Source organism: Dermacentor albipictus, chromosome 7, assembly GCF_038994185.2.
Source record: "Dermacentor albipictus isolate Rhodes 1998 colony chromosome 7, USDA_Dalb.pri_finalv2, whole genome shotgun sequence".
NCBI classification, from domain to species: Eukaryota; Metazoa; Arthropoda; class Arachnida; order Ixodida; family Ixodidae; genus Dermacentor; species Dermacentor albipictus.
Window position 1 is genome coordinate 55,662,763 of NC_091827.1, and position 58,941 is coordinate 55,721,703.

Below are 58,941 nucleotides of genomic sequence, written 5' to 3' on the forward strand. Positions count from 1 at the left end.
CGTAAAACCCCATAATTTAATATTAGGGAGAGCACCGTAAAAGACAAATATTTATTTACAGAAAATGTGGGCCACTCTAAATGAGACGTATACCAAGCGTTACAAGTATCTACCTTAATTATGTGATTTGAAAATAAATGATGAATACTGGTCCTCATCCCGATTCTACGCCTTATACAAGGTATATAGTTGCTATAGCTAAATATAGCTATATATAGGTATAACTATATATGCTATAGTATATAGTAAATGCGCGTGTATCAAATACTGCCTTTCCGAAAAAAAATCCTAATCAATTCTTTCAAGGTATATGCGTGTCATACTGCCTTTTTGTGCAATATTTGGTGGCGCCCTTAATTCACCATTGAAGGTGCTAACTTCAAATTCAACGAACGTGGGGTAATATCAAGTTTATTCTATTCCGAAACTATGACGTTCCTGCCTTAATGTGAAGCCTTGTAGATAATTACTGATTTTTTTTTCATTTTCCTGGTTCATAAGGTCTTCGCGCTTGGTTATTCCAGGGTCCTCTGTGAACTAAGCAATATAGCTCGTTTACATTTAGAAAAAAAACGAAGGAAATAGCTTCAGAAATATGGAGTTAAAGTTTAATCAGTGTGTGTGACTGCTGCCTTTGTGATAAAATACGTTTGCAAGAGCTCCGGACCACTAGGAGTGTATTCCTTCGAGTGGCCCAACATTGCACGCGCGTCCCTGGCATACCCACAGAGACCCACAAGAGGAAACAAAAAAATATGGTTCTGATAACTATTGCAAATCTGTGTGCAAATATAAATCCCGTGAATTTAATACACCGTTTGCCAAGGTTTGAGAAGCAAGTGTTAGAAGGTTTGACGCCGCTGTAATCTCCTGCCTTTCCCAATGTACCGGGAAATTCTGCATTACACGAACTTCATATGTACATGAAACCGGGGCAACGTGTCGTAATATTTAAACGTTTCTGGCTCAATTAGGAACGTTACAAACATTTATTGAACATTTGATTTTTGTGCTTTTCTATACGTTATACGAGCTTCTCTTGGCATGACCGGCGACATGAGCGAGGCTACCGGTTTATGTTCACCGAACATAATGATTAGGCGATGGGTAAAACATTGACAAAATGTGAAGTGTTTCGCCTAATTGTGTCCTTTGCAATAAATTGCAAATAGAAGCTCTCTGAAATCTTGTGTGTTTCCTACAAGCGGCACAGAATTTAGGTCACTGCCGTGGCTCAACGACAAGGGCCACTGAGATTAAATGTCGCGGAAACAAAGGGAACTTCACTGCGAATCCTTATGCGAAGTTCAATGCATGTGGATCAAATAAAGAGCTTGCGAAATTTATGCTTCATTTTCTTATTATGATTATGATTATAACCACTGTCTGATTATGAGGCACGCCGTAGTGGACGACTCCGGAAATTTCGACCACCTGGGGTTCTTTAACGTGCACCTAAATCTAAGTACATGGGTGTTTTGGCATTTCGCCCCCATCTAAATGCGGCCGCCGTGGCCGGGATCCCGCGACCTCGTGCTCAGCAGCCCAACACCATAGCCACTGAGCAACCACGGCGGGTATTCTTCATTGTTAGAAAGTGTCCTTGAGTCGTTTTCATCTACGCTTGGCATTGTCGTGAGATAAGTCTAGGTTACACCAAATATATATATATTGTCAAAATAGGGGGCAAAGTACGTGCTTTGGTGACACGTTAGGGTTCCTAGAAGCGGCGCATCAATTCCCGAGTGCTCGTTTTTTTTTTGCTTTAATACTTTATGTGAGGTTCCCAGTGGGTTACCCTAGTAACATCGGTGAACTAGACGAGAGACATTGCTTGTGTTTTTTGCATTAAGTTAACAATTATACGGACACTCGAAGAAAATATTTGCCGTTCGAAATGCTGGCGGCATCGACATGACGTGTCGTTGCGGTTTAGGTATATTTATGCTATATGCCATGTCATTATGGATGACATGTTGTACATGCCGGTAATATTGCCACATCGTATTATCGCTAGAATGGCTCATACAATGTCTAACGTTCTTGAGAAAATTATTCCTGATAATTTTCAGAATGGCCGTCTCCAAACAAATGCCATGAAACAAAACACCGTTAGCCGCAAGCCTTTCATCTTAAATATTTTGAGACTTAAATATTATTATTGCGAAACAATAACAGTGCTCTAACATGGAAATGATGCCATTTCACAGGCCCAGCTGTGAATTGTATACTTCCGCGATCATCAAAGGAAATAGGTTCGAATCATGCTCGATCAGGGAGAATGGTGGTGAAGTTGCTCAGAAAGTTATTGCATTTAATTAATAAGCATAAACGCAATTGTCCGATAGCGGGATTCAGACAGAGGACCCCCAGGAGAAGAACGCCTTTTTCTTAGTCAGCGCACGTTTACTTTCATTCAGATTGCCACTACAGCTACTAGTCTTGGACTTCGTGTAATATTCTCAAAGGTTGCTGTTGTATTAACTGCTTCGCCCATACGGAGAAACTGTGATAACTTTAAATTACAGGCAGGCCATTGGTATTATGTAGGCGAGGTTGAAAACATGTGGCCTATTTAAGGCATTCACATTAAAAAAAACTTATGCACGCGATCTGAAGCGTCGCAGTACTGTTTTACGAAAAACATCTCAGAAAGGGCTTGAAAGGCAAGACGAGCTCCTTAAAAAATGATAAAACATTCTTCTTGACTATCAATTGCATCAACACCCCGCTCAACTGTGAGAGCCAAGGCTGTCTAAAACAACGGTTAACTCATATTTAAGTATGGCAGTTCATGCGCATGCTTTGAGTAATGACTGTTCATGTGGTAGTTTCGCGCTTTGCCTTTACAAGCTTTATGTGTGTGTATCCGCGTGTACTGTGCACTGTCGTCAGAATGCTGGGCTTGTGAGTTTATATTAACACTGCACATCCCTGATGCCTCGTGCGCGCTTCACAACGGGAAGAGCTGCAAAATAAAAACACACGGAGCAATGTAGCACATGGGCAATGTAAAATATGAAATCCATATGCGTCAACCGTACGCCTGCTAGGCACGGTTTTTGGTGGTATCGCGCACTGGCGCTTTCTAATCAGGACAGCGCAACATCTGGAATCATGGCATTGGTGAGCGTGTCCTTCGCCACCACATGTCCTTTTTTTTTGTACTCATTCCATATCCTATAAACACTAGATACACTATTGCGGCCGACGTCTGGTGTAAATTTATAGGGACTGTTTCCAATGTTTTCTTTTTTTTTACTTTGTTAACAAAACACGTGCAATAAGAGTGTTTTAAATTGGTGCAGCAACCAATAATTTTGTCAGTGCGCGATTGAAACTCACAGGGCGACAACCGAGCCACGGCAGCACACTTATTTTGTAAGTAAAAGGCAAAACAAATATTATTTTGAACATAGTATCTTTAGTCCAGCTAAGAACGAAGACACCCTCCCGGTCATCTTCAGTGATATTTTTGGTGTGTGTGTACGTGTGCCATCTGGTTTTGCCCTATGTCGAAAATTCTTCTGCCAGACTCTCACTCCATAGTTTTCAGAAACGCTCAAATATGGTTCCGCTTTTTTTTTTCGTTCTTTTTCAGCGATTGATTTGCTATGTGATTCATACTGACCTCCCCCAGTATTTTCCTTCAAATACCTTGTTGCAAGGTGGTCTTCAAGTTTCGCTGCTATCTTGTCTGAGTACTCACAGCGACATCGTAGTTCGACAAAAACGCGACCATCGACAATGTGTCGCTATACGCTGTTTAGCAGCGGAATACCGCAATTCCCGAGCCCGCGAAACATTTGACGCACACACTCGATTCTGTCGACCTGTTCAAGTAATACAAGGCTGTCATTTAACTTTCGGACATATTTTTCAACTATGAGCGAGGAATGACGCGAACGTGGATACATTTCAATGTTATTTTGCACCTATATTAATGGTGAGCACGATTACACATCGTTACATTTGGGTAGAAATTCAGGCTATAGGTGAATGCGAAAGGGGATGACTACGATGGGGACATCACCTGTACTAAATTCTCACGATATTATTCAACATTCCTTGTTATGAAATGAGGTTTACATGTATGCCGCATACATATGCTGAGTTTCTTGTAGCGGGCTGCCCCAACATACTAGCAATACTCGAATGACCGCTGTGAGTTTAGGCTACTGACATTTATGCAATGGGCGTTTCTGTCAAAACAAGCAGGGTTCAGTGTACGTGGCTGGGCTGCATTAGTGCAGTAGCCGAGTTGGCATGTATGACGACAAAAAACAATTAAGTGGACCTGCACTGGGCGTAAAATATTAAAGAACAGTCTCTCCTCGCAGCTGGTATTTCTTTCTTTATTACATAGCCCTTCCCTTGTGACGATCCTGCGCAACGTACCGAAGATCATTCTTTGCATTCCCTGAGCGTCCACTTGTCCTTCTTGAAAGCAGAGCAAAGGTTGTTATTATATTAGGCTAAGCTGAGAGGTTATTGTTTCAAAAAGCATTCAGCATGGAGAACAAAGTGTTTGTCAGCGAGAAAATAACATCAGCTGCAGAAAAAATTTGTCGCGGCCACGGGAGAAGCTTAATTGTAGTACATTAAGTAACAGCCATGTGTCTTGCATAAAATTGACGATACTCTGGTCCACCACCAGTAATAATAATTTTTATTACGTTGTATTTCAACAACCAATAAAATTCAGCATATGACATTTTGTTGGATTTTCTTTGCCCTGACATGCATAGTTATACTTCTTCATACCTCTCGGTCATTGCAATATTGTTTTGGGGTGTGTTGCACTTTCTGTGCGGTCGTTTCACTGTAAAACAATTGTGGCCTGCAGTGCATGAACTTCGGGATGACCGGTGTAGCTACGTAGAAAGATTACTTGTCCGTGGGCCATTTGAATTCTGTCATAATCGTGTAGACCTCTTTTATCTGAATACATTTCACACGGCAGTGCACCATGTTGGCCTTCCAGGTTTCTAAAAGGCTAATAAAACAACCAAAATTACTTTATTATTTGCCTCTTGCCTTCGACGAAGTCTGCCTTGGATATGCAGCATAACATGCGTCTAGAACGCTGGAGCGTTCTTGTGCCGGAAAGAGCGGCTGCTTGAACATCGCGCTCCACAAGATATCTCTTCTTGGTTTCCGTTGATAAAGTATCAGAACTTGTAGTTAGTTGTGAGTGTGTATATGGTAGCGCTAGCCCCTTGCGTTTGTATTCCAGCGCTCAATCTGCGTTGCATCGTTTCATCTAGCAACCCTATATATAAAGAACCAGTATCAGGTCTGCAGCCACTCCTACCCCCTTTCAAAATGAAATCGGCAGAACACAATTGCAGTCGACGGTAATGGATTCAGCATAGAATCACCACAGCTATAGAATGTATTGCCACCATCGAAACGAATTATGTATGAGGCGTGCACTGTAGCGGCACTCCTTTGTCGTGCGTCCCTAAGAACGCTTTGCGCCATCTAGCGATGCCGCCGCGAAGCCTGCGCATAGCCTCTGATCTAGCATCGCACGTCTCTGCGCGCGAACGCCGACAAAGGAGTCCTGCGGCAACCACACTCCTATCTCGAGCTTCTTTTCAGCACGCGCTGCCTCATCTAGTGGTGTAGCCGAGATGCCGGCACGTGGTCTTTTAGACGAGAACAGCAGCGCGCCGGTGCATTTGAAATCTGGGAATTGTTCCTCTGTTTGCCGCATACCCAGTGGCACGTACTCCGGGACCCAAGTTGGCGATTGGTTCATTGAAGGGCAGCAGATATCCAGTTACACACGCACTAAAAAACACGGACGAAGAAGAGAGACGAAACACGCGAGTGTCCGTGTTTTAGTGCGGGCTGTAAGTAGTAATAATGCAGATGTACCGACTGGCGCAGCTAGCTAGCTGACTTACTACTACTATGCACGCAACAGCTTGATAAAGAAGTATTGCGAAAGCCGTTCATTGAAACAAGGCACATGCTTAGTGCATCTGTAGTGAAGCTTGCTAAAGCGTCGGGCTTCTGTCCTTGAGGAGCCCTTGTGATGTGGGTTCCATTTCGCCTAGCATCGTAGAAAAATATTATTCCTTGTCATTCTATAGCGCGGCACATTACTACTTGCGCATACCTCAGCTACCCAAGACGGCGCGAAATGCCTTCACCTAAGAGTGACACACACCAACTGCCAAATGCACAGTTGACGATTATGGCTCATCAGAGAGGTTGATTGAAAAACAGAGCAAAGCGAGTGGCGCTTACCCAGCGCTCAAAGTGGGAGTTAAGGAGTTTTGCTCAACAGCAGCGCCTAGCCGGTCCCGCGCGTACGATGACTCATGTCGGCGCGAAAGAGGATCGTTGAAGAAGAAGGGTACACATGCACACGTGACCACATACGGAGGAGTAATTTTTGGTCCGACGGTTAATTTCGAACCCTGTTCTCTCAGCACAGCAGGTGAATGCAATACCCATTCGACCATGCAATACCCAGTCAGTCAGCAAGTTGGAAAAACACTTAGAGACATACATACGTCCCCCCAAAAGTGCGTGAATACCCTAAGAATGCTGACGCTTTAATGTTTTTAGAGTTTCCAGTAAAAATGTATTTCCTTGTATTTCTTAGCTGTCTTTGGGTACCTTATGGAGCACTTACTATACACTCGTTCTAGACGTTTACTATTAGTGGGTATATTCTGCCAAAGCACACGGGACAAGCTGGACAGTCACACCAGCCATACATATATAGACATGAATTTGTTGCTATACATGATGTGCTGTCAGAGCCACTCTCCATCTGACAAAATTCCACCTCGTAGCATTGATACTCTCGCCGCTTGTAAAGGAATCCTTAAACGCTCCTGGGGCTTGGTGAAAAAAACATTCTCAGTGGATAGCATATGCTTCTGTGAACCTCCAAGCCAAGTCACGCACTCCTGTGCGGCATGTGGAAGCACCGCGAGAGGGATGTTTCATGGCCAATGACTCCGTTTCTGCTGAACGCATTGAAGCACTTCTTGCGGCAAGGAAGTTCTAAAATAACCTGTTTTAACTTCAAATTACTTTCTTCACTTCGATAAAAGTGGCTCAGGGACCCTTTAAGTAAAGCTGGCGATGCAATTAGTAAATTACATGCAGGTGCCGTCTGAGTTGTACATGACTCATCATGCTCGCATATTTAGCGATTCTGCTCTAGAGCACGAGGTCACCGGTCTTGCGGTGGTCGCTTTTTGATTGGAGCAGAACGTAAAAGCACTTTTCTGCCTAGGTTCGGGGGCAGGGGGTTAAAATGAATATGAAGCCCTTAATTACGGCATGTCGTAAGGGTCGTGTGCTGCTATGGAATATGAAAACCGATGGCCTGATTAAATATCTGGAATATATAGAACCCAAAAATGTGCTGTGATATCCCTTCGTATATTCAAGTTAGTTATAAATAAATCAGTGCGCATTTGAAGGGATTTTCGAAGCGACCATAATGGGACGCCAAAGCATCCAGACGGACGTTCAGTGCATTGGCTTGCTTGAGCCTATGCTAGTATCGAATTTCCTGCAAGAGATGTGTGTCTTCTTTAGCGACCAGCTTAGATTCTGTAGTTGCAAATGCGCCATAATGTTAACAAGCTAATCAGTGATAAATTGCTTCTTAGTTACTAAACTGACCAATACGCTAACTCAGGCAACTAAGTCGACTTCTTATCCAAGTAATTGATCTGGAATGGTGTAAATGCGCTACTTGTTACCGGTCATTTTGATAAATTGATCAGGAATAAAACAGAACACGGTATGCAGTATAGCGGATCACTACTCAGCAATCTCTCGTAGGCTGTTATGGTGGGGTACGGCATAATGCAACCACTTCAATGCATAAATATATTATTGTATCGCAAAGCGAAAACGATTTTGTAATTATTAAAAGATCGTTTCCGTAGGGTCATAGTAAGAAAATAAAATCGGAAGGGCAATGTTCATAATTCTCGAAGAATTAAGCTAGCTTTATGGCCGTGGGTCATTTCCTAAGTGAAGCTTTGTGGTGTCGTCAACAAAATCTGTTATCCACATTACAATGCTTTTTGACTAAACGTATTTCTCCGACGCGGCTTTCAAGAATGATGCAGCATATCTTGCCATCAGATTACATCCGAGCTCCAGCTTATTTCCAGAGGTCCACTACAGTGCGTGAGCTCAAAAAAAAAATTGATCCTACAAAGAACGCAGTTGGCGGGGCTATCACACACGTCGCATTACGAAGCGACTTTTTTATCCTTTTTCTTGTTCAACTACATTCCTGCATTGCAAGCTGGCGTGCTTCCTGCGCTGTCAACTCAAAATGCTGTTGCTATCTACCTCGATTGACAAAGTGCACTTGGACGACAGTGCTGGATCATGCGTTCCTGCCCGTAGCGCAGCGCAAACTGCACATTGCACCTGTGCCCACTGACAGGCAACGAGGCATGGCAGGTGACACATCTGATGGCGCCCATTGGCGGCTCGATGAGGCACAGTGGCTATTACAACCCGACGTCACAGCTTCTTGCATTTAACGCTGCTTCTGCCAAGCTGAACCCTTCGACGAGGAACTTCACCGAGACGCATTCGGCAGTTCTGCAAACCGACCACTTTCTGTGGGATCTCGCCTCTAGCAGAACAATAGGTGAGATGTATATACTGTTTGACCCAGTGCAGGAAATAGGCTGACTTGCTCTCGCTGTTCGCTAGAGCAGATATAGGAACCCCTGCATTCTGTACACTGTATGCCGTGGACATGCATTTCTGGTATTTAGGGATATATATGTATACATTTTGGGACATGCAATCAGGGACTCTGGCATTTTTTTGATAAAGGCGAACTTTTTTCTATGTCTAGCCGATTATTGGTTTTGTATATGCGAAAGCACGTTTCTAGCGTATCTTCCACAAAGCTATTCTTAATGCATATTCAGCAGAATTTCTAGCTGTTGGATGGGTTTTGAGCTATGGAGCCGTAATTTCCTTTACGCCTGTGCTGACTTTAAAAAAATTGATATTCTCCCAATTTCTCATAATTTTCGCGAAATGTATGGTCAAGGAAATTGGCAGAAAATGATAAACCATCCGACTTTAAATCGGAAATTAAAGGTTGAGTTTAGCTAGCAGAGCAGATAACAAAGAGTTTTGAAGAATATTATGGGTGTGTGTGTTGGGGGGGGGAAGGAGGTCATCCTTTTACTTCATTTCACTTCTCTGTATGCATGTGCATAGTCACAACCATGCGCATCAATGAGATAATGAGGCCAAGGAGAACATAGGGGAACTCACTTGTAGTGTAATTTGAAGTGTAGAAATGATACGCGCATGGGAAATTAAAGTTGTACAGACATCAACTTGCCGCCGGTGGGAGCTGAATCCACAATCTCCGCATTACGTGTGCGTTGCACTGCCAATCGCGGGTCCCACCGCCTCCCACCGGCTCCCACTGTAGGCAAGTTGTTTTCATCTTTCACTTACGTCTCGCTTTAGCTTATCTGCCGTTCAATTTAAAAAACAAATAGGTTCCCCTATGCGCTCCTTGGCTTCATATGATCGGGACTAACAAGAACCGAGCCCTCTGTTCCGCCTCCCACTCGGCTTCCTCTCATTGACACACACACACGCATATATATAGAAAGCCCGTAACAATTACATGGTGACTTCATTTTTTTCTTTTGTTTTCATTTCACTAGAAAGGGCTCTCCAAGTGATAAAATATTACAAGAACAAGAATGCTGCTGCACATGAAAGTGATGAACGCGAAAGAAATAGTGGAAGACAGTATCCAACTTAGGAACAAGGTTCAAAGGATCAAACAGATTTGTAACTTCCGTTTATGCGAAAGAAATCTCTTTAAATCATATGCAATGGACGCCAATTGGTTGGTCCTCCTGGTATAAGATAGAAGCTCTGCAGGTAAAGGTGCAACTTCGAGCCTGGAACCTGCAAAGTTCATTTGGGTTGTGCCCCCATGATATGTGCAAATGTTGAGCCTATATAGAATAAAATAGCACCGTATTTCGTCGGAAGTTTCCTGACAGCAGCTATAAAAGAAAACTGGATACGCTATTAGTGTCATTCTGCAGCTTCACTCGTCACTCACGTCAGTGCAGGCAAGAGTAATGCAAAAGTGAGCTTTACTAGCAAATAAACATTTCTTGAAGGCAGTAGTTTGTTGCACGTTATCAACACATGAATTTGTACGACAGTTCTTTATTTGGGTTTTCTGTGTGTTTGATATGTCACATGATTTTGGTCCACACTGTCACTATGAGTGATTTGTCCTAATGTATCTGTGTTAAGCGAGATTGTTGCTGTTCGTCTGTTCGCATAGTTTTTGAGAGGTTAGTCTTTTTAAGGAGAATAATTTTCTTTGGCTCTTTCGGCTGTTTTCGTGGTAGATCGGTGGTGTGACGGTGGTCAGACTTAGGGGAGGGAAGGCGAAACGCGTTGAGGGGCGATGAAACGTGCCGATGGAATGGGTGCATGTTCTGAAGAAACCGAGTTGTGAAGAATGGCTGAAGGGGGACCATCGTGATCGAATAACCGAGTGACATGGAGGGGCGAAATTAAGGAGGGGTAAAGCCCAGTTCCACTTGTTCGTCGTTAGAAGGCGACGCAAAGAGCACGTGCTTACGGTCAAGTGAGTATCGGAGAGGAACCGTAGGTAAGACGAAGGTAGGTAGGCTGACGTTCATTTGTTCGCTACATCGCGCGTTTGTCGCACGTTCGTGGTCTCCCTGGCGGGGGTCAGACCATGATGGATGATGTAGACGAAAATACATAGTGCAATCTCGCCCAACACGTCTACACTGCAGACGCAGGCGAGCGTTCCGTTGAACGCTTACGGCGTTGTCTTTGACCCAACAAGGAGACCAAGACGCGAACGCACTCGTGCTCCCTGGCTGCGGCAAAGGAACGCCAGGACGGCGAGGGAAAGCGCCGAAAGAACTGGCGGGAGCTCTCAAGCAACCGAATTGCAGAGTTGGGCGGCAAGAAGCGGTCGGGGAGTGGTCGGTAGTGTCGCTAGGTCACTTCTTCATTTGACTACCCGCCTAGAGTGAGTCATCGTGAATATTTTCTGAATGTTTTCTTTAATGTCGTAGTGTTCTTCTCGTTTTTTAGAGAGCGCCTCTTATGCGCCCGTTCATGCGGTGAGCGTCGGCGTTCTCAGCGTATCCGAGTGAGCCAGCGCAGCGAAGGATGAAAGAGCGAACGCGAAGCCCAGTAGGTGAGAAGACAAGGAGATTCTTCATGATGTGAAGGAAAGGTTGGGGTAAAGTGCAGCGCAGTAACTATCTCTCAGCAGAGGACACCTCAACCGCGCTGCACAGGGGGCAGTGGGGCATGAAATACAGCGATGGCGACGACAGCGCAAGGAGGAAAGTGGAGGAGGAGGGTGCAGCGGAAAGCAGAGGGGGAGGGCCTGGCGAAAGCGTTCGAAGAAGCGCAGTGCCGCGCAAGACGGGTTATCCGGTGACGAAGCCTACGAGATGGCTCCAGAGTAGCGCACGTCGTCTGTACACCAATGACGCCCCCGATACCACAAAGGGAAGCAAAGTGCCGCATGAAGGGGATCTGACTGCGGCAGCTTATTATGATTTGTGCCCACACGTCACCCGCGTGCAGCTTCTCACTATCTCCTGGTTAGGTAGTCACGCCACACTTCGCTCCATTTTCAAAGTGCCGCACGAGACAAATTGTCCGCGCCAGTCAATATATCGCGAAAACACGTGTAGAGTTTGGTCAAATTTCGCATTATGGAGCATCGTAATCGTCGGTTAATTTATGTATTGCGATGTGATAAGGTCGTTCAGTGTGCAATAGCGCTTTCTGTCATTTCTCCTACAAGCCTGTGTGAAATCGCATATATATATATATATATATATATATATATATATATATATATATATATATATTTATATATATATAAGGGATAATCGCACATCCACACGTTCCTCGAAAGAAAAGCCTCGCAGTTGAAGAAAAATTCGTCCTGCTCCGGTACCAGAACCCGGGACCACCGCCGCTCAGGGGAAGCCGCTCTACCATTTGAGCTTACCAAGCGGCTAGCAGATGATAGAGCGAAGTCGAATTTGTCAACAACTCGAAGCAAAGGCAAGAGTTTGACGCAATAGTTTTGCGGAAACCCGCAAGGTGGAGAGAAGTAATTAAGAAATGGAATATCACACATCCACCCGTTCGTTGCAGCTGCTACAAAAGAAACCCATACGGGTTCCTCAAAAGAAAAGCCTCACAATTGAAGAAAAATTCGTCCTGGTCTGGGACTCGAACCCAGGATGACCGCTACTCCGGGGTAGCCGCTCTACCATCGGAGCTAACCAGGCGGTCAGCAGGTGGCAGGGTGAAGCCGAATTTGTCGACAATGCGAAGCAAAGGCAATAGTTTGACGCAATTTCTCTCGTTACAGTCACGTCGGTGGGCGGTGACCCCTTTTCCGCCATCGTGGAGAAAGCCAAAGGTCGGCCGCTGCGGAGTTCTGTTGTACCTTGTGGGTACCCCGCACCTCCTGCCAAAAGCCACGGGGATGATAGTAGCCAAAAGGGATAGAAAATTGTATTTACAGAATATATACAGAAAAAGACAGCTGCAGGCTAGATGGAAGAACAACAACACGAGCGCTACTCTGATCATCGTATTCACCGTCTTTCTGGCGCATTTTTCCATTTTCGGCAGTATGCGCGCTTCAGTGCGCGGAAATAGCGCGTAACAATATGATTGATTTCAGGGGCCGGAATTTCAAAAAAGAAATAACCCATTCATATCGGTACATGAATTCTCTCAAACACCCTTTCCTATAACGCCCATAAAGGGTGCTATAGGAAAGAAACAGCCCATTAAGGGTGCAATTCTCCGGGGTGCCTACTGGACCCACAGATGGAGCGCAAGCGCAATTATACATTTGAGGAGCACGTACTGTTTCCTCAGATTCCCTGTTTCCACTATTGTATTGCGATAGCAATTATATGGACACTCAAGGCCCATTTCTACCATCGCTGTCGGCTGTCGCCAGCGCCGTGGTATTTCGTATAAAGTCCAAAGGGTGATAATATCGCCGCGGTACGCCTTATACTCCAGTGCAAGTGAAAGCGTGCGAATGTGCGCCTACGATCGTCGCTCACATTCGTGCGTGCAAGGGAGGAAAGCGGGAAAGAAGTGCTCTGTTTCCCGTTGCGCTCGAGGCACTTTGGGAAAGGGAGGTATAGGGGGGCGTTCTACTCCGGCAGCGGCTGCTTATGGCGCGGGCAATCTTAAACACAATCTGTCATGCATTAGAAAGACTGCGATGTCGCCCGCGCAAGGGAGAAAAGAGAGGAGGAAGCGTGCCCCGTCATGCATCGCGCGCGTGGCACCGGGAGGATAGGAGGTAGATGAGGGGGGCTTCTACTCCGGCGGCGGCTGCTTATGGCGCTGCCGTGTGCGGCATATGCAAAATGCGATCCGCGATGGGTTGGACAGAGTGCATCGAGGAATAATAGATTCCTACGCGCTGTGTTCACACCGCTTAGTTGGCTTTGAAGCGAGAGGCCCCGCCAAGGCCGTTTCGCTCGCAGCTGCTGTCGCGCTTTCTCGCTTCAGCGTAAATATTTGGGTTTGTTGGGCTACCATTTTGCAGCTTTTGCCTGCAGAGCAAATCGCACAAGGACGTGGAACATACGCCAGGCCACACACAGGTGCTAAAGTTCCGACAACAATTTATTCCCGGGACGGGCGCCACTGTTTACCCTAACTTTTTTCTCTGGCTTCCTTATATAATCATGTGCCTACTGAGAAGGTAACAGAGTAAATGATAGTACAGCTCACACACAGACTAGGCAAAAACTATTATGGTTAACGCATGTGCAGGAATACCAACTCCTTCTTTAATAGTCACATGAAGATTGGCTAACACAAGCATTTCCAACTCTTCAATGCGAGCACTTTCAATGATGTGACAAATTAATTCGCATTTGCTTCAACCGATAACTGTATCTTCAAATCGCGGAACGCATCTCCACTTATGGCGATGAATTGAGAGGAAGTCATCAGGCGAAGGCTTGTTAACTTTATTGCAGTGCTCCCTAAGCCTATCATTAATACATCTGCCGGTTTGTCCGATATAACTCTTTCCTCAGAGCAATGAAATTCGGTAAATAACACGGTTCCTACAGTTAGCGTACCCTTTTCTTTGCTGCTTTTTGCAAACGTCCTTTGTTTTACTATACATATGGCCTTGCTTTTACGCACAACCTGATAAGCTTGTTTGGAGCTGCGAATACTGTCAACCTTTCCACGTAGTCCTATCCTTTTCAGGTTATGCGATAAGCGGCGGACCTAAGGAGCTGCGGCGAAATTTTTCTTTACCAAATGTTGCGCTAGAGGACGCCGAGAAACCAGTGTCTCCTAACTGCATTGCTCTGAGCAGTGCTTAAGCAAATAACACAATCGAATTGTTCGGAAAACGAGCCTCACTAAGCCACAGTACCTGTTGTTGAAAACTGGAAGAAATGAAACGAGGGCGCGACTTTTTTAATGCATTGTTCAAACACATTTTCGCTATGCCCCTTTTAATAAGCTTGGAATTAGCAAAACTCTAAAATAAAAGAGGCCTATTAACTCTAGGTTGGTAACACGAGCTGATGTAATCGTCGGACAACACAAATTGTAGATCGAGAAAGCGTATACCCCAATAACCAGTGGCACTATAATTATTGGCATTTCGCAAGTCACATAAAGGGAACCAAGCAGCTGTTTCTGTTTAATTTCTCCACTACGTCATTGTGCAATTGCGCTACAGGAAAGCCTGCAAAATTATGCCTGCAGCGTTTTGAAATCGAATGCGCGCAGTAATCGAGTGAGATATGTTTATGTTTACTTGTGCCCACGTGACACCATTCTTGTTGATTTGAAGACACTTTTGCATCTCTATACGGCCAATAAAATTGATATCCTTACTTCATATAGCTGTGTACTAATTCGCTATCGCAACCTATGGTTCGGGTTTCGGGAGAAAGTGCTACTTTTTATGATTCTTTCAACAACAGTGTTCTTTAGTAGCGAGGTAATTTTATGAAAATCGGTCAATATTCTATAGAATAATGAACCAACACTAGAGAAGGGAAACTGTACCTTCCGCAGTAGTACGAAAATAAACAGTGGCAGCCCATGGAACTGACCGGGGCGGAGGCCAGATGGCGCTGCTCAACCAGGAAGCTGAAGCGCAGTTGTTTAGAGCGAATTCCGAAATGGCCGCTTTTCGCCGGTAGCATGCGCTCGTACGCACCGTGCTCCCCCTGCTGGAAATGCGGCATGATTCATTGACTTGGCTGCCAACTGCCCCATAGATGGTGCGTTCTAATCACCAGGAGACCAAAGAGCCTCTACTGACGCCCATACAGAGAAGCCACAAGTGAGTGAACAGGACGTGCGACTGTATTGGCAGAAGAAAAGCAGTGAACGTTCTCGTACAAGGGCAGAAATAAAATTTGCATGTCGATATGCACTAAAAGGCTCACTTTCGTCGTCGCACATGGCGGTCTGGTAACGAGTGACAATCACCTGCGCAACGAAATTGGACCGTGCCCCACCTGTTTGCATAGACAGTCGCCATAACTTGCATTGCGAATCCGTCGGGTGACGCAGGCATCTGCTGTCATAGACAGTACAGTGATATGAACAACCCGCCATTTTAGCGCTACCTACTTTCCAACTCGCACGTTTCTTTTGGTTCTTTAGCTTGCCGCTAATGTGTAACTCACACTTGGTGCCCCACATTCTCAATATGGGCATGGCCGGTTTAGTGAGCATCACCATTTGTCAGCCCCTTTTGCAGGCTTTTCCACCCATGTGGCTATCAACGTCATACACTTCGGACCATGTAATCACGTATGCTGGTATCCATTCACGCCACACCATGGTGGATAGAGGCCACAGACATTATTTGCCCAAGGCTGCAGCAGGAGGGGTTGAATGGGGAGCAGCAATCACGGTGTGTGTAAATTGAGAGTTATCGTCGCTGTGTGAACTGCAGGAGCAGATGGTTACCTCAAGAGACTGCTGCCCAATGCAGCTGACCAGGTCGCCACATCCGAGAAACATAACACGGAAATCATGATCAAATGAGACTCGGCATTCAATCACTGCATAAGGTTACGACAATACAGTGTACGTTGGCTAAGATCCACATGACCGCCACGGCATTCACGGCTCCTCGCCTGGGACTCCGTACAGAGTGCAGGCTGGTGGAAGCAACCGCGGCATCTTTCACGGCGATGGCCACGAATCGCGGACATTCTAGTAGACACCTTGGACGGACGCTGTAGGGACACATTGCCGGCGCTCGTGTGTCTTGAAACCAGTCTGCGGCTTGCCTAAACTGCGCGTCCACGCGGGCCTCATTTTCAAAGCGATCTGCGATGCTTGTAGAGTGCGCGTAGCACCAGTAGCTTCGTATGCACTGTGGTTTTCACGTTTCGTACGCCTTGAAGCGACAGATGCACGGAGATCAATTGGCTTGTAGTAGCTGCCACCATTCCCAACTCCAGCGTTTTCACAGACAGTTTCCACTGTCATAAAGCGAGATGCGTTCATGTTTACCTGTGTGCGAATGGCACCGTGCTGATTAATTTCGTTGAGACACGTTCAAGGGCTAGTTGTTTTGAGTCCATGATAAGATGTGTTAGTGCGACTGAACAAAGACGTACAAAGAAGCCGACACACAAACACAGCGCTGTCTCTCTGTGTCTATTTCCTTCTACGTCCTCGTTGAGTCACGCTGACACATTCTATCATTCCTAATTTATTTAGTAAGCGAATGTTGACAACTTTACACGGCCGAGAAAACTGCTATCCTTAATTCGTAGAGCTATCTACTAATTTGCTGTCCCAATGGGTGCTTCGCCTACTCGGCGGAAATGCGAATTTTTTCTTAGTTACCTGTAGCATTGCCTTTGTTGATGTTTTTCATATTCAATTCAATAATAAATAGCAATTAGAGAGCGGTGTGACCAGCACCTGTAGCATGTAGTAGTGCACGAAATGACGAAACAGTTTACTTGTGGCGCACCGTTTGAAATCACCGCTGGGCTATTGATAATACTCCTGCTGCTGATGGCCAGCTGGAGGCCATCGTGGCACAACTGACAGTCACGAAAATAATTACTCATTGTACAAACTTATCATCTCAGGCACAACGAGAGTTATGAGTACATGCGTCTATCGCGGAAAACATGAACAGCGGGTCAAAAGCTTTGGGTATTAAAACATGAGTTGTCACAAATTCTAGCGTAATCGCTGATGCTCACGTGCCTTCTGGAATGAACAGCACCATTCGCGGCGCTCATGCAATGTGATTACGCAAGTTTTGGCGACAACGTACAAAAGCGACAAGTAGCACAAGCGACAGCAATTGAGAAAGGTCTCATGCATGCAGGTGCACCTTGTGCCGAGCGTTAGCTTTAGCAGTTGCTAGGAGCGGAACAATTGGTCACAGGAGAAGAGAAACCGTGCATGTGTGTAGATATGCGATGTGTATGCAGCGATGAATTGGATGCTAATGGGACGTTTGCCAAGTGACTGACGAAGAATTGCGAGCAGAGTCGTATATACATTCGCACACGAAACACAGCTGTACGGCCTATAACTTTTCAGTGCGCTATAGAGCTCTCGGAGCGACACCTTTGTGAGAGATATTCCACTAGGTCTACTCGGAGGGACGCCGACGTTAAACATTGAGGGAGACGCAGATAAGCTACCTTCCTCCATCTGATACTAGTGCGGTCAGGATTACGAGGGACTGCACTGCCTACGGCGTCACCAGGCAACATGTTGTACAAACCTTGTTAGTACACATATTGTTCACTGTGAGAGAAATTGTCCCACCGAGGCACCACTTTGGGGTCTTCACTGATGGCCCAGCTTACCATTGCGCTATATTTGGTATCAGCCCAATTTAGTCGATGAGAAAGCAATAGGAAGTTAGGGACATATGACGAGAAAGATTTGATTTCATATGGCAGCTAGGAGAAGATAGAAAAGAAACAGAAAGCGAGGGTAAAACAGACGCTAACCAAGACGCTTCATCAGTATGTGCTATGAATCAAGCACACGTTAACACCAACAAGGGACGCTATACCGTAAAGCTATTCCAAGCTTTTCTATTCCAATTCTGCGATCAGCCCTCCACGATTGGTCAACAAGTTTTGAAGCCACCACCCACTGCGCCATTCTGTCACGCGACGTCACGAACACCGCGAAAACACCCCAGCTGATATGATATGTGAACGCTGATTGTTCGTGCTTGTGTCAAGCTCAAGCACAAATCCGACATAAAACACGTACAGTCCACTCTATCTCCCATGCATCGAGAACCACTGTGCTCTTTGTCATCGCATGTCGCTAACTAGTGAGCAAGGGGAGTCTAAGCCTCGCTATAGGAGTAAAATTCGAAAAGAGTTCTTAATTGGTACTCCGCCTGGTTTTAGCATTTATGTAATGCACGTATACCAGAATTTCCGGCTAGACAATTGTATTCATGGAAAAGCAAGGAATGGCTAGTTGAGCGAAAAAAAAATATTCAGTGCCATTCCAGTCTGTGAAGGTAGATGACCAGCGAGGCTGCGTATGAGGGCGCCTTCATGGAGAACTACCCATTGCCGTGCATCAAACGCCTTACGCACGTAAACGGAAGACTAGGCGCGACTTGTCGGTCCTCCACACTGTTGAGCCTCTGAATATGATGAGGCACTGGGAGTACACATATACCCATGTATTGTTACAAAACGCGGCATTCACCTTTTACGAACGAATCCCGGCACGTAGAACAGACACGCAAATCACTACACTGCCACGGCACAGACTGCGTCACCGTAGCCAAGGCGATCGTGCGTTCGTCGAATTCCCGCAGAGCAGTAATAGTTGTGAGGTCACTCTAAAACCACAAGCGGTCACACACAACACAGACCACACAAAACTGGTTCCCCACAGACTCCCTCTGAAACCTAGGCGTTGCTCCGGGGGAACGTTCCAAGTTTGCGGGATCGGGGCCACATGGACGATTCACATTTCTTCCTGCCTCGCGGTCCAGCCAGCTAGCGCGCTTACGGGACTGCCACCACGGGAGCACTGAAGGAAAGGCAAGGAGATACGCAAACGCTTGGGACGCCGACAAAGAGAGGGCGGTGCGAACATGGTCGACATGGGCTAATGTGCAGTCGCTGTTCTCTTCAGCTTAATATCTTTTACGTGTTGTATTTGGGCCTAAGATATTAAACTTATTTGTTAAGTTGGCCGAGTGTGTAAGGCCTTCTTCACCTCCGCGACGCATCGCCCCGGTATTGCATAATCTTCGGGATCGGCCCACGTACGGGAAGAAATTCTCTATCTACGCAGCTAGATATGCGCAAGCAATGTTTTTGTAGAACTTAGACACATACAGCTCCGCTGCAAAAGTCAGCTTGTGTAGCGGCAAAAAGGCACCTAAATTCCCATTGGCTGCGACGTTACGTCACGCGCGCACCTCGACGGAGTATAGCGGGTGGAACAGAGCACCTGCCACCCCGCTGGCGCGCCCGGTGTCCCGTGAGGGCAAAGGGCATCGGGCTGACGCCACGTCAGCCTCGCTGTCAGAAGCCCGTGTTATCCGGGCGTTCCTCTTCACGCAAGCTTTCGTCTGCGTTCTGAGTTCACTTTGGTAATCGTTATAAACAAATTAATGCGTAAAACACAGAATACATTCGAAAGGAAGAACGTTGGTAGTAGTTAGTTTCCAGCCTATGATCTCACGTCTAGGGGCCGAGTGTCTTACCCCATTGGGCTAAAGAAGCGCCTCCTAGATAGCAGGCCTGCGCACTGTGCTCTATAACAACAGGTTCCTTCGTACGAAAATTACTTTGCGAAGCCCGACGTGACGAAAGCGGTGACGTCAAAATCCCCGCTGCCCACCCGGGATCATCGCCATTAGATATTATGGCAGGCAGGCAAGTAGCATGACGCCACGGATAGACATGCCCCCCCTTGCGCTATCTAGCAGGCATTGGCGAAGCGCCTCAATGCGCTGGCCTGGCCAATTGTCCAATTGGCATCAGTGACCAATTCAACGTTCAGCGGCGTTCAATTGGACACTTATGCTTTCGCTTCGGAACTCATCAGGAGCGCTTGGGTGTGCTCGGATTTTTCATTTCAGGAACTTCGAGAAGCATTTTATATAAGTAATGAGGGGACACTGTGCCTCACACCAAATTCTAAAAGGAAACACAAAAGGGGACCTCTGAGAATATAGAAACAGGGAATAAATAAACATATATAAGTATTGAGGAGGACTAAAATGAAGAAAATCTATAAAAAGAAGAGTTGCAATACCTAATAATACGTGGTGAGCGACGAAATAAAAATTTCCTGAATCCAATTAGTGACGTCAATGAAAACCCAGAAAAAAGAGGTAGCTTTGCGATATAACAAGTTATATCATTTTTTAGGCGAAGTCAATTGGATGAAATCACATACTGACGGAGCGACTTGGCTTTCGTATTGTCCAGTTCGTATTAACATCAATTGTAAAATTAAATAATTTTCCGGTTGAATACATAATAATAAAGAAAGTATGTACCAGGACCACGTCGCGCTCAATAAATCACTCTCACAAATGGCTGAATGACGTGTTAATTGGCTAAATTTAAAAAAAAATACCAGGGCACCTAAGCATCTCTAATGAGTTGTGAAAGCAAAATAAATAATGCCGAATTGAACGCCGCGGAGCTGTACTACGAGTCGCAAATTCCTCGCGGCCAAGTGGGCGCGTTGAGAGGCTTGGGAGCCGCTGATTGAGCCCAATGTGCAATACACTCGACATCGGGCGTGGGCTCGTAGGTTCGTAACTCACTACCACCAGCGTTTTTCCTTTCGAACTTGTTCGTTATTTTTTTTTTATACTCTCATTTCTTTGTAGCGATTACCGAGGCGAAGTTAGAAGGCAGGTGAGAGCTTGTGCGGACAACAAACCGCGTGTATAGCACAGGCTTTGGAAAACGAGAGGGACGTGGCCCTGTCGTGATACCCTCTCCCCTGGCGCAACTCCTGGCACGCCAGCAGGTGTTCCGTTTCGCCTGTTCTCTAATCGAGGCAGTCAGAGGACGCGGCGTCTCAGTCAACGGGAAAGTTAGGGGCCGTTTCGCTGCTACACGCACCGGCTTTTTCGCTCAATGCGCTGTGTGATGCTTTCGCATCAACAAGGAAGACAGTTTGTTTGACAAACTGTCTTCCCTGGACTAAGGACACTACTAAGGAGAAAGCGTCCTTAGTATTTTTCCTGCGCCTTAACTGCAATCACCATAGCTAGAGTTCAACAGCACAAATATTTTGGTTTAGCAATAACGTATCACCTTCAGTGGCACACCATATTAGCAATGCTAATATGGGGTACCTCTAACGTTCTTTCTTAAAAGGTGTCGGCGTTTGGCATCCATTACCTTAGAACTTTTCGCTACACTACATCTTCGAGACCGGCTTTTGTGTTCCTGTGTCGTATGGTTGACGTGACTAAAAAAGCAAACGTTCAGAGGAAGGCAGTTAGCTTCATTCAGAAAGAATATAGGTGCTATGATTCACCTATTCATTCTAGCACAGTCAGGACTTGCAGCGTTGGTGCTTCGAGTAAAACGAGTTCGGCCAAAATTTCTACGCGAATTATTACACGACCGAATAAAATATATTCACCAGCGTTGGTTTCGTTGTCTAAATCACGCATGGCGCACATATACATCAATGTAATCCAAACGAGTTATTCTTTCAGTTTTACTTTCTTTACCCCTGCTGTCCGCATCAGTAACCATTTAGATACATCAGTAAGTAATGCGGTATATCAACGTGACTTTCTTAAACTATTAAGGCATGTAATAAATAATTCGACAACTTAGTTCTTCATACATATTCATCCGAATTTCCACTCTTAAATACAGCTAAATACATTTATTTGTATTTATTTTACAAACATTGTTCAAATCGAAAGTGTACTGAATAGCTGCTTGATATTTTTTTTTGTAGCGCACGGACACAATTATTGTTTCATATATGTACATTCAACCATCTTGTTTTACCTTCACAATGAAATATTGTTGGGCATGTACATGCTCCCTTCGTTACAATATAAATCATACGAGAGGGGATAAGAAAATCTTTTGCTCTATTTTTAATAGCCAGAGTAAAGTACATAGAGGTAATTACAAATACACGCACTATTCTACGTACCTTGCACTGTTTTTCTACATAGTCCCCACACCGGTTCTGACGTTTGTCCCATCGCAGCACTACATTTGAGACGCCCCTGTGGTATAATTCGTCCGGCTGACTGTGGAATGAATCTAACAATCGGACTGCTGTCCTGGCTTCATCATTGCACGGGAATCGCTGTCCTGCCAGGAATTCCTTCAGCGGACCGAAAACGTGGAAATCACTAGGGGCGAGGTCTGCATTGTATTTCGGGCGTTACAGACACTCCCAGTCGAATTACCGTAGCCTCTCGGTGGTTATGATTGCCCCATGTGACCTCGCATTGTCGTGAAGCCTAACCGCCATTTTAAGCAACTGACAGCAGCTCCGTGCCGCGGATCTACCGGCAGATAAGGCCCAACCGGTCTAAGAAAGGTCTACCACTGGGAATTGCTATGTTGACTTCGCATTGCCAGCCTTAAATTGGCTAAAAAAAATCATAGGGGGCAAATACTTTCTCATTCGCCCTCGTACATCACACAATCAAATTCCCGCCCGCTATGGCTTTGAAACAAGACTGGCAATGTGGAAAATAAAACATTCCTAAGCATTTGCCCCCCTCCAGGTACGCAGGCACGCACAAAGCACTACACCTCGTAATGTTTTGTTGTTATTGTTAATGTCCAGTTCGGAAGAACTTTTACATCTACTTAATAGACCGCAATGCAACGACTCTATTTTACATCTAAACGCGCCTGTAGCGCAGTCGAGAGTGTTTAAGCCCAGGCTCTTGCGTGACGAGGCACATGTTACTTGCGCAATAAATCGTAATTTACGCTGTCCTCACCACGGCCGAAATAGAAGGTTTTCGGCGCCACATCATTGTGTTAAAAAGTTTCGCTCTTGTAATTTGAAGGAGACGTAAAAAACTTTGAAGTTAACCATGGAAGCAGAGCTTCTAACGATGTAAACCCGTTGATTTTCTTTTTGAGCAAAATGTAGTACTTGCTGCACTAGAATAGCAACGGTATATCTAAGCCTGCTTGAGTTGGTTTGATGCCATTGCGCTAATTTCAGCGCGGAAAACGTAAATGTTTCGACATTTTATCCGTCTAAGTAGCTTTGTACGTTGTAATTTCCTATGCATATTTTTGTTTCGTTGCGACAGAAGGATTTACTACGCACGAAACTAAATTTAGATACCTTATGTCAGTTTTCCTCCAGCGATATATACCTAGAACACTTGTAAATGTTGTGGGAGGACAATGAGCTCAAATATAAGGTAAAACTTCCCTTTGCACAAGGAAATGAAAAAAAAAGATACAACCGGTATTGCCTTAAGCGAGTAGCAATCCCTGGCCTCCCGGATGAAATATTTCCATAAATGAACCTTAGACTTCCATTTCATATCCGCAGTTCTTCTAACGCATCTGTTTGCATATTTCTGCAGTGACAGTGAGCTCACGGCTGGTCGACCTTTACAGAATTTTTTAGCCAGAGGTAGCTTTGCGCTGGGAATTTGATCTATTGTACTACAATTCATAAGCATCAAGCAACCAGCAGAAAATGATATTTGTAGCAGAGGGTGGAAGATGGGGCTTATAGTCTAACTTTCCTACCAAAGTTGTATCAGGTTCCCGGGGGTTAAAAAAAAAAAGAGAACCGACAGAACGCCGCAGAATAAACCAAAAAATATTTGTGCCTAAGACAGCAGTTGCCATTCTGTTCACTCAGCAATACAACAAGCGGCATGGTTTCTATTAGTGAGGGCATGATGCAGATTCCACTGAGACTAGTGTATTCACCCCGTCTGCGAGGTCCTCTGTCTGGTTTATTATGTGCGCTCCGTACGTGTAAGGAGCAATTTATTGCGTTCGTTTCGACTGCTAGCAAACGACGAAAAAAAGACTATTTTACAACTGCAGAATTTGCAGGGAATCAAGGCATGCGTACGCTACAGCACTTTAGGCCTAAAGGAGGCCGCGTGCGAATTTTCGCGTGCTTTGTAATCGCGAACAGCAGAAGTTCTCGAAACAACGGTATGCCAGTTAGGCACGACAACTTCTCCAGTGATTTTCCATCTCAAATATAGTCGAATTGGATATCTGGAGTATTTGGCACGATGCACTTTAGTCCGTAGCATATCACTTATTTAGCAAAAAATAAAAATATAAGCAACCTTGAGTTGTCGCAAGCCACCTGCTTATGAGGCATAGGAAGTCTGGTGCTGCAGAGTGTCTCTGTTTACACCTGCAGTCAAACGGTAACACATACAGGGCGTCCCACGTGACTTGGGACAATTAAAAAAGATATGTGAGTGCCACCTAGCTGTAGAGAACCAAGTTAACGTTGTTTGCGGTCGCGTAGACGCGCTATATAAAACTGTTTTTGCAAGGGTTACAGTAAGCCCGCAAACGAACGAAAAATTACCCCGCGACTTCCCGCGCGATATTTTTCGCGTGCTTTCGTGGGCTTAAAAAGTGGGCTTTCGTGGGCCTAAAAAGAAAGAAAGAAAGAAAAAAGACCGTGTATCTAAGCCCGAACCACACAATAGAAAAATATATCGGGAATATTCGTTGACGACCTACAGTTTCCTGATTGAAAATTTAGCTTTGATTACAATATTCCAGAAGCCATTTGATTATTAACTAACAAAATATGCAATGATGCGGAAAATCAAATATTGTCTGACAAGCTCCAAGCGACGGAACGCAACATTAGCTTGGTCTTACCCATGCTGCGTGCTTCGTACTTTTTAATATTAAGGCACAAGTTAAATAAGCCACCCGGGTGTGTTGAAGCGTTCAAGTGCTATGCGTATCGATATGGCAGTTTCAATTTGGTGCTCTGCGTTCGTTTTCGATTTCGTTTGTACGGTTACGATTTGCTACCACTGTGCTGCACGTGGTAGGCACACGTTCCGTGTCATGGAGTGCAGAAAGTGCTCTTGCAATCTGGCAGTCTCGCACGTTCATCATATTCTCTTCAGGTGCCGCCCCTAGGCAGTGATTTCGTTCTAAGATTGGAGCTAGACTAGCGCAAATCATGGTCCTATCAAGCATTAGGAAAGAAATAGGAAACATTATTATTTGCTCCGCGTGACAAGCGACTATACTGCTTCAACAATCCTCCGTGCATGCGCCATTAACAGCTGTGAATGTTGCCCATGGCAAGCGGCAAGGGACTCTTAACGACAGGATAGAGCAGCGTCAGTCGTTCTGCTTTAGTCCCGAGCGCTGTACTTCCGTTCACTGCCGGATAGCTCAATAAACAAAATACAAAAAAAAAATGATTTGCACTGAAGGATCGCCGTTCGAAAGGACATCCGCCTAAAAAATGAGCGGCGAGCACATACGTCGCATTTCTCTATTCGACGCCATATTCTTCTTCCAATAGATGAGCTCGCCTGACTCGATAAGGTGCTGCGTCAAGGTACACCTATCGGTATTTTGCAGAATACTCCGGGAAATATACTGTATTCGACTTAAGATTTCGGGTACGGAACAAAGGCAAGTTTCTGACATCTTCTTGTTTCGAGTGGTGAAAAGAAAACGTCCTTATCACTTTATGTTATTTGCTTGGATGTGCTTCTCGCGCTACTACTACCTACCGTCTATTTCTCGATTTATTGATCGATTAAGTTACTGATTAGTGATTGAGATCCTGACTGATTGATTGATAAATGGACTATAATTTCAAGTGGTAAAAATATTCAAAAAGATAACTCAGTGCCCTTCCACTCTGTGAAGAAAGATGACCAGCGAAGCTGTGTATGAGGGTCCCTTATTGGCCTAACTGCACCTCCACCGCGGGTCAGCCCGGTATTGCACTATCTCCAGGATCGGCCCACGTATGGGGAGTTTCTTGCTTACCACAACGACACTAAAATTTCCTTGGACGGTAGAGGTATATAGCTTCGCTGTAAATCCAGACTCCATAACAGACTTTGGAGAATCCGTCAAGCATAGTGGGTGCCCTGAAATACTGTCACTAACAGTGGCTGATCAGTTTGATTGATCTATGCCATTTGGTCCTTAAACAAAATAATTCGTATTGTGTAGGGGATATCGAAGCTAGGTGCACATAAGCGAGACGTATTATTTCTCAGTGTTTAGCTTTGTCTGTGTCTTTTAACTATCTGCTGGCGATGTGTGTACCCGTCTCTCACTGCTACAAGCGCCGGGCCTTTTTGTGAAGCACCGCAAACGAGCACCGCTTGTGGCCTTGCTACGAATCAGCAAGCGCTTTTGATAATTGACGTCTAATACATCTAGTGACAAGCAGAAGACAGCGTTCTCCTCTGATCCCGTGTTCATCCTAATTATTTTTCTTTTCGGCAGGACAACATGAACGATGAGTCGCTCATCGAAGTCGACGGCCTACTGGTCAACGATTTCCTTCGTGAGGAGAACGTGCGGGCGGCGATGAACTACCAACCACAAGACGATGACGTGTTCATTGCCAGCTATCCAAAATGCGGCACGACCTGGACCCAGTACATCGTGTGCAACATCTTCACCCGCGGGAACGCCCCGAACAACGTGACAGACTTCCTGCTCCAGGCGCCGTACTTGGACTTCATGGGTGCGGACGCTCCGAGAAAGATGCCCAGACCCGGAGCCTTGATGACGCACCTGCCATTCAACATGCACTGCCACTCAGATAAGGCCAGGTAATCCGTGCCATTTTAGCAACTACGCTGCAAAAAAATTAACGGAACCTATCTTGGCAGCCCAATTTTCGAGGGCGTATATTTGATTCTTATGAGGTCTGAAAGTCGTCATTTTGTAAAGCTTCTACTACGACCTACATTACATGGCAGCCAATCGAATCGCATGATTATCAACAGCCAATTGAATTTTATTTTCCTCTTACATTTGTGGCTTGTTAGATATTATAAGAACGTGACCGCTAAAGTGGAGGTTCGTTTTCACAGGTCACCATATATTTGGCTGCAGTTTATTCCCATAAAAACCCTATATATGGGCTTTTATTACATGTGTGTAGTAATACTGTGAAATGTTCGGTTCAGCTTGCCTTGGTTCCTAAAGTTATTTCTTCTGAAGTTGCAATGTGCGAGTTTATTGTGAAAAGGAAAGATTTAGGAGAAAGTAGATTAAAGCAGAGTGCTGTAAATAAACGTACCCTAATTTCTATGAAACATATCCTGGCAATTGTAGAAAACTCGCTAAGGGAAAACGTACAAAAACTTGCTGCACAAGCAAAGATTGTTGAACTACGTAGTATTCCGAAAAAGACGTTCAAGGGGCCTTCCTTCGTAGCTGCACGCTATCGTGGCTCGGCGTTGACAATTTAGTCTCAACTTCGTGATAACAAAAGGAGGAATTTGTAGTTCTACACACGACAAAAAAAAAAAACAATATACGGATGGTGGTAGCTAAAAAGTTACCATTTCGATCTTTTGCCATGAAAAGCAAGGCCGATGTCTTCTAGTTCCAGCGAGATACGGTGGCATGAGATATATCTGAAGGAAATGGATGCTATAGGGGTAGTAAGCATCTGTTCACCGGGCAGCCGTTAGTTTTAACACTTGTCATGCTCTCATTTGGTAATTTATCGTAGGCTCTCATAGCAAAAAGTGAGTGCTTGAATTGCACAAATACAAGCTCGCTTTCACATTCGTGTCGATGGACCTAACTCTTTTCAGTTATTCGTAGAAACGCACCCGTTAACAAAACGGGCAATTACATATACAAAAGTTACAATTTCTGAGGAGTTTCACTCGGCTAGTGGCCAAAGCTGCTGTTATTAAGCATAAGGGCTGATTCTTACAAAACTGCGTATACTTTCCTTTTTTTTTCATCACCGCGCTATTCCCAAGGAAGTCTATTATCACTGCCTGAATAAGGGACAAGACTAAACAAAGCCTAACAGCAGAGTTTCTGTCAGACAGGACCATATGAACAAATAGACAAAGAAGAAAGAGAAACTCTACGAGAAATGAGTTGGTATGTGCTCATCTGAAAAGTTTAACTAATGCAGTGAATATATATAGATGAGGCGAAAATATATCACGCTGAAAACGGGAGCCAAGCCTCCATCTTCCTCAATGCGCATGCCGCGCTTTACCAATCAGACTACCGCGGCACCATCTTATTCAAAAGCTTGAGCACTTGTGTGGGTGCACAATGGCCAGGGGAAAAAAAAGCCCTTCGAACAGAAGCGAAAGGCGACTTATCGTAAATGTTATCGCTGATCTACGCGACTAGGACGTCCCCTGATGTGTGCCAGAAGCACATAGCTGACCACGCGCGCCACGTACGCAATTGTTCTCCGTTCGCAACTAGTTAGCAAACGGTGATAGACAGGCTTCAGGATCGTAAAGGGTAGATCTGGCCATGGCGATCTGATCTCGCTTGTAGAGACAAGATAAAACAGGATAGGCTAAGAGAGAACAGCTTTGTAAGAAACGCCGTACTACCGGCCTTTCCGCCTAATGTCAGGCGGAGAGTAGAAGTAACGTGCTGGATCAGGCACACCCAATTCAAATATGCTTCTCTGGGCACAAACCACGAGATGCTGAGGGACACTTGTCGCTACATTTATAAGATACAGTGGTTTTGTAGGAGAGCGTTGGCCAGTGCCGCACACGGCCGAGGTAGCCTGCAGTGTAGGAAATATTGAGTATGTAGAACCTCCTGTATAGGAAACCGTCCTTATGTGAACACTTTCTAAACCCAATATATTTGGATGCGCGTTTCGAATGCGCTGGGAACGTTACCATGTACCCTCTCCAGCAGACATATCATATATTCGAGTAAAGGACGTCCAGGATGTGGTCAAATGGTTCATCTGGTTTACCTTCCCCGATGCAGCACACAGGTTATGGGAGACGTCATGTAGCCAGTTAGCTTGTAGCTGCTTATTGGGTGTCTTTTTTTCTTTGCCGATAAGTAACTCAGGCATGATGCGCCAAGGAGAAACCATAGCGGTGGGCTTCGCATTCACGCGAATAGCATGATCTTTCTTGCCAGATGAGCGTTTCTGTATTCTATCCCCGCCTCAATGAGCCATTTCGGTCAGAAATCAAATCGGCGAGTTTGTCCAGAATGCCATGGTCAGTCAGACGCTGAAGTGGGGTCCAGTGTAGCCACCATCGTACCCCACCGTCACACAAGTGTTTGATAACAGTACAACTTATTGCTTGAATGTGAGTGTGTACATAGATAGGTTTGAATATTTAAAATGCGGAATGCTTTCACATCTCCTTAGCTCGGCAAAATGAAATGATTTTTATGGCTATCCCCCCTCTCACTCACCTTCCTTCTTCATAGAGGGTCGAAACCGCCTCAATGTTAGAATAAGACACAAAAAAGGCTAAATAAATAGAGGCGCGCCTACATTTTGTAGATCGCTTCTTTCATTTCATTACTAACGGTTATTCCGGTTGGTGTTACACTCTACAATTTAGGTTCCTAGTAAAGAAAAAAGAGCAAACTCGTGTTTACCGCTTGCTCAATTAAAAAAAAAGTTTCTTACATACGTGATTGAGATACGTTCTTCAGCCCGTAACAAATTGTACCCAGTTTTCTGTGTAGATGCTATGAAATATTTCCTTCTATATCTGTCATGTGAGTGGGTAGCAGGGAGGTAGGGGCTCCGTCGTTATTCAGGTGCGATGCACGAAGGGTACTGTACGTATTTTCTTAATTTATTCCATGCCCTAATTTTGAATTTGGCATAGTTAATCAGCAGATTCGAGTGTTATGTCTACACGCAACTTATCCGAATAACAACCTGGTCGTTCATCAGTGCACAAGGCTTTGAAAGCGTTGTTGTGTTTGTTTCTTTAACATAGACACACATTTGCTCTCTCCTTTGGGCACGAGATGGTCTTTTTTTGCACTCTTCAAACAACCCGTCTGCCCGTATCTTTCTACATTTCTCATCTTTCAATTTCCTCCCCATAATTTTATGTCTAATGTAGCAGAGCAGGTTCTTTAATGATTAACCTCTATGCCTCCTCCTCTTTATATCTTCTCCCGTGTTGCCTTGAAAGTGAAATTGTAGTCTTTACATACTCACTCTGCTACAAAGAACTCCCTTTAAGTTTTATCATATTTTATTCTCCACAGGTACATCTATGTGGCCAGAAATCCATACGACTGCGCAGTCTCGTACTACCATTACCTGCTGGGACACACGCCCAAAACCTGCACTGACGTTTCGTTCGAAACGTTCGTAAGGTCATTCACTGCCGGACGCGTACCCTACGGAGACTACTTCGACCACCTGCTCTCCTGGTACGAGCACCGACGCGATCCCAACACCTTATTTATCACGTACGAAGACCTCAAGAAAGACACAGCGACGTGGGTCTTGAAGATCGCTGACTTTCTCGGCAAGCAGGAGTATGGAGACCCGCTGCGCAGTGACCCCAAGCTCTTCCAGAGGATTCTGGACTCTTGCAGTCTGGGAAACATGCGAGAAGTGTTCGATTGCCGCTGCGACGGCTTTGTCAGCGCCTTGCTAGAGCTACCCGAGGGCAAGCGGTTAGAGTCCATGGAGATCTACAGGAAGAAAGGCCTAACCAAAAGAGAGTCGCACGAGGGTTCTGGACGTGTCCGCAAAGGAAAGATCGGCGACTGGAAGAACCACTTCACGACGCCCGAGCTCCTGGACACTATGAAGTGCTGGATTGAGGCGAAGACCAAAGGCACGGACGTTATGCGACTTTGGGAAGGCCTAAACCTACCTTGAACTGTGTGTCGCATACTGTCGCACGTCCACCACCTCGTTTCTTCCGAATCATACGGTGAAGATCGGTGCCATCTTATTCTCCGCGACAAGCACACATATCAGCAATTAGAGTTCAGAGACAGATGTGTCGAGAAGCACAGAGAGGCAACAGATGCACAGTGCATATTTTTTTGAGAACGTACACACATTTTAGCAACTAAAAATGCATATTCGCTGCGTTATAATCTTAATAATTTTCAAGAATCTACATACCGTATTTCAATATTTCGCGAACGTGAAGGAAACGCTGATGTTTACATTGAGCCAGGGATTCCAACGTCGGTTATTGACGAACTTTCTGCTTTCTTCGCATGAAACACTGTCAGCACCATGAATTCATTTTCCTGCAACCTGTACTGTTCAAGATAGGTCAGTCATGAATGTATAGTTGATTTTTCGGACAATAAATACATCTTCTGCTGCTTTACAGGGCAAATTATGTAACTTTAATACAGCTCTGTGCACGCCTGTTTGTGTAATATTTAACGTACTTACAGAGGCAAAACCTGACTAGGCTTCTATTGCACACGTCAAAAATTCAACAAAGCAAGACCAAGTTCGGCATCTGCAGCACTTACGGCTGTCAATTCATAATACTTATAAACCTCAGAAACTGCCACCTGCGCAGCCACCATTATATGGAAGCTGCCTCAGCATTCCTCGCAAATAAATAAGTTGTACTTGTAAAATTGTAGTTGTACCCGTAAATTGTGTAGGTTGAAGTGGTAAAATTCAAATTAAGATATCTTGGCTATGTATCACGTATTCCTACCGATATGCAGGCGATGGCGCTTGATTAGAAATCAGCGCACAGCTGATATGTGTCGCGCAATTTCCTGCAGCTTTCCTTCTTTTATGATCCCACAATTGTAGCTGTGTCGTTTCCGTAGAGCATCTGTAAGCACAAGGTGTGAAAACTAATAGCATCTTGAAAACTAATAGCATCTTGCACCGCACAGAAATGCGTTGGTCATTGTGGTCTGTCGGTCTTTCAGGTGTTTCGGATAGCTTGTGGCGTATTTGCTGTGCGTGCAGTAATCAGGCAATATCAACGAATATCAGAAACAATCAGCTTTTTCTTGGGCGCAGTAGACCTGGACCATGCTTAGGCCTCTTTCAGATCTGTCTAAACAGATCGCGGTCATAGCTCTAAGAAAATCTTACACTGATCCTTTCAGTTTAAACTGATTTGCAGAAAAAATAAGTTGCCTGCATTTTTACGGCTTATTTAAATTTGAAGCATAAACGTGAACCCGTAGGTAGGGTAACTGATCGATGAGTTTCATGTTTCCAGCACCAGAGCAAGAATGCTGAACTTTAGGTGTCGTTAAATAACGAATGAGATTTTCGTGCTTCCAGAACAGCGTTTAGTTAACCGTGAATATGCTCTCCAGGGGGCCATGTCTTCCAGATACTGGACTGTTCAATTTCCCTCTATGGCGAGCCAGGTTGCAACCCAAAATTGTGATTGAAATGCGTCTGCAGTAGCAATGTCGGCTAGCGGATGTGAAATATGGTTTGTTGCGCCTGGAAAATCTAAATTGGTCGGACTGGTTTCGGACAAAATCCCTGTGGTAACTCGTTTTCATGTTACCACTGCTATGGTGACATTTCCACAGAAGTATGGAGCTCACTTACTGGCACAATAACGGCCGGCTTTGCGTTTACTGTATTTATTTATTTATTTAAAGATAATATACATGCCTCAAAGTGAGGCATTGAGTAAGGGGGGCAGTACATAGAAAATGCATAGAATAGAAGGCATCAATAAACCATATCTGTTTACAGCCTACAACCGCAAGTGCAACCGAGATCGCGGTCATATCGCATTTGTTACCCTTTGCAACTGTTTGATGTCCGGAGGCAATGTCATTGCCCCCTCGCTGCGTATTGCATTGTGTTAAAAATAAGCATACAAATACCTTCATCCGTTTATGCCATGCATTTCATTTTTCACTGAAAAGCCCAGTTGCCTAGCCTTCTTTCCCAAATTTTAGAGGGCACTCCTTGAGAGGTTTCGCAAAAAAGTCGATACTGTGCATTGAAACTTCGTGAATACATGTACTCTGTGATGTTATCCGCCGTCCATTATATTTGTATTAGAACATTTTGCCATGGTCTTCTCCTTCAGTAAACTTAAAGAATGCATGCATACGGTTTGTGGTCAAATTGATGCGCGATATTCTGTCAAGGTTTCTCTTTAATGGGTGCTGACACAAAACGTTGTACCTTGGCATTTCTTTCATCAAAAGCAGGGCCCGAAGTTTCCTATCCGCGAAGGGCATGCGCCCTCATAGGGCGGCGACTACTAGTATAGCTCGCGCACACTCACTCTAGCTCATGTATATATATAGGCGGTTTATAGACGACACCTTTCTTGTCTGGCCATATGGTGAAACTGAACTATTATCCTTTATAGCTGACTTTATTACCTCCCACGCATATTTTTAGTTCTCGTGTGAGTACCCTGGATATTCGGTTCACTTTCTTGACGGTAAAACCTAGCCAGTCAACTGTACACAATACCAACGTACAGGGAACGTTGTCTTCACTGTGAATGTTAGCACAACTACAATAACAACGATGATATTATATTGATAACGTTAACATATAAAATACCAGGAAATTGAATAATACCTACATTTCTGAGCGACACAAATACCATGCCATAAATTTAACAGAACAGTTTCTCTGTGTTTGTTTACTTTTAAGCAAATGACGGAATCTGATAGAATATATGACTTTGTGAAGAAATATATACTTTAAATTCTTCATCGTTTCTGCTATAAACACGCACATGCGAGTGGCACTTTCGCTGGAATTTTCTTCTTTCACATCTATCATAGCTTGGCATGGTTCACAGAAACCGGGGTGGTACCGTGCTGACGCAGGAGCGCCGATCTAGAAACGCAAGCGCGGCTTTCTGCCGAACTCTAGCAGCATGACCATCGAGAAAGTTCAAGAGGAAGTTTGTCGACACGAGACACCGTGGCATGGGTCGATCTGCACACACACGTACTGTCTTTCATGATATGCTTTCGACAGAATGAAAGTACCCTCCAAACAGGGCCATCAGAAGCGTAATGCTTTTAAACAAATGCGATCGTAGCTGTAAAATCCCGCAGGGTGACAGGAAGAGATGCCACAGCACAATTTTTGAAGATGCATATTGCTTATGAGTTGCTTATAATCTTGCTGATGAATGACGTAGTTATAAGGTGGGCTGCCGTAGAGGCTCTTTCTAAAATATAATAAATCACCTTGGACCTTCGCTCACAGCTTCATTCCGGTTCTGATCATTCAACTTCCGACCTCACACCCATGACTCACGACGCATAATGTAAAATGTAGGCGCTTCATTGTCTTTATTTGCATTTCTTCGTCTCATTTGAAAGCTGCGTAAGTACCTGTACGTTAGAGTAGTTACTTTTTCTATACCCCTTAATCAATGCACCATTCTTCATTATGACAATATAGGCCTCATGGTCGTTGTCGTCGTGTGAACAGACCATTCTCCCTGTCAAGCTACTAAATGTAATAACATTTAGCAAATCCAGCTTGTCTTTGATACAAAGGAACCAAATATAGTAAAATCACAGGAGAGCTTGGAGCATCGAACACTAGATATTGAGGAGCTGTCCTCATTGACATCAGCTGCTGGATAAGATGTGGCAATTCAGATCCGATAACGGAAGATAGGGACCTCTCTTTCATTTAAGCGTTCTTTGCTTTCCACAGTTTTGTTCTTCACGTAAGACCCACGTGCGAATGATATTGCGCTGAGATGTGCATTTTTCCTACAGGCAAGCTCCGAGCTTTAAGTCAGGCTTCAAGCAAGTAAAGCTGCCACAGAGTTCCAAATTATGCCTAAACACACAAAGACAACACGTTCCCGTGTTTTCCGCGTATTTCAGGCGATTGAATATGCTTAATGTTCATAAATGCGATCTTTCTGTTTCTTTAGAAAAAGTATTTTCAAATCGGAGCAAAAGTAAAATTCGGCAATAAGGTTCAGCATTTACATGTGGACGACATAAGGACGTAAATTCAGACACTCGAATCCACGACCTAAGGTGTTAATTAGGACGAAGTTAATTAAAGCACATTTAAGTAAGGTACGTCAATTATAGCACTTGAATTGACGATCGTTAGTGACATGAAACAAGTAATCAGATCTAACAAGGCATTCAAATGAAAATGTCACGCAATTTAATGACCATCTCTTGAGAGCGCAGGCTTTCGCCTTACACCTTCTTTGGCGTATGCTAAAGTGACAGTCAATTATTTTTTCGTACGTCAGCCATGACAGACACCGATAAAAGAGTGCATGACCTTGTGAAGTGCGTACTTAGATGCGAAGGAGAAGATGCACCGCTCTGATACGTTATCTTGCCATTACTGAAGGAACAAAATGATGCGATCATCACTGCTGCGTAGGCACTGTTCAAAATAAACCGACAAAAACATATTTTGCCACTGTCCTTCGTAGTCTTTCTTCCTCCCCATTAAACAAAAGCTATGAAAGCTTTCCGGCTAGAAGCTCTTTGGTATATGATTGGAAGTATCACGTGGCAAAATGAGGCAAACTGAAGCACACTAACCTTCCTTTCGGGCATGGAGATGTTTCAAGACGTGCCGCTATTATTTCGACCTATAGCATGGGTCTACCAACTACGGCTCGCGAGCCCTATCCGGCTCGCTGAATCCTCACTGCCGGACCTCAGCAGGCGAAGATCTATGCGGTGGCGGCAGGCTCACAGCCAGGCCGATTTTCAGAGCATGCGTCGCACCTCCGCTGGAGAGTTGGGCGTCCGCACCAAAAAAACGCTGAGCCATGGCACTTTTTTCCTGGGAGCCGGTTTCGCTACGGTTACGAGGTCACGCCACCACCTCGTCCGACGGAGCACCGGCCAATTAGGAGCACCGTCGAGCGCTCCGGACCGTCGGGGTGGGGGACGCTCAGACGCTTCGCGCTCCCGCGTCGCAAGTCCAGCCGAAGCTTTTTTCGACTTCGCCCGTGCGCGCTGAGCCCCGAGTGTTTTCGTCAGTTTTTTTTCGCGAGCAAAACTGAAACGCCCAGATATCTGCACAGTGACACGTGCACTTGTTCATCTTTATCCGCAGACCACCGTTTCACCGGCTAGCGAATGTTGAAAGTTGTCGCTTAGGACAAAAAAGAAAAAAAAAGAAAGCGCGTTTCCAAGTCTCTCGAGTGTTATAGCTTGTTCGATCCGCTGTGTACGTTGCCGCCGTACCGTTGTGCAATCACATCGCATGCGCGACGCCAATAACGTACAGGCGGGGTCACTGCTAGCTGGAACACGGGAGCCCCATGGCATCCCACTGCTTAGCGCCACCACTGTGACCACGTGAAGCATATCGGTGCAAGCCGCGGCTTCCGAGATATGCGCGAGCTGGCACGTTTTGCTCCGGTCGTCCCTGTCGCGCGGTGGGAGCGTAATTTCAGTGGTGGGCGAGGCCGGCTGCTTCAATGCTACGCGGCGCTAGCGCGCGAGGGCTTCTCATGCGTTGAGGAGGCTTCCGCGATTCAGCACTACTGCTGCGGCTTTGGGGAGGCGAGAAAAACAGAATTAGGCACTGCTGTATCATCTCTTTCTTATTGAGAAATGACGGCTGAAGGTGTACGAGGATGAAAGCGCTTGCCGGCGGCTATGTAATCTCAAGAGTGCAATTTTTTTTTTCGTGTACACACGCCCCAATTACATACACGTGGGTATGTAGAAGTGGTATGTCTCTGCAAGAGTTCGCCGCGAGACGGGTACAAAGTATACGAAATGCGGGCAATTAGTCCCTTTCATCGACCTATGCAACTGCGCATCTAGTGTTGGCTTTTCTTATCGAATGCTAAACGTACCTTGCTATACTGAGTGTAGCTGTACGAAGGGAAATATGCGAGGGGAAGTGCCAATGAAAGTGCAAGCAGACAAGGGGTATTTTAGCTGAGGAGCAGCAAGCTTTAGGTATTGTTTCATTGCGGATTAAAAAAAAAAACCTGCATGATCTGTTGTGTGCGTTTCCGCCCCATTGCTTGCTGTAAGCTGCAGTTCAAGGCTCGGTGGAGCGAAAAATTGCGCGCGAAGCGTGAAATGATACATTGGGTAAACATTTATTCGATTATTAGAAATATTATTGTTGCCGTTCAAGCAGGCATTGCTATAAATATGAACACTATCATTAAATCGTTAATTACACAGGACATTAGCATGCTAGTCTCTCATCCGCGTGTCTTCTTACGGTATGCTTACTTACTTTATTCTAAGAAGATACACTCATTCTTGAATACCTTACAAGCCTTCGCCAAAGTATTGCCTAAGCGGGAAACTGTGGCATCAGCAGCGAATAACAATGATTCATCAACAACGCTAAAGAAAGCATCAGCGTAACAAAAGCGTTAATCGCGTAACGTAAGGTTCTGCGTGATCAACAGGCGGTAAGAAAAGTACAATGGAAAGAGAACTAAAAATAACAAAAAAAGTACGCACGGTAGCATTCTAGTAAACATTACACGAAGACCATCGCGTTACAGCGTAGGCGAACAAAGCCGCAACCGTCGTTTATAAAACCTAATTAACGCAATGTTAGCTGTAAGAAAAGAGGGAAACTAATAAACACAGTAAGAAAATGCAACGACAACTTAGCTCTTTCATCTACGATGAGCTACAAGTTAAGAGACAACGCATGGTGTGTACACGGACACATGATTTGTTTAGAAAAAGAAATCACTAGGCATAAGTACAACACTTTGAACAGATATGAGTATGCATAGTACTGGGAAAAAGAACATGCAGCAGATCAAATAGCCGGAATCAATATTAGCGGCGCGATATTGCAGTGTCGCCCACTCGTGAGTGATGCCACGCCCAGGACACCGCTCGCTCCAGAGCGCTCGGCTGCCGCGGGTGCTCGTTCCCTTCGTGCATGATGGGAGTACAGGGCACGCCAGCCGTATGCCCTCGAGTATAGCTTGACAGCTTGCTGCTCTGACGCTTGAATGGCAGTATCTTTTTCGAAACTGCGTGAATCGTGAAAATTTGCCGGTTAGCTATGTTAGCTTTGCAGGGGTCTACTGCTTTTGAAATGAAGAGGTGCGCCATATTTCTCCACAAACTTTATGTAAAAAAAAAAAATGGCCAGAACCAACCTCACGATCACTGTCGACGGCGACGCGTTTCGATGCGGAGGCGCGCCGTGTGTGTCTATAAATTTTTTTTGCAGAAAGAATGTGTTCAAACTGTGCATAGGAAATTTTGCATCACGCTTCGCTCAAAACATAACATGCATTTAGTATTTAGTTATATGGCATACATTTTGTATTAAACAGAACAGCAACGCTGGTGTTTCGTGTCAACTTGGCATTGAATTAGTATGTTAGAATAGGATACTGCCCGCAAAACGTTTCTCAAAAATTTTATTCCTCTAGTGAGTTCTTTTATTAAAATGTGGGCACCGAAATATCGCGTAAAAGGAAGAGGCATGCGGGTGTTTTGTACGAAAAGAAAATTGCTGCTATACTTTCAGTGCTCTCCGAAACAGTCGCAGAGACAAAGCCTTCTTCATGGCGGTCAACACGGCTGCGCGTCTCATATGGTACATTAATCAGCTAAACGCAAAGAATTCAAGCCATTACAAGCGATATAATGTTTGATATTTACCAGCTGCGGCCTTTATTGACAATATGGCGGACACTTTCCGCAATCTAAGCAACGAACTCTCGTTATTCCGTGATGGCGGGGAACGCTCGAGGTTGCCGAAACTCATTCGCTCACTGCAACCCCGAAATGAAACCACGAAGCAGTTCTTTACAGTGCTAGTCGGGATGCGCGCAGCTTCTCGAGGCACTAGGATACCGCTTAGGCTGCCTGGAAGAGGAAAATATAGCTGCACCCCCCCCCCCCCCCCGTCTGCATCACGATGTCTCGTACTACACTGGTGTTTAATATTACGAACTCAGAACCATTCACTTCGTCGGTCCACATAGGACCGGCTCTTACACCCGCCTCATAAAGAAAACAGTATATCCTAGCCTCATATGAATTCACTTGATTTTCTGATCTCCTTCGGTGAACGCTAATATCTTCATTGCGTCACATGCCACCAACGAATGAAGCTTCGCCTTGCCATAATGGTCTAATAGGCACACTGGTGTCAGTTTCGCCAAGCAGATTCCCCTATCGGTTCCCGAACAAGAAACACCTGTAAACTTAAAATTGAGTAGAGTTTGTAATAGTGAAAAGGGAGTAACTATTGGTCCATGTCTTTTCGTGAGCGGGAAATAGCCTGAAGTCTGAATTAGCTTTACTTCAATTTACCGCCGCTTAATATAACCCTCTAAAGACGACTTAATTTTCACAAGCACTTCAAAAAGCAAATAGCACCTGCGGAATCTAGACTCCAGTATAATTTAGTCCTCGTGCTACTGCTGAACGTTTCTGTGAAAAAATGAGAAAATTCCGTATTTTACCATGACCTATTCGTCGGGAGAAAACAAGTTTTAGGGGTCTAAATTAAGGTGAATGGTGCATAGTGCCACGAGTTCATATATAACCAGCGTTTGTTACATGCTTGGTGCACGACGAAAGTATTTTCACTTGACTGGATTGTCCTATCGCAGGTTTTCGTGGTTATATGCTTTTATTATGCACGTGCGGTATACAGCGGCAGGGCATAGTACTGCCCATGAAAAAGCGACACCGCTATTGACTCCGTGGCCGGCACTGTAACGTTGACTTGAAAAAATACAGTTAAAAGTCGATATAACGAAGTAGGTAAGATACGGCAGTTTGCTTCGTTCTATTGAAATTTGACCTTTTATGCCAATAAGTATCGATTTTTCTTAAAACAAATAGGGCACAAAATTTTCCGAATTATCACGCAATGGAGAAGAGCACATATGAGAAAATGATTTATTTTGACGAATTTGCGAGTCGGCAATGAATTATACGGTTTCATACCACGTCGGCAATATCTTCACTTCACATCAGTGGTGCCAATTACGGCAAGTCAGCCATGCTTTCGCGTGCACTCCGCCAACGCGGCAGGTAGCGTCGCTTGCACTGCGACGACGCTACGAAAATCAGCGGCAGCGGGGAGAGAATGCTTCGTCTGCCTCTCGTTCTAACGCTTCATTGAAACTCGAGATGGCGCAACCTCCAATACTAGACTCACGGGAAGACAGCTACCATGACGTCGCGCAGACTCGGAACTCCCACTCTTTGAACACGTGGCAGGCTACCTCTAAAGAAGGGTGCGCGGTAGCGTATGCGCTATGCTGCGCTTAGCCATGCACAGCCACAGCCGAGACGCGCGCCAGAAATAGCGAAGCGTCAACACATCCCCCCTCCCCCCCCTCCACTCACTCTTTCCGCCCCGCACGCGCACTTGATTGCGTTACCGGGAGAGATTTTCCCAATTGCTAATAGATACAGTGGGGCGAGACGTTTCTCACGGCGCTCGACGTTTCTGCGCAGGCGCGAGTAAGAGCGGGTGCGAGAGAGAAAATCTGGGGGCCTTTGCTCTTTGAATACGTGACTCTGTCTATAGGCACTACGGAGGAGGGTTTCTTAGCGCGTGTTGTATGTGTTTATGTTGTATGCCGGCATTGGAGGGTGCGGTCGATTTTGTTTACGCTCCGCCGCTGGCTGCCCGCGCGGTATGGGCACGAACGCCCAATTTGGCGATCGCTGTGTCTGAAGGGGCAAGGTTCTGAATGGTGTTGTGTAAGTTGCGGGTCACGTTTTTCGTCGCGACGATAAATTGCATTTTTTACAAGCACTGCTCGAGGAGGGCCCATGTAACCGGCAAACGGAAGCCACAGGAGAGCACCTGAGGTTATAACAAAGCAGGTGGCGCAGGATGGAGGCGCCACCAATAATGCGAAATAATGACACTTTGTTAAAATGAGCAAAAAACACGCTTGAATAAATACAATTATGTCCAGCCGCCCACATGGGACGCGCCCCGCGACTTCTGCCGGCACACCTAGGGACAAACTCATACAACACGCGCTAAGATACTCCTCCGTAGTGCCTACGCAGAACTATATATTCAATGGGCAAAAGTCTCCACGTTTCCTCTCTCGCACACGTTCTTACTCGCGCATACGCACAAACGTCCGGCGTCTACGCAAGTGCCACGCCCCGCTGTACCTTCTAGCAATTGTACATACGCTACTGGGAGCGAGCTTCCCTCCCTCACTAACCCTTTGCTGGTGGAGGAAGGCGGCACTCATGAAGCCACCTTCTACGAACCTCTCACACATTCACTCGCACCTAAAGCACAAAGTGTGCGGGGCGCGATAGGATCTTATCGCACTTTGACTTTTAGGGAACACGATGTGGCTTCACTCACAAAGGTCGAGGGTTCGAGTGCCTGAACTAAGTCTGTCCTATTTCGCTTTGCCCTTTTCTTGCCATGGTGAGCGCTATCGGAACCAGCGGTGCAAGAAGGCGACGAAGAACGCGCGAGCACTGGCACGAGCGCGTCTCTGCGTGAGGCGATCTCACATGGCTTTCTGTGCCGTACGCCGCGTTTTCAAGGCCACCGTCTGATGAGGCGTTTAAGGCTTTCGAATCTATAGGTTCAGTGAATTAATGAAATTACGTTTTACTTGGCTATAGGAAACGTGGCGCAGTAGCGTTTTTATGCTTGCCGTATGTAAATGCAGAGCGTTGTTACCAAATTTTTGCATTGCTGCGAATGAAAACACATTTGATGACCTTAAATACGCAGCAATTACACGGGAATGCTTTGGTTTTGTGTGTTTACGTATAATATAGGATGTTGTGGCAGCTTCCAGCGCTTGAAGCCTAACCTAAAGCTTGGAGCCTGGCTATAGGAAACCACATGTGCACGTTCCACTCCTGTATGCTTCGTGCGTGTGATCAGCGACCATCAAGAACAAATTTGTGGAACGCAAAGAAAGCGTAAACGCAAGAGCGTTGCCTATCGTTTGTTATCAGGTCTGAATTCGCACATTTCTTCTAGCAGCAGATGTTAATGAGGACAGCTCCGCAATAGCTAGTGTCGATGCTCCAAGCTCTCCTACGATTTTACTATACTCGGTTCCTTTGCATCAAAGAGAAGCAGCATTTATTAAATGCCGCAACATTTAGTAGCTTGACAGGGGGAATGCTCTCTCCACAAGACGACAAGGAACATCAGAGCTATATATTGACATAATAAGGAATGGTGCATCGATTAAGTGGTATGCCGAAAAAAAAACTACTTTAACGTACAGATATACACGCAGCCTTCAAACGACGCAAACAAATGCATGTAGAGACAATGAAACGTCTACGCATTGCATTATGCGTCGTGTGTCAGGTGCGTGAGGACAGAAGTCGAATGATCAGAACCAGAATCAACCTATTAGATACGGGAAGTGAGCCTAACGCGATATATCAAAATTTAGAAGGAGCCTCTATGGGAGCATAAGATCATAAGCAAAATGCGTCTATAAAAACTTTTATGACTTCCCTTCCTCTCACCTTGCGGGATTTTACAGCTGCGAGGCATTTGTTTAAGAACATTTGCTTTCTGCCGGGTCAGTTTTGACGGTATTTTTATTCTTTCGAAAGCATATCCTGAAATACAGTACGCGTGTCTACACACCGACATGTGTTATGATGCCTGATGTCCCCACACTTCCGCTTGAACTTTATGGATGGTCGTGACGCAAGAGTTCTGCAGAAGGCCGCAACTGCGCTTCTAAATCCGTACTCTCCCGTCAGCGCGGTATCACCGCTGTTTCTACGAAGTATGCCATTCTATGACAGAGGTGAAAGACCAAAATACCACCGAGAGTGCCAGCAGCATGTGCGTCTTTAAAGCAGAAAAGAGGAAATAAATTAAAGTGTACATTTTATTACAACGTGACATATTCTATCAGGTTCAATCATTTGCTTAGAATAAACAAATGCAGAAAGGTTGTTTTGATGAATATATGCTACGGTATTTGTGTTGTGCAAGAATGTAGATACTAAGTCATTTGCAGTTATTTTGTATAATAATATTTGTACAATCTTATTACTGTTGTGTTATTATTTGTTTTCAATTTTTTATACAGCAATGCCTCTGCCATTGCTCTGTCGCTATGGCGTGTCATTGGTGTGCTTCAGATCACGGGCTCAATCCCGGGCGCTGTTGCTGCAATCCGACGGGCTTGGAATGCGCAAAGCTTGGTGCACTAGATTTAGGCACACGTTTAAAAGCCTGAGGTGGTTAGAACTATTCCGGAGTCACCATTACGACTTGCCTCTAAATTACATCGTGGCTTTGGCACATGGCACCCAATAATATTATTTTAAGTGATTTAATATACAAGCGATCACATTTGTCATAAGCCCATTTACCGGCAGCTCAACAATATTGTTGACTTTGCATAAATAACTGCAAAAACTATACAAAACCAAATATTAGTCCATGCTTTTCAATTTTCCTGAATTTATGTACTTTCTCAAAAGTGGTAATTACAAATATGTCGACTGTGAGCAGCAGCACATGTCTTGGTGACAAAACTCGAAGACCTCGCCGCCATCGTCTTAGCGGACGTCGTGGGTCACGTTATTGCTACTGTATATTTACTTTCCTTCTTTACGAAAGCTGTTATTTTTTTCTCTTTTGAGGTGTATCTCAAGAACGCACGTTCACCTTGTCAAAGCAAGTACGAAACTCAAGTTTTGGACCATACATTGGTCTGTAATCAGCTTATCAACCATATTTGCGACCCGCTGTGTGTCACTATTTGTGAGAGAAACCCTTTCATACTTTATTTGGTATGTACAGGCGCCAACAAGAGTGGTATAGTCCACACAGATTGCTACTGTAGCGGCGTCGCTCGGCATTTTGGCTAGCTGAAGCAGAAACATTCATACGAGTCAAGCGACGTGCTTGCGGATAATAAATGGCACCCATTGGCTGTCTCGATACCAGAAGCTGCCTGTAGATGGCGTCGCGATGCAGTGTGCCGCTGCACCGGCTCCCGCTGCGTGGAGTATACCACTTTTGTCGGCGCCTGTACATATCCAGGTTTTCTGGACACGTGCCAACTAGAGCCCCAAGCGGCCCCGGTACGAAGCTAGGAAGTTTTCAATGGAACGAGCAGGTCTTTCGCGAATGACTAAAGCTGCAGGTCGATTATCGAAAAAGGCAAGTGACAGACGTGTTGTGAAAGAATCCTCACGAGCGAAACGCAGTGATCCACCTATTGCAAGTAAGAATTTGTTCTCAGATCGGTTAATGCTCCTTAACAGGCTTGACAGCTGCTCCTGTTAAGCCTGCTTTTATCGCAGGCCCTAAGTGCGCGAAGGCAAGATGAACACTATCGCTTAGTTCACGTCAACGAAACGAATACCCACCCGAGCGAACTTGCTCAGCTCGAATTCATTTGTATTTAAGGTCGCTATCCCATAGCGTCCTTTGTCAGGCACCGCAGAAACCCTGTGCGCACTGCGAATGCACTTTACACTAACTTGTGTCTCCGTGAACATCGATGGCAGGGCTCTTGCACGAGCAGCTTCGTCATTCGTAGGTTGTTGGGGCAGCTAACGATGACCCAGCGTCGCTCGGACAAATATCACCTGCACATCCCGCTCGCGAAATGGTATAAGAGCATGTCTCAAGTAAGCACTTCAGCAGATGCGGCAAAAACACGTCTAAAAGATGTCTCAGTTTCGCCGGAAGGGCGAAGCATCGATTGCGACAAGAAATTAGTAGCTAGCCACACGGAGTAAGCATAATAATTTTATCGGCCGTATAACATTGGAAACGTTCGCTGACTAACTCAATTAACAACCATGGTGTCAGCGCACACAATCAAACATGAACAATTCACAGCCAATGAGCGCGGACTCTCGCTGCCAAAGCACTGGTGTGAGCAAGCGCGGCAGCTGCAGCGAGCGAAGTGACCTTCGTGCTGTCTGTCACTTCAACGCAAACTAAGCGATGAGAACCCTGCGCGCACGAAAGTGTGAGCCGTCCGCAGAAGTTCTTCAAGATACGGCACGCGTGACAGCGCGCGGCCGTTTCAAGTATTCACTTGTTGGCGGAGTCGAAGCCGCCCCCTCCCTCCTTCCTGCGCGGCCTCCCCGCTTTTCTCCCTGAGCCACAACCGTCAGTTCCCTTGGACCCGGTTGCAAAATAAGCAGTTGCTGCTGGAGCACAACGCCGTTCCCCTGCCTCCCACCATCCCCCCATGGCCTTTCGCGCGACGGAAGACGACGCGTTTGGTCTCTGCTTTCCTCCTTCGCGCGCGCCTGATTGAAACGCGATTGTCGGCTCCCCTCGCGTGCTTTCAGTAGAAGATGCAGCGTACGGTGCGCGGCGATGGTGTTATCGCCCTTACACACTTCATGCGAAACATCACGGTGGCGCCGACGGCGGAAATGCGCCTGGAGTGTCCCTTGCTCTCGCAATAAAACACGAGAACATGCGAACACCCACTGCAAGGGCAATCATTTTCTCCCGTTTCTTAACTCCCCACAGCTCTTACCAGATAGCACCACTTGGCATCCAACGTAGTGGCGCTGCCGACACTCGCGCTACGAGGCTATATAAATCTAGTCTATATATAGACAGCCCTTGTAACCAGGTGCATAAACTTGAGCTGAAGTGATGTTGTGCCGTACCCTTTGTAAGGGGCGAGGAATGTGCGCAGGCGTAATGAGAAAGAAAGACATCAATGAAAGAAAAATTACCAAGAAAATACAGATGTAAAAAGAAACGTTGCAAAAAATAACTTTGGGTTGGTGGCCATATTGTGCCGGAGAGTTTAACTAGAGAGGGCGTAGTGTTATTGCCGTAACGAACATTGTTCTACTTATCTGTTGGTGTTAAGTGTTGGCCGTGATGCAATTTACAAAAAAAAACATGTTTCGTTTCATATATTGCTTCGAGAAGAAATTATCGTACAGCATTTTAATAAATGCTATGCAACAGTTCATCTTCTGCTTCTGCTCAGGGCTTTGCAGCATCGATATATACATGGCCATTCGCCAAGACATGCATGGACCTTCACAGAACGCTCCTGCGGCTTTAAGTGACTTCGACATAGACCTTTTGTGCTATGACCCTTGGTTTAGGTTAGACCCGCTTTTAGAGAAACCGTTTGATTAGACGCGCCAAATTGCGCCAAAAATGTTGGCTGTACTATTTAGTTATAGGCTTGCGGTCATGCATTTCTTGTAATATGGATGTGTAGGCACTGTCTTTGGTCCCGCTGCGTAATTCTATAGCATGTTCAATAATATGGGATATGAGGTGCCCAAGACGCCTCGCGCCCACCCTTGGGGACCAAACGCCTGGCACTGCGTAACAAATGGAGTTAGTTCGAGTTACAAAATTGGATCTCTCTGGAAAAATGAAACGTAGTCATAGTCTAGGATCTTATTTATGCATGAAAATGGCCTAACGTGAAAATTTAGCATTACCATGAAGCCGAAATTCACAGAATATGTGCCAAATTAGGCCCTGTTCATACGTCATGCACTCAAATTCAAATTGATAACTACGGTTTTTTTTCTTTTTTTTTACAGAGAGCGCCGATTGACTAAACTCCGAGTCCCATTCAGCGGGATGCGTACGACCACGGCAAGTGGGCGCCGGACGTCTCCCGAGACACATGATGATAATGACAATTAATTCCGACACCAGTGAAACGGTTGGGGTAGGACGGTTGGGGAAACGCATAAGAGCACTCGTTATATGACGGCTATATAATGTCTATGTATGTTATATGTGTGAGCAGTTTCCCAAGGCGGCGGCAGTGTAGTCAGCAGCAGGAACAGCTAGCAGCAGCGGGGTTCGCGAAAAAAACTTCAAAGGGGATTCGTAAAAAAAAAAAGATTCTCTTTCGAAAAGAAAGGAGTAGTAAACACGTCAAATCTGCGCCTGCTACTATACTGCCTATGATTTTGTTACATTTTAACCGCATTTGGAAAAAAAATTGCTCACGTGACCTACAAAGGTAGATTTTGCTTTCATAACATTCAGTTGATTAGTATGATCATGAGGAACGATTACGTAAGCGGACGACGACAAAAAGAAGGACGTTTTAAAATAACGGTTATGTAATTCCGAAACTTCGGCAAAAGCAGATTTTGGCGTGATACATTTCAGCGACGCCTGCTCGGCGATCATGTATGTCTCTATAAAGAATTATATCATTTCCAGAAAACAGCCTACACCTCTGACTTCGCCTTCTGCAAGTTGTTCCCATACGTTTGAGAAGAAAATGTACGATAATACCGCTCAATCTGTTATAGTAGCCTATGTCGTCAGTGTCGACATGTGGATGCAGTATTCAAGAATGGACGCTTGGCCTTTCTTTTTTTTACCAGCAAATAAACGACATTCTTTCTCCAACAAAGTGTGAAATCTGTTTTGAAATGTTATTTATCACTAAATCAAGATATCTCGTCTTTCCTAGCGAATTTAAAAAGTTGAATCCACTCACTCTGATCAGATCACTTATAGAGGACGTAGCCTTCTACAAAGTAAAAGTGCTAATAAACTCTGCAAGGTCCGTCCTATCTCTGTCGCAGATGTGTGAATTAAGGGTTTGGCCAGCACGTCGGGCTTCCACGGAGTGTAAAAACATAGAGCAACGCAGAGGTCACAACCGGCCACGCACTCATTCCTTGCCGTCCTCGGCCGCGTCGTACGGTGGTAAAGATAACAGCGCCGGTGTTTCAACTAGAATCTGGGCGACTGCACTACCCCCCCCCCCCCTCGCCCCCGTCTCTTGCGGCGGAACATGACTGGCGTCAAGAGGGAAGGCAATCCAGCTCTCAAGGCAAACAAGAGAGAGTGGATATCGGCGGCACCATTTTGCCTTTTGCACTCTTTCTTGTGCGGTCGCCCTTACGTCACGATTGTTTGACGCGGAAGTGGCTGGGCAAGCGCTGGCATAAACACGTAGTTTCTTCGGGTGGAGGTCCAGAAAACAACGCCTGCGCTGTTTACGAAGCGCCTCGGAGTAAGTGGAAGACAACAGTAACATTTTGTTTTTGTTTCCTAGGGAACTAATATAGCAGAGCGTGCTAACCTGGAGATTCGCGGTTTCGGGACTGTAGAGTGTTGCTTTTGTTGCAGGATTGAAAATGGGACTGAAAGCTTTGAAAGCCAACGTTTTCGTTCCTTTCCTTTAGAAAAAATCTCTCACAGGGTAGATCGAGGTGGGCAATTTTTTTCTTCAATGATTAGAGGGAATGCTTTTCATTTCATCAGATGGTGTCCTAAAGTGAGCCTGCGTGACGTAATTGCGGCTCCCGCAATCACTACCAGTGCATGAAGCAAGTAAGAGCATTGCCTTCGAGATCATGAATTCTTGCTCAATGGAGCCCGTCATATGCGCATAGATTTGGACGCCATCTATTGTCAGCAGCAGCTCATGCTCGTTAAGGACGGATGCGCCTCGTGGATCGACCACAAAACGTGCCCTTCAGATGAGGGGCTGAGATGGAGGCCTGCATACGCAGCCGACCTTAAAAGGGATTCCTTGATACGTGGCGCGTACGTGCGGGAAGGACTGCCAAACAAAATGAAAAAGGAATATGAAGGCTTAGCCAGTGTACGAGTGAAGCTAAGACTTCGTCATCATGTTTTTGAGCACGTTACAGGCGATGGCTCTTCCGTCATGTGATTAAAAATTAAGTTCTGGGATATTATGCGCGCAAACGACGATTTGATCATGAGGCACGCCATATTGGTGGACTGCGGATAATTTTGACTAGCTGGGGTGCTTTAATTAACGGGCACTTATGCACAGCACACAGGTGTTCTTGTATTTCCCCGCCCTTCGAAATACAGCCACCGTAGGCGGAATTCGATACGGCGATCTCGTGATTAGCAGCGGAATGTCATAGCCACTAAGACTCCACTACGAGTCGCCAAACGATAGCTATTTCACAACCAAACTAATATCTTGCATGCTTATAGGCTACTTTCGCACTTGGTATTAAGCATAAACTTTCTATAGCTTTGCTAGGGGCCGGTGTGACGGTAGTTTGCAGACTAGTTCTGAATATGCAGCCTCATTCAGCACACAAATTACAGGAAACGCAAGCCTCGCATTACATACACCACGCCGCAGTTCTTGCCGGATGATACGATTGTTGGCGAATAGATAGCTAAAAAAGTTTGCTATGCTTTATCAGCAACATTTATTACTGTAAACGTCCCACAAGGTGAGAGATGTTGTAGCAATGTAAGGCTACTCAAGTTGTGTTAGTGGCAGCTAATAGCAACCCTTCTGTACGGAAATTAAGTTGGAACTGGAATGTACTGTACCGTCGAAGCCGCAGAGAATTCTGAAAAACTTGTTGGTTCGTAAAAATGGGCCCCATGAACGAGTGTACCTTCATCGTGATTGCAAACGCCTGAGTCCTTTTCTTTTCGTTGAAGACAGAACCACGCCGAGTTTTGAACAGGACCGGCTACAATTCGAGAAGACCGTCTATAATCATCGTGATTAACTAAGTAGATTTACGCCGCAGAAAACAAAGCCCCAGTCAGCGATGGCTAATTGCTCCCGTAATGAGTAATCCGACTATATACCAGCGAATTTCTTAACGTCTTTAGAGCATGCATTTCAATGTCGACCTGCGACAGCAACAACAGGAACACTGTGAGAGCAGCCTACATACGGAATTCCAAATGCGCAAAGATCATCGCTATAAATGAGTCAAATCATATTAAAAAGAAAGTACATACCAGGTATTCGCAATAGGCTCCTATATCACTGACTCCGGCGACCTGTTGGGACGATATAGCGGATACGTTGGACGCAAGACATCTGCCTGATTATACTTTATTTCGCTGCGCATAAAATAGCATTAATAACTTCAAAGTGAAACGTGCGATCCATCTTCTCTACATGATACAGCCAGACAAAAAAAAATGGATTGAAATTTTGGTGCATCCGAGCTACAAAACCAGAGAATGAAGTCATGCAGGCAGTTATGGGCAGGTAGAAGTCAATTTAGTATGCGAATTCTTGTTGCAAAACAGTAAACGCTCGCATCAAGCCCTCGCGTGTTGAGAAAACCCGCTAATAAAAATATACGCAATTAAGAGCGTCGAAAGAGATAAAATTCCCTGGAGCGCATTAATTCCAAAGAGTTCTGCGTAAGTCCATCCTTTCTCTTCACGCTTGATGACTAAAGGTCTTCCTCGGTATCCACTGATGTGCTGTTTGCCGACCTCCTCGTTCAAACACAAGAAGGTAGAGTGAGTGGTAGAAGGAAAGAAATGGTTATGGTTTTATTCTTTTCAGCACCACGGGAAGTTCAAGTTGCTCAGCGGGCTTGAAGCGCAAGTGCCATGAAACGAGTTCCGTACAAGCATGTCGACGGCTACTGCTGTAATACCTTTTTCAATGATGATCTAGTGCGGTCAGCGCTCAACTACAAGCCGGAACCAGGCGACGTGTTCATCGCGACGTACCCAAAATGTGGAACGACCTGGGTTCAGTACATTGTCTGCGGCATATTTAATCGTGGCACTTTCCCTGAGGACCCCCTGGAGTTCATGCTTGCCTCTCCATTCCTGGAAATGTTAGGAGCCGAAGCAGCGCAGAAGATGCCAAGGCCTGGAGCCATCAAGACGCATATGCCATTCGGCAAGGTTCCTTACTCGGAGCAGGCCAAGTATATTACCATTGTTAGGAACCCTTTCGATGTGTGCGTTTCCTTCTATTACCACACCAAGGAGAAGCCATCATACGATGTCGCGGACATGACGTTTGACGACTACTTTGAAAACTTCGTGCGTGGCACAGTGTCCTTCGGTGATTACTTCGACCACCTGCTCTCCTGGTATGAACACAGAAATGACCCCAACGTTCTCTTCCTGACGTATGAAGAACTGAAAATGGACGCTACGTAAGTTTTGCTCACAGTATCATAAATTATAGCATGAATTCACTTTAGGCAACATACTCCCTTGTGTGGTTAGGTGTTTCCTTCACTTTCCTGCACCCGCGAAGCAGTTTTGTAAATGATCCCGCCTTGCTAATTTTGTGTCTTCGAGTGTTATGGTCATGGTATTGAAATTCAGCACTGGTGTCCAACAGGAGCCATGAAGCTATCATAGATCGACCCTTATAGTATGCGGGAGTGTAGTCGCATCACAACAAAAAATACCCACTCTTGATTTTTCTCTCTATCCTGTAAACACACAATAAACGCACTTCGAAGGCATTAAGCTACCAGTGTCAGCCATGGTGCAAAGTTACAGCACCACAATAGATCACGGGAATTGAGTTGTATTCCGACCCAAGCTGATAAATTTCTGGCTGAAGGCCTGTATGTTCATCTTGAGTTAACGATATGTTTGCATGGTGTCGTGCGTGCCGTTCCGTGCTCATTCATTCTAATAAATTCTAGCTATACTAAAACTTCATGAGGTGTCCTACGTGGAGAGAATTCTGTATGCCAAAATTACATATTTTCTTAAATTTCGTGACATTGGCATACACCAAGCGTGCATTCTACGTTCTATTGGGTTCGCTAGGCTCATTAAGTTTCCTGCCTCTGCTTATTGTGGAGTGCAGATTTAGAGCTGACGGCTAAAGCATAGTGACATGAGAAAATGGAGCAGAGACTAGTATAGACGCGAGAAAACGAGGACGTCAGAGGACGAAGGCGGCAAACATGAAAACTGGGTTCGGTGCGGTTCCGACACAACGGTGCGTTAAGTGCGTAGAGTGCGACAGGAGCGTTGTCTCTTGCGCTTATCTTAGGCACGTCTGCCCGGCGGCCCATTTACGTGACGCGGATAGATAGCAGTACTGGCGGTAGTACAACACTTACACCGCCACTTGGTCCAAGGCCACTTATGTAGTAGTGAAAACACAGTTGACGTTGTAATTGTTTTCTGTATTTGTACTTTGTTTCGTGATCATGGAAAGATGTTGTTTATAATGAAATACTGCGAATGCGGTAGTCGCTGTGTGCTGTTCTTGACCGCTTAGAGCGCGAGATTTAACAGATCTAAGTGCCATTGCTGTCCTGAAGCCAATACCAGAATATAATCAAACTCCCTCCACATATCCTGACTAGCATTCAAGTTTTGATCTGATTCTTTTCTAGGGAATTCTTTACATAATAAATATCCGAATTTCTAGTTTCATTTTTACATGCTCTCTTCTTAAATTTTCGTATATTAGCTCATTATTTCGCATGCTGCCTTCGTCGACAAGATCGAACCTATTGGACAAAAAAAAACAGCAAAAACCAACAAAAACAGCTCTAGGAACTTTTGAAGAAATGCAGCAGTGCAGGCCCCATTGTTGGTTGGTTGGGCATCGCCTCAAAAGTGCGAGACAGCATAGCAATGCAAATACAGCAGAATGCACATTGTTCTCGAGTAGGCCTTGAAAAATCATTTTTTCTTTAACTGAAAGAGCTAGGTCCATCATTTGGAGGCGTCCTTGTAGCTTCAGTAAATACGACTTCCACAAAAGGCTCGTGAGCTGTTTTCTGCCTGTTTGAGATTAAATAATGGCTGCTCCTTGATACAAAAGGAAGTGTCATGGTCTTCCCTCTAAAGAGCACTTTTCATGTCTGTCTGCCTGTTTATATTAGTCATCTTGCAATGCCTTACACTTCTCACATAAAAAGGCCAAGTTTTCTTTAAAAGAAACGTAAATAGGGATCTATAGAAACAAACTTGCAATGTCATTTTGTTAAAACAGGAACAGCGTCGTTGTACTTTATAACCTTCAGTTTTGTTGTTGCATTGTTTGTGCGACGTTTTCAAGTGGTTTCGAGATGCCGATGAAATAGGAAGAAAGCCAAAGCTTTTCACATTTATGCGATCACACTTTGCCACGGTCATATATGGGAATGCGAAACGGCGTAATATGCTGTTATGCGGATAGATTTTTGAGAATTCTGAGAGGTTATGGGTATATAAGTAGAATGGGCTATGATCATCGGCTAGTCGCAGCATGGATTGCGAAGTTACCTTGACTGTCTACAACCACTCGCGCAAGTGAACGTGCAGTGGAGGCTACTCTCAGTGTTCATAATCTCGTGTGGAAATGTAAAGGACGAAGGGCATATTGCGAAGAGTACCACACTAAGAAGGCGATGTCGTTGACGTAATGAGTTCGGTTATGGCATAAAGACCCAGTGAGCACAGTTAACTATGAAGCTTCACATGTGAAACTTCCATAGAGTGGGTGAGACTTATCCTTACCTTCCTTCCTAATTTTCCAAGAATTGCATGAAGCCGTTATTCAAATCTATTATTCTCTTTCTCATTGAGTTAATAGGTGGGCGCAGTATTGACGGTCTTCATTTCATATGGAAACGAGGAAGTTGCAGAAGCTTTCATCTATAAGAAAAACTGGTAGCTTCGCTATCTCTGGACAAGAAGTCATCAATATTCAAGTAGGCCCCAAAAAGCACTTTCTTAGTTGGCTTGTAAAACCATAGGGACTGAAAAGCCGTTTAAGAAATTGCAATTGCAGGTTTGTCAAATTTCAAAAAATTGTACATATACCTACATATGTGGAAGCGCTCATTCCAGGCTCCAAGGATATGTGTATAAATGTTTTGAGAGGCACGCTTGTATAAGTAAATGTTCAGACTGCCATTTTAGGCTTTTGTCAAACGCACACTTCACTGGGGAGCCTCGCGAAAGCACCGCTATGTACCTAGACATAACTCCAATTCTTCAAAGGGACAGTAAAGGAAAACGTTTGCTCGAGTTAGATTGAAGGATTAGTCTTTTGTGATAACAAATTCGTGATTCGCACCACGAAGAGGTTTTATGAGTTAGAAAATGACTACAATGGGAAATCAGAGTGATGTAATCTATTTAAGACTGTTAAATCTCACCTGACGTCAGTACCTTCTGATTCACTGGGAGTGGCACAGAAACAGGTATCGTGGGGATTACTGAAATTGTCCATTTTGACGTGGGCTATTAAAATGGAAGAACTGGAACTTTCGATGGAAATTTTCTACGCATCAAAGTCACGTATTCCTGAGTTGGAAAGGAAGATAAACATCTAGGCGAATACCACTCAGCTTACAAATTATCATCACTGCAGCCACTCTAGCCAGCTGCAATAAACTCAGCCCTACTGCAGCTGCTCTCTTTACACAAAGTAAGGCTGAAAGATTCTACTACTACTGCCCTCTCTGGAAGAACCTGTGTAGGAGTACGTGGAGCAGAAGCGCACTCAGAAAATAATCTTGCACGTTACTTTCGGAAGCTCCAATCTGTGATAACAATTTTAATACTTCATTTGCTGTGGTAGTCTACAATAATAATAATAATAATAATAATAATAATAATAATAATAATAATAATAATAATAATAATAATAATAATAATAATAATAATAATAATAATAATAATAATAATAATAATAATAATAATAATAGCTCCATTTGCATCCGAAATACACAATGCCGGAGGCCTACAGAAAAGGCTGTCGCATTGCAGCTGGACAAGGACGCAGGCCCCCGCACTGGCAACTTCCCGTAGCAGTCAGCAAATTATATAATATATATGAGTTATAGTCAGCACTCACTGAAATCCATGCATACGAAAAGATAAAACTCATGCCATATTCAGACATCGTCATACAAATTATAGGTTATGAAGTACAAACATACAGCTATCAAGACACTCTTTATCCATACAAGAACGCCACCAGAGACCAGCGCACACAAAATGCACCGCAGAAAGCGCAGATAACTCGGCAGTGAAAGTGAAGCAAAATTATACACTAACTATACTATTCTTGTTATATTAGTATCAATAGTATCGCTATATTGTCTGGTGCAGACTTTGGCTTTGATCGTTTTGTGTGCGCATGCATATAGATAAAGTTAACGTCCCACATAACCCACGTCAAACATTATTTTGATGCGGCACGGAGAGGGGTGGATCCGCGTTATGGGTGGAGCCTTTCAGTCCAAGACGCCAGCGGCGGTGGCAGCATTAACGGCTCTGGCGATCAGCTTTCGCTGATCCTCCACTGTTCACCACCATCTCTAACTGTACGTGCCTTAAGTTTCGGAGGGGGGAGTTATGAATAATTTCTCGCGGCGTTGCTTCTAAGCAACTCATTCAGACATGAAATATTAGTGATACACACCACGACATCTACAAATGTGCCTGTTCAGGTATTGAGGTGTGTCTTCGTGGTGTTCATCCCTTAATCTTGAACGATGTGCCCTTCTGCGTATCCCCTAGTGAAGCTCCGCTCTAGTGACATTTAGGCGCTGGCGCTTTCCATTGTAATTTTGATTCTGCTAAGCTATATACCATGTTACAAGCATTATTTATTTATTTATTTATTTATTTATTCTATGATACTGCAACCATTTGAAGCACCTGGCACCACCTTTCATAGCCTACCTCATTTTAGAGAACATGCCAATTAAGTAGGGAGTGTTCACAGTGGTCTAAAAACGGCTTAGCAGCATCAAAAGTAGCACTAAATCTTTACATAATTTAGAATGCCCCATATCTACATACTGTTCCCAGGAGAGTAGTAAATCTTTGAATTATTTTCTGAATATTAGGGTGTTTTTCTTAGCACGGGCAATAAGCTGAATCTCTCTAGCTATGTTGCTGCAGTTAAAACCCCTCTGAGTAGTTATCCGAATCACTTCCTGAACGCACTGGAAAGCTGACGGTTATTTTAAGATGTAGCGTAACGTTGCCGCACCAATTAGCTTCATTTATCTTTAGTGCATTTGCAACTCCCAATTTGTTAGATTTCCTTCTACAAGTGAAACTCTGATGTTTAATGCACATCGGGAGCGCAAATTGCACAGATCGCGATTCCTGTTTCACGTTCTATTGTCTCTCTCTGCCAGGACGCAGATCCTCAAGATAGCCGACTTCCTGGGCACTGACTACGGCAACATGCTGCGTAACAATGACGAGCTCATGAAGAAGCTACTGGACGGCTCTGAGTTCAAAAACATGCAAGTGAACGTAGATAGTGGCGGTAGTATTCTCCATCGCCTTCTTGAATTGCCACCCGAGCGGGCGCTGAAGTCCCTGGAAGTGTTCAGGGAGCCCCTGAGCAAGAGGACGGCCAGTAAAGGGCAAGTGCGATTTCTTCGGAAAGGCATCGTCGGCGACTGGAGGAACCACTTCTCCGAAGAGCAGATAGAGAGGATGAATAAACGAATCGTCGAAAAATGCGCCAACACAGATGTGATGAAGCTTTGGGAAGGGATTGGCCTTCCTCTGCACTGAAATCGTCAGCGGCGCTACACCTGAAAATTATGGAACTTGCTGTCAGTGCGTGTGCGACTAACAGCGTGGTTGCACGCTCACCTTAACGGGCCACGGAAATGAAGGATTGCTGAATTACGTCAGCCCCATTCACTGATTTCCATGAACTCAAGAAAAATAAAACGCAGTCAATTAGACAAGTGAATTTAAACAGCCGTTGCATTGCCTGTTGATTAAATACGAGTGCTATCAGCGTGCCGCATTTAAACGTGAAGTAAAGTTCTTTTTGCTTCAATGAATGTGCCGTGTAGGTTACTACACAGCACATTCATTGGTTACTACACGCCCGTGTACTTAGATCTAGGAGCACGGTAAAGAACCCCAGGTTGTCGAAATTTCCGGAGTCGTCCACTACCTACGGCGTGCCTCATTATCAGAAAGTGGTTTTGGCACGTAAAACCCCATATTTTAACATATGTATTGTCTCAAGTTCGTAGAATCACGACTGCTAATTGGGCTAGTTGGAATGTTGGATTCATGGTTACGAAAATTTTCTGCAAGCACAAGGGACGAAGAGGAAGTGCACGACATGAGTCCCGTCTCACAGTGCATTTTTATTGCGATCCTTCCAGAATATATACACACATGAAATAACGTAAAGGAAACAGAGCAAAGACCGCACAAAACACGCAGCACAGTCACTATGCAGCATTCTAGAATGATACAAAAATTCGCGGTTTCGCCCCAAATGCGAACCATCGATTGCGATAGTAAATTAGTGGCCAGCTACACGAAGTAAGGATAGCAACTTTATCGTCCGTATCACCTTGAGAACCTAGGCATATTATACTCGTGGACAACTTTCTCTGGCTATCAATGGAAAGCTGCGTGCGTGTGGCTGTTACACTCATGTTACCGTGCCAAGTAGTCCGGCAGCCTGTTTTAGTGGTTTTGGTTGTTCGCAACAGACGCTGAATCGACGCATCTTGCACTTGCCACACTATCGCATTTCCCCAGACGCGAATGGGAAAATCCACAAAATAAGTAAACCATTACACTCAGTGGTGCGTTCTGTCTTATTCAACTGTTGCTAATGAGGTATTCATGCTTTCTCTTCCCCAGCCTAAACTAACGTGAATTAAAACGCGGAACTCTCTTCGAAAGCGCTCGCACTTCTGCGCGCTTTCCCTAGTACCTTTCCCTCCATAGCGACAGAAAGTTACCTCGAGAATAACTAAATTAACAAGCACGGGCTCACGCGCGCCAAAGCCAAAATGAACACATCTCAGGCGCTGACCGCGAAAACTCGCTGTCAAAACGCCCCAGTGAGGAAACGCGGCGGCAGCAGTGGGCAAACTGATCTCCATGCAGCCGTTCGCATCAACGCGAACTACTGCTTCAATACACAGCGCAGCGCTGACTGCGTGCCTGTCGCAGATAGTCTCAAGATCCATGGCCCGGCCGGGCTCGCGCGGCCGCCTGCAGGCGCTCGGGCCGCCGAAAATAGAACGCGCCCCCCCCCCCCCGTCTCTCTACCCTCCCCCCGAAGCCTTGGGCGTGATGGAAGGCGGCGCACAACTTTCCCGCTTTCCGCCGTTGCATACGCGACATTGAGCCGCGCTCGCCGACTCATCCTCGCATGCTTTCGCTCGCACGCATAGCATTCGGCGCCCGAGAACGATCTTATCGCATGTGGGCTATATTTTATAGGGAACCTCAAGGCGGTCGCTACGCCGATGGCAGACATGCGCCTGGTGTTTCAATGTAGTTGATATCGCAATAATACCAGCAGGCGTGACACATTCTCCAACGGTAAGAGCATTCTGAAACGACTTATATATTTAATAACATTCCGCGTCATATGTGCTTCGTGATTCCTTGATGACGCGTGCGTCTTCCGTGTTCCGTAATGAAAACCGTCCATGTTAAGGAATTGCCTGGTCCTTGCTTTTATACAAAATCGAATAGCTGCTCAATTCTGCTCTGCAGCCGTATTTGTTTATATTCGAAGCCACAGCAAAGGACAAGTGCTTGCTAAGCATGTGAAATGTTACCTTCATCATCATCATCATCATCAGCCTGGTTGCGCCCACTGCAGGGCAAAGGCCTCTCCCATGCTTCTCCAACAACCCCGGTCATGCACTAATTGTGGCCATGCCGTGCCTGCAAACTTCTTAATCTCATCAGCCCACCTAACTTTCTGCCGCCCCCTGCTACGCTTCCCTTCCCTTGGGATCCAGTCCGTAACCCTTAATGACCATCGGTTATCTTCCCTCCTCATTACATGTCCTGCCCATGCCCATTTCTTTTTCTTGATTTCAACTAAGATGCCATTAACTCGCGTTTGTTCCCTCACCCAATCTGCTCTTTTCTTATCCCTTAACGTTACACCTATCATTCTTCTTTCCATAGCTCGTTGTGTCGTCCTCAATTTGAGTAGAACCCTTTTCGTAAGCCTCCAGGTTTCTGCCCCGTAGGTGAGTACTGGTAAGACACAGCTATTATATACTTTTCTCTTGAGGGATAATGGCAACCTGCTGTTCATGATTTGGGAATGCCTGCCAAACGCACCCCAGCCCATTCTTATTCTTCTGATTATTTCCGTCTTATGATCCGGATCCGCCGTCAATACCTGCCCTAAGTAGGTAGTGACGGCGTACCTACCTGTTTGTCCTATGTAAAGCTGATCCCACGATAAAGGAAATTTTTAAAGGAAGCCTATCACACAGGGAACACATTGATTTACGT

At 45.1% G+C, this 58,941-nt stretch overlaps 2 protein-coding genes across 2 annotated transcripts; both read left to right on the top strand.

Moving 5' to 3' along the window:
- The first annotated feature begins 8,433 nt into the window (after window positions 1-8,433).
- LOC135906807 (sulfotransferase 2A1-like) lies at window positions 8,434-31,402 on the top strand. The gene is made up of 3 exons (XM_065438404.1): window positions 8,434-8,647; window positions 26,547-26,878; window positions 30,303-31,402. Exons 2-3 carry the CDS (start codon window positions 26,553-26,555, stop codon window positions 30,925-30,927), a joined length of 951 nt encoding a protein of 316 aa, XP_065294476.1. The 5' UTR covers window positions 8,434-8,647; window positions 26,547-26,552; the 3' UTR covers window positions 30,928-31,402.
- A 16,440-nt stretch (window positions 31,403-47,842) lies between these two features.
- On the top strand, window positions 47,843-56,455 carry LOC135906808 (sulfotransferase ssu-1-like). The gene is made up of 3 exons (XM_065438405.1): window positions 47,843-47,959; window positions 50,258-50,864; window positions 55,827-56,455. Exons 2-3 carry the CDS (start codon window positions 50,305-50,307, stop codon window positions 56,212-56,214), a joined length of 948 nt encoding a protein of 315 aa, XP_065294477.1. The 5' UTR covers window positions 47,843-47,959; window positions 50,258-50,304; the 3' UTR covers window positions 56,215-56,455.
- Window positions 56,456-58,941: the final 2,486 nt, after the last annotated feature.

Excerpts from the sequence above, each read along its gene's own strand:
- LOC135906808 (XM_065438405.1), top strand. The coding sequence starts at position 50,305 with ATGAAACGAGTTCCGTACAAGCATGTCGACGGCTACTGCTGTAATACC. Across the intron at positions 50,865-55,826 it reads GAACTGAAAATGGACGCTAC|GACGCAGATCCTCAAGATAG; the intron begins GTAAGTTTTGCT and ends TCTCTCTGCCAG.
- LOC135906807 (XM_065438404.1), top strand. The coding sequence starts at position 26,553 with ATGAACGATGAGTCGCTCATCGAAGTCGACGGCCTACTGGTCAACGAT. Across the intron at positions 26,879-30,302 it reads TGCCACTCAGATAAGGCCAG|GTACATCTATGTGGCCAGAA; the intron begins GTAATCCGTGCC and ends TATTCTCCACAG.